Raw genomic sequence first — 72,089 nt, forward strand, 5'->3', positions numbered from 1 at the left:
AATTATTTTTAAAATAATGTTTTTGTATTTCAAGTTTTGCAAGGTCCAAAAGGACGGTCCGTTGACAATCAAGGAGCTTAATGAAGTTCGTGACATGTTGGCGTCTTTCATCACCTTCAACATGTAAATGGCATGCATTGTAATTGTAAATTATTTATGTTAACTTTTGAACTATATATAACTTATTATTCATTATATATGTGTACTTACTATTATTTGTATATATGTAAGCAACTTTTTTTTTTTTGTATTGCGTTTGGGAATATTTATTTCTATATATATATATATAATTGAATTCTTGTATCTAATATTATTTTTGTATATAGTAATTAATAATATTATTATTAGTTATTATAATAATAAAATTATTAATTATTATATTTAATATAATTGCTGGAATTACAGGGTATTATTATTGCAGGTTTTTTGTAAAAAATATTATTGCACGATGGAAAAAAAAAAAAAAGAAAAAAAAAATATATATATAAAAGGCACCGGTTAGGCAGGAACCGGTGCCTAAACTATCCACCACCCAAAAAAAAAATGGCGGGAGAGCAGTATTAGGCACCGGTTAACCGGTGCCTATTCCACCCTATGGCAACGGTTAACCGGTGCCTATTAATCCCTATGGCACCGGTTTTGAACCGGTGCCAAATATGGGGTTTTTGGCACCCCTCAAATAGGCAGCGGTTCAAACCGGTGCCTTAGACCGGGTTTGAACCGCTGCCTAATGCGTTTTTTCTACTAGTGCAAACATGTAAAGATACAAGAGCTCAAACCATCTCACACTAAAACGACTTAATGAGCATAAATATATATGAAGCCTGTCACCACAAAAATATTAAATAAACACAACTAGAGTTACCATAGTGGAAATAATAATTAACACAGACTAATGTACACGGGTCCCACACATACAATGCCAAACTCAGCTAATTTACCAACTGTCATTACAACATTTCGGTCAGAAAAAAGTGTTGTGTCCTTAATAATTTAAGAATATAATGAATCCTATAAAAAAATACATTAAGTGAAAGGATAATTTAAGTAAAATAAACAAACAAGAAAATAAGAGAACTATGAATCTACAGCTCTTGCATATAAACCCACCACAAACAATTGGTAACAAGAGAACAAAACATGTCAACTAACAAACTCTTCAATTACCAAAGGGTCAATAAAATACCAATTGTTATAGAGAAATAACCTATAGCTTAATATTAGAACTCTATAATCTGGATCTATACATTGCTAAAAAAAGGCCAGGAAAAAACTTACATCATGTCATGAATAAAAATACACTCAAATTCTTGATTACAAATAGGCTCTCACCCCAAATAGAATGAAAAGCAAAATGGGGCATGCAATGAATCTACTCCCACCACCACCCGTGACACTCACCTACAACAGTTACCAGAGAAGGCAATAGGAACATACCAACAACAACAACAAACCGTGGCCACAACAAGAAGAAACAGAGGACAGCAAGCAGCAGGGGAGCAGGGCAAACAATCAGCTTTAGGCTATTTGTTTGTAGTGTGCTAAAGTGGAAAGAGGACAAGAGTAGTACTTGTAGTAATTAAGGCCTTATTTCCAACTTATGCATTGTAGTAGTAGTTTAAATGGAAGTAGTCTAGAGTAGAGAACCTTCGGCAGATTATTATTATTGTAGTGAGTATTGGAGAGTGATGGCCTATAGCCATTTACGTTTGTACGCAAGCCTTGAGCTTTTTCTATCCAAAACAACCTTCCGTCCATTTAATTTAATCGCACCGCGCAAGTTTGTTGCAAGGCATTGGCATAAAGTGTTCTACTCAAGAAGCTTTGAATTTCACACACACACACACACACACACACACACACAAGCTCTGAATTTCACACACACACACACAAGCATTTTGAATTTCAACTCTAATTTCAAATCTGATTTTCAGTTCTGAACTTCAGATTTGAATTCAGTTCTGGATTTCAAATCTAGTAAGTATCTATCACAAACAAGGTATCGAAAAGGTCCAAATTAAACAAACATAGCTCTACAAAAGTATAACTTATTTAGAGTCTATTTTCAAGTTTTCCAACTCAAGGTATAAGAAATAGAATAAATCAAGAGAAACATGGACTAAAAAAAATTAAATAAATAAATAAATTCTTAGAGAGAACAATCATTTAAGTGGCTTAGAGCACTCAAAGAAGTCTCCAAGAATTTCTCCAATATTAATATCAAATCAGACTCACAAGACTTGGTCCAAGCTTTAATCAACACAGCAGCATCCAAGGAAAAGCTAAAGAACATTGCTGAAGACATTAAAACAGTAGCAGAAAAAGTAGATCTAGAAATTTGTATTAAAGTAGACATAACCCAAGTTAACAAAGCCCATAGCCTAGCTACGCAATGTAGAAGGCTTGGGTATCTCTCTTCTTAGTTTGAATTATAACAACTACAAAAAAAATGATTTAAAGATATTACAATCACAAGATCCTGAAATCATTCTAGGATTACCAAACCAAGGCCTATCCTTGCACCATATTGGAGGCATAACTATAAATCAAAAGTAAATTAGACATCAAAATACATATTCCCGAAGCAATCTTGCTCAAATTGTGCTTTCCCAAGTCATGTCTTAAAACTAGTATGATTTTCAAATTCTTCATTCTACTTTTTTAGATGCTAAAGATGTAAAAGACTAAAGGAATTACTATAAAAGGAAATAATATGCTGCAAACCTTCATAACTATTAAAGTTTGGACATCTTATGTACTCTAGGAAAGCACAAATATAATTCAATGAAAATATAAGGGAGAGAGAGAAAGATAGAAACATACAACGGGGAAATGAGTACCGAGCTCCTTCCTTATATATGGATTCTTCAGAATTTTCTCGTCAATCTAAAGGCCAAGACCAGCTGCAAAAGTATTAAAGCAACTTATAAAGATATCTAGCAAACACCAATATCAGATCAATGCTGAGAGTGAGGCTATTTTCTCAACCAAGGAACAAACCAAACAATCAAGCACACACCCCTATGCTAAAACTAAAAAGACAAAATAGAAAGAGGGAATGAGAGAGAGAAATGAGGAGAATTTTAAGAACCTGATAAGTTCTAAGAATCACATCAGCAAGATGGCATGATGCAATATTTAGAGAAATTGATAAACAAAAGTGCAGACTCTATCTTGCCTTTATAATTTTAAGAATAAGGAAAGAAGAAAGAAAATCAAACTTAGGTGAAAAATAGTTACATATTAGACAGATATAAAGCGGTTTATGTTCTCCATTCTCTTCCTTTTCTGCTTATGAAAATTTCCATAGAATGAATGAATGTAGTATACGTAGTTGATGCATTTTATAATGGTAAAAACACATTGGGACAAGAAATGCGTTAATAAACTTTCCAATGCAAGGATTAAGAACTTGATAAATTACAAATATTACCAATCAATAGGTACAAAAGTTGACAGCAACATGAAGCAAATACAATACCATCATACAACTCAATAACAAGGATAATTAAGAACTTGATAAAATAAAAATATTTGAAAAACAACAGTAAGCAAAACAAAAGCTCATTACTTTTCTAGCTATAATGGATTAATAATTCCTATGTTGTGAGTAAATTTACCGTAGCTCGTGTCTCTATTTCATACTGATGAACAATATAATCTATTTCATTATTTTGTACTAAGGACCAGTATACTCCGTCAAGATCAGTTGTGCTTAATTAGCATCCAACTGCATTGCCCAGCCAACAACTTCATAACATTATAATCAAAATCATTTAAAACCAGAAAAAACATTAAAGCAATCAGTGTCTCACCATTGAGTTCGATGCAAGCTCTTCTTTCAAGGAGTTTCTTTCAGCACCACGATATATTCTCTACCCCTTTAACCATTCGACTCTGCTCCAGTAAGAGTAATTTGATTTATATTTTTTACTCTAATAAACAAAATTTTCCAATGTTAATTTTTTTATTCCGTAATAAAAAAGATCTTAACTTGTCGAATCCAATAAGAATTTTGATGAAGAAATAGTAATTCAGCAAGATCTACAACCTAGGGTTTTAAAACGGGTAAAATTGGGTAATTGCAACTTGCAAATATCAATTAAACCCACATAAAAATTGAGAGAAGTACTATTAGAAGTTAAAAATCAACAAAGAGTGATGTAAAAATGTAACCTGTGAGGAGAACAAGAACGATAGTTGTTGAAAATCAATTTTCAATGGAAACCATCAGATCTGAGAGAAAGACAAGAGTATTTGGCAAGAAATATAAATTTTTGTGATAGAATGATGAGAATCGCAAGGAGAAAGAATATCTGAATTCAAAATCTTGGCCATGACTCCATGAATCTGTGGAATTCAGATCGAATTAAGGAAAAAAATACGGAATAGTTAGGATTAAGAATTTGACTAGTAGGGTGTTTTGTGATGTTGGGCGGTATAATGATATGTGGGTTCACCTAATTCAGTTCACATGCGGGGCACATGTAAGTGTTCTCGACGCTTTAAAAAGTCTAAAATTACTTTCGACACTAAAAAGCGTCGAGGAAACACGGATATCATAATTTATTGTTGGCGGCCTAGCCCTGGCGTCGAAGCAACAGCGTCGAAAAAGAGCTCTTTTTGTAGTAGTGTGACGTTATTTATTTGACACAAAATGTTCCATTCTAATTGGTTTAACACTTTAAAAAAATAATTAAAAAATCAGAAAATAAAATAATAAAAAAAGGTTATTGTTAACGTCAAAGTTATTGTTAATTAAAATTAGTGAGGTTAAGGGCACAGCTTAAACAATTGAAAAAGCATGGGCACAGCTTAGAAAACGAAGAAGTTTTAGGGCATAACTTAGAAAACCCCCTTTTTTTTTCTTTTTTTTTCTTTACTTTTCTTTGATGCATAGATTAGGATTAGTTTTAGAAGAAGTTGAACGGTTCGAGGATGTATGCTTGTAACCCCTTAGAGTGTTTTGGGTCATTGATGTTGTTGTTGAATGACCACTTGTTTGACAATTGGGAATTACTTGTTATACTTGCATCTTTGTTACTTTCTTTATTTTTCTACTGTTCCTTTATCTTTGTTTCCTCTTTTCTTTATTTTTCTTTTCTTTTCTTCTCTATTCTTTTTATTTTAGTTTGTATAATGATTTTGAGGCTTTATTTTTCTTTTTGTTGTCATTCTTGTGAATTGGACTATAGACCAACAAACTTTTGCTTTTTAAAGAACATCTTCCTAATTGGTAGTGGTATGCACGGTTTGAGAATACGCTTGGTTATAACTAGGATGGCTTATGCTAAGGTAGCTTGTCTAAGAACTAGGGGGATCATGAAACCCGATTCTACTTGTTTATGGCATATTGGTAGTTGCTTCCTATGGTCGATTTGACACCTATAGTGAGTTTGTTCTACATCCCTGTGAGGTTTATAATTTTTCAAGACTTCTACACTTACTTGCATGAGCGGCATGGTTCCTTGACTATTACAGACCTAATCTAGAATCTTGACTCATAATTCTTAAACACGAGACCGAACCATCTAGGGAAGACAAAGGCATCTTTTTGGGGTGGTAATTTTTCTTTTCTAGGATATTCTTCATTATTTTAAGTCCTTGGGTTTACATTTTCCTACTTGCTAACCATTTGAGCCTTATTCCTTATTTCCAAGCCACATCTTTAGAACTTTGAGCCTTTTGTTTCTTTTTTGTTCCATTTTTGGTTTTTATGAAGCAAATGGTCATGGTATTGGAGATTGTGGTTATGAGTTTGATAATTGCTTCTTATTTGTTAGCAAGCTTGTGTTTTGTTTATCTTGTGAATAAGGGCAAGTGAATAAATGAAAAGGCCATCCAAAGTTAAAAAGGGCAAGGACATTCAACTACAAAGTTGAAAAAAGCCATCCATAGTTTAAAGAGGCGAGGACAACTGTTATGAATTTGAAAAATGCAACAAAAGAGAAAAGTTTAAAAAATGGGAAAATGCAAAAATATTTTAATGTGAATCTTTTCTCCCATTTCAAGCATTGAGGACAATGCTTCCTTTAATCTTCGGGGAGAAGCGTTTACGCTTTTTGTATATATGATTGTGAATATAGCTTTTAATAAGCTTGGGAATGTTAGTTTGTATTTATTTGGTTTTTACTTGGTTGTGGGAGAAGGTTTGATCACTCTTTTGCTTTACTAATTAGGAATACCACCAAATTCTAAATTTTAAGGCTACCTTCACCCTTTGGTCCTTTAGGTTACAACCATTGGGAAAGTCCTTTTGACCTAGAGGTTGAGTCACATACCGAGGAAGGGAATTATGAGTTAAAGCCTAAGGAGAGGGGATGAAAATTCAAGACTTAAAGTAGCCTAAAATATGTTTTTTCCGGCTCCTTCGATGAGCTATTGAGATGCTCACAAGAGGGAGATTTGAGACTATACGGAGAACGCGGTAAGGTCGAATAGAATGAAGCTGGATTGTGATTACTAGTTCTCTACGCTTAGCATATTCTATGTTTTAATCAACCTCAGATATCTTGGAACGTGCATACCCCTATTTGTTTAATAAAGAGTTGTTCATTTGAAGTATAGTTATTTTGTAAAGTCCAATTCTTAAAGGTTTTTATTGTACTTTTCTATTCATTTCTTTTACTTTTCTAATTTGCCTCTTGTTCGTTTGTTGCGAATTATGGGTTAATCTCTTAGGAAACCATAACAAGAACATCACTCGTCCCCTAAAGCGATCTAGAGGTTCAAATGGAATATCTTCAGTTGCTAAAATTGACCATGATTCCTACGAAAGCAAGTCTTAGTGTATATTTTCATCTCAAGTCTTTCTTTTTTGTTTTTGAATAAGTCTTTCATTCTTATTCTTGCTTGCATGGTTTTGCTTGAGGATGAGCAAAAGTTAAGCTTGGTGGAATTTGATGAGTGTCATTTATGGCACTCATTTGTTCTCTTTTAGGGTGATTTTAGATTACTTTTATAGCTCTTTCTTTCCTTTTTCCATAGTTTTGCTCTTTTTTTTCTATAGTTTTCAATTTCTTTAGTTGATTTTCACTTTTCATGCATTTCTTGTTTATTTTGTCTTTTTCCATTTTATTTTTTTGTTTTTCTTTTATTTTCAGGATAATATCGTTGTCAATGGATTACCGAGGTTTCTACCAAAGTTTTGCAATTATTAGGATGCCTAGTATCTTCCATTTGAAGCCCAAATATGGAGATGTGCACGTTCTAAGTGACCTTAGGGCGTGCATTTATGCCGTGGGGGCACCAATTCTGGTGTTGAACATACCGTCGAGGTTTTTTAGGTTCTCCCATGCTCCGTGTTCATCAAGCACACCAAGTGGAGCGCACAAGGAGCGTCAAGATGAAGGAGAAGAAGCTACCCTGTTCCCAGGCGCATGCGAGCGCCATGATGGCGTAGCCGTGTGACCTAGAGGCTCGGGTGCGCGTGGCCTTGCCGCGGCCGCGCCTGTTGCTTCCCTTGTTTCGTACCCATTTTTGCGCGGCCACACATCCTCTTGAAGAAGTTCGCGCCTGTACGAGTCTATTTTGGATCATCTAACTAACTTCTCTTTGTTATTTTTACTATACATAGACTTTTCTTTTATTTTTAGAGGGAGGATTCATTTAGAGAAGTAGTTGTAGAAAATAAATTAGTAGAAGTTTAGAGAGAAGTTTTGAGAGAGAAACACTTGTTCTTAGATTTTTAGAGAGAGCAATTCATGGTCAATGGTTACTGATTGATGATTCTAAGCACATTTTCCTTCGATTTCACCAAAGTATGTAAGGATTTCTTTTACTTTAATGGAATTTTTAACTTTTGATTTCAATTGTTTGTTAATTATCCAATTTTGTAGATTAGTTTATTGATTTTGTTTAATTGAAATGATGGTGATGAATTTGTTGATTAGCTTAGTTTTGATTTTGATTTCTTCCATTGATTGTGAGTAGTTTTCTAGCTAGAGATGTGGTGAAGCATGTTTGAGTGATGGATCATAGCTAATTGGGCTTTTTTTTTATTGGTTTAGCATTGTGTTTAAATTAGTTGATTGATTTTGTGCATGTGTGTGATTAGTTAAGAGTAGCTAACTTTAATTGTCATGGTAGATTTCATTACGTGCCTACATTGATACGGAACATTGATTTATGGCTCACATTTATCGATTGAGCTTGGTTTGTGACGTTCCTAGTTACATTCTTTCGTAGTTGACGCTAGTTAGACCTCTAGGCGATAGCTTGTTGAGCTTTTTTGATTGCATTGTTTATCTTCCCTGCCAATACTTGAATTAATCAATCTCTATCCCGATTAGTGTGTGTCCGTTGCAATAAAATGTTGATCCTAAATCCCTAGTGCTTGATATATTGATTACTTTGTGATTTACTTGTTAGTTTAGTTCAACTTAGATAACCTACACTACCATTTACGCTACAAAATAGCTTGATTTTGTCCATAGAAAACTCCCCCCCCCCCCATTCCTAGTGGTTCGACCCGATCTTGCCCTATAACTAGGTGTAGGTTTCATTATAAATTTGTTTGATTGGAGGAATTTTAGTTTCAACGACCTAGAATCTACCTCTCGGTCAGATGCAACAACAATGAAGGGCTATTCTCACTATTAATTTAACCATAGAAAATTAATCACAAGATTTGACAAAACAAAAGGGAGTTGGAATAACGAACGTAAACATTCAAAGAAAAATTCCAACTTTAACTTGTGAATCCTTACAAAATTACATCTTCCAATATGAAGATTAATGAAATTTTTATCAAAAGTTTGAAACTTTATGATTCCAATCAACTTAATAAATGATTAAATTAAGAAATTTCAATAAATATACATGGAGTTTAATAACACAAAGTTCCAATCACTTAAGATAATCAAAGATTGGATCTTTAGTATTTAAAATCCTCAAAATACAAACTTTTCACACTTAAAGTAATTTATTTGCAATTATGTGAAAATTTGAGACAACCATCAAGCACCAATAACTACCAAGTAATCATGCTCAAAAGTGGTTTAAAATTGCATAAACATATAGGAAAGAACCAAAGGCATAATCACAATTAATATGCTATTAAGATTCAAGTTTTAAAAGATTTAAAAATTTTCGTCAAAACAAAAAAATCCCTCAGAATAGGCATTTTTGGGAAGAATATTGATTCCATAAAAAATTCACTAGTCTTGAGCAAAAATCTGGGTTCTGGAGCTAAGCTTCTAAAAAAAAACGAGATTAGAATTAATAAAATCAAGATACTAATATAATTAGCAACAACAACCATAAATTAAATCCATTTTAAACACCTTGAAAATTTTAGTTTCAAAAATAAAGGAGCAAGGCTTCGAAACCGCTGTTGAGTTTTGCAAAGTCTGACTTTACGCGGAACAAAACCCAACTGCAAGACCCGCTTAAAATTAATATAATTAAAAGACATACATAACAAGATAGATTGAAAAGACCATCTTATCCTTGACACGTACTGCGCTTGTTCGATGAGCTCTTACTTCAAAAGTCGAGTCTCGCAAGCACGTAAACCTCCAACGATAGTCCACTCGCAACCACGAACCAAACAGTCTCTAACTCGGGGTTTAGCCAACAACTACTCGAGTTTTATGTTGGCTTAAAGGTTTTCTCACAATAATGGAGATGCCTTTTTGAGTTCTAACGCAAGTAAAGTTCTCCAATTCTCAAGGTGGGTATTTGTAGAGAATTTCATATGTGGATTCCACATTCCCATCAATGTGGGAGAGTTAATAAAAACTAATTTTCCATTTTATTTTTAAATAAAAAACAAAAGAAAATCTCAAAGAAATAATTAATCAACAAGTGTCACAAGCAGAAAGAGGATAAGTGAGGACCACAAAGGGAAGGAGGGACCAAAACGTGATCCCTAAGCATCCCTTAAGCCGCCTCTCACTTCTCTCGGCTCCAATGTGCTGTCGCCATATTGCATTCCTTGCTTTAGGCTCCAAGGCTGCCTTGCTAGCGCTTGTTTCCTTCGCCTGGCCTGCTACTAGGCGCTAGCTCGCGCGCTACTCCTGTTGCCTCGGCCCAGCACGTCGCGCTTGCTTGCGGACTGGTGGCCGAGGCCCATGTGCACCCATTGCTAGCACGCTAGCATGCTGCTATCCTGCTGTTGGCGCGCTGCGTGCATGCTAGCATATCTTGTTGGCCATGTGCTAGCATCGATGATAACATTACTAGCACTAGTGCGCTAGCATGCTGCGTCACGCACCAGCCAGCGCTACTAGTTGCCTAGGCTCGGTGCGGCGCGCATGCTAGCTACCATGCTATCCCAAGTGCCTCTGACACTCATCTTACTCGGGGCATTCCGATGCTAACGATAATTTGATAATTTGTTGATTAATTGATTTATACCGTCTCGTCTATTATTAATTCGACTCGACTTGTGATGCTCGGTCTCGACGCTCCTAGCTCGATTCCCGACGTCTAAGTTCATAATACTCGAGCAATATAATAATTACTTCCGGATTAATTTGTCGTGTTGGATCGTTAGTTGTTTTGGTGTGACCAAAAAGGTTTAGTCAATATTAAGCTGTAATATTAATTATACATTAACATTACTAATCAAAAGCGGCTTCCAACTAGGCATTCCTGTTGCACCTAGTATTTTTGAACAATATTTTATGTGTGTTTCAACCTATTAAACCTAATATCTAATTTAAACCTCAATTTCTAAATCGAAATATTAATTTAATTATTAAAATTGTTATTTAATTTAAGGGTCATCTCAAACTTTTGAAACCCTTACTATAATGTTTTAACAAAACGATTGAAAGTTATTATTTCTAAGGTTTTTGATAGAGGAATAATCGCATCGTTAGACAACTACACCTAAATCAAATACAATTTATAACACTCGACTTATCATAATACAAGTATATGGCAAGAAGAGGGGTCGAACCACAGGGAGAAGCACATAAGCACCACATTCATCACTAGACTTTAAGCTATCTCGGGACAAAGGATAAGAATGATTAAGGGACTAAAATAAAGATAAAACGAGTTAAAATTAATATAACTAAACACCAAGGAAGATGGGTAGATGTATATTCCGCTTGATCATGTAATAACATAAAAGAAAATCAATAGTGAACTAAACATGCATGAATATCGGAATAAGGTTCTATCTAACCGCCTTCCGGGGTTAATCGATTTCTCCTAACATAGCCTCTATGTTTCCACACTAGAACCATGTATTGGGGGGTGCAATCAAAGAACAATTGATAGAAATGGACCTTAACTAAGTCAACTTCCGTTTCTTGTTAGCAAAGATTCATCTTTAATCAACTAACAATGTGCACTTGCAAGAAGATCAAAGAGTATCAAGCATACAAAGATTTTTAATCACAATTAACTTAATCTCAATATTATACGCATGAACAATTAGAAACTACACCATCCCCACATCCTTGGCTAAGATACTACTCACAAATCATGTTGAGAACAATATCAATCATCACATCAATAAGCATCAACATGATCAATAAGCAAAGAAGGAAAATAAAAGTAAATAAACAAAATAAAAAACAAAGGTAAAGAGAAAGAGTAAGAGCTTGCTCATTAATTGAAGATGAAGGTCTACAAAGGATTCAACAAACTCCTTCTTCGAAATCCAAGTTCATCAATGAATAAATCCACACTTTCGCTCTCTACCAAAATAAAGACTAATAGTGTTTCTCTCTCTAGATTAAGATAAAAATGTGCAGAAAATTAAAACTAAGTTAATCTAATTACATCAAAAACATTCTAAAATGGGACTTATATAGTCCGTACAGTGCCAGCTGAAATAGAGGAGTGGTCCGACCGAACACTGGGAAGGTTCGACCGGACTACATGGTAGGTTCGGCCGAACCATGGGTAGGTTCGGTCAAACCTCCCTAATCCTGGTCTGGTCGAACTTCTGAGGTTCTATCACTCCTGCAAAGCTGCCAAATTGCTTCTTGCCTCTACGTTCGGCCGTACCACTGAGCTGGTTTGGCCTCGGCCACACCTTCAGGAGGTTCGGCCGATCCTCTTCTGAATCTTGCTTCCTTCAGCTTTCCTTGAGCTTAGTTTCCTCCTCTTGAAAACCCCAATGGTTCCTACAAAGCATAAGCATGGAAATCAAAGTAAATAGTAGTAAAAAGGATCAAAATCTGGGAAAGAAGACGCATAAAGGGAAAGGGAACTATGTGCAAAGAAAAGGATGCAAACAAGCCACTAATGTTGGAAAATGACCATCAAAATGAACCTTAATTGTGGTATAAATGACACTCATTAAATTCCCCCACACTTGCCTCTTGCTAGTCCTCGAGCAAGGAATGCCAAAACAATGGGAAAGTCATAACAAACATGACATGATAAGGGTTAAGGAAAACCAATTAAACACTTATGTAGAAAATGCTCCATTTGAACTCGAACGAAAAGACATGCACCATAGAATACTCACCTTTCTCAATTCAATGAGGGAAAACACGTTGTAAGATGCTCGGGGTTTAAAGAGACAAACCTAAGCTAAGCACAAAGAACTAATAACTTCACTCTCCGCCCTAGCCCCAACCAAGACGGTCCACGTTCTCTCCACTAGTTTCAAGTCATCCCCTAGCTAGCTCCTCATGATTCCTCGAGGGAGCTGGAAAAATATATTTTATGTGGAATCATAAGGTCATCTCGACATCTCAACTATGAATACTCTCTCCATAGGGTTGAAATCTATCTCCCTCCACCGGTCTTTGACCGCGCTCCTCCAAGTCCAAGGGTCTTAAATAGGGTTGCAATGTCATGGCTAGGGGTTAAGGTTGGGAATCAATTTGAAAATTTTTGTGGAAAATCCTAAGTGAAGCAAAAGAGTGGCCGTCTCTCAAGAACAACCTAAGAATTGAACTTAATCTCAAATTACAACCTTTAATACAAACCTCACAACATTACTTTATCCCTTTTCATTTCTTTCATCTTTTTCTTTTCATCATTTTTTTTCTTTTCATTTTATTTTTTCGTCATATATTTTTTTTTTTCAACTTCACTTGGTTTTCATGTGTTGCAACCTTCTTCACAAACTTTTTGCTTTCATAACCTTACTTGAACCGATTATACAACTTTCTTGCTAAAAATCAACACTCTCAAACTCGAACCTCATAAGCCAATGCTTCACTAACTACAAGGATCGGTAGAACATAGGCCGATAGGTTTTTAATATGACTAAGTCAAGAAAGGGAAATAAGGCTGAAGTTGGTTAGCAAGTAGGTGGATGCAAAAATGAAAACCCAATTTGTAACAAAACATAAAGAAAACAAAGAAAAATGAGAAGAAATGCCCTCTTCCTCCTCTAGAGTTGTTTGGTCACGATCTCGGGAGCTAGATACCAACACAAAGATTAAGAAATGCATAGTTAAGGATCCAAAATGCCGCTCACAAGAATGATGAAGGCTAGAACAAATGACGCTCACATGGGATAAGAAATAAGCAAATACTAACTAGAGGGAATCCTATCCACTATAGAGAGCAACTCCATCATACCACTTTCCCATGAACTAGGGGTTCAAATGTCCTCAAAAGTTCTTAACCGGGCTACCTTAGCTTACAATGTGTCTAACTCAACCTTGAGCATTCTCAAAGCATGCAAACCCTCATCAATTAGGAAGAGAAGCATTCAAAGATGCAACATCATAAAAGGCATACACAACTAAATGAATGAGCACATTCCACATCAAAAATCATTTTAACTTGTCATAGTCATGTTTGTACCCCAAAAAGGGGAAAAACAAAACAAAAGAAAGAGGAAGAAATAAAAAAGGTTCACACACAAGGCATATAATCCAATTAAATCCCAATTGTTATACAAGTGATCGTTCGATAACAACATCAACGATCCCAGGTTCCATAGAACCAAAAGCAAGAATCCTCGAACCATTCAAATTCGTCCTAAGCTAAACCTAGACTAAACACTCAAAGAAAGATAAAATAAAAGAGAGGAAAGGTCTCACCAAATGCCACTTGAAATGGAAGACAAGATAATTCATACAATCTCATCAAGGGAGCTTGTGTTGCTCCTTAACTTCTTTCGTCTCCGCTTTTAAACTTCAAGAAAGGTGAGCCAAAACAAAAGAAACTATGAAAAAACAAGAAAAAAAGTTAGAAACCAAAGAAAAAGACTAAAGTTATAAATAAAAAGAAAAATAATTGAAAAGTTATCTACAAAGTTTGGGTTAAGGCAATTTGGATTGTCGGGAATTTTAGATTTTTTTTTGGGAGCATCTTTGCCTACATAAAGCTCGAGAATCATCAAAAATCAGCAAAAATCATCATAAAAACATCATAAAAACATCACCATCATCACCATCACATCATCATCATCATCACATCACAACATCATCAACTACAACAAGGCCACAATCCTCAATAGTCCTCCTCATGCACAAGCCACTACCCTACCACACTACCCTCCTGTGTACACTTCAACCAACCCAAAAGGAACGTCCTCCCCCACACTAGTCTTTTGCACGTCCCAAGCAAAAGTTAAAAGTTAGAAGTTCTGGGGGGAGAATTGGAACCCTCATCATGGGTTCCTTTCTCCTTTCCCTCTTGAGGTGGGTGGTAGGGGTAGTTAACGTAGGGTACTTGGATGCCCGCTTGTACAAGATTATCGTAATTCATCCTCCCGTAGTACCCCCATTGTTCAATGGAAGCTTGGTTATCCCGGCGGATATCCTCAAGGGTACTACGGAGGGAATTCATATCAAAAGGAGGAAAGGAGGAAGAGGAAGATGCCTCACCTCCCCCGCTAAGGGGGGGAACGGTTTGCTCCTAGCGGTGGACTGGTGGAGGATTAGGAACTGCACCCTAGGCTCGTGTTCTACTCGATTCATCGGGGATGTTCTGCCGGGGGATCTTTCATTTGGGAGGAGAGGAGTGGTCCACCGTAGTGAGAGATGGGTCCGGAAGGACACACCATTCAACATCTTTATCCACTAAGTGGATGTATTTGCGCTTGCTTGTGGAGTAGTTGATGAAGCGGTTATGACGGAGAGCACTAAGGGAGATGGAATAGGGAGGAAACTCGTCGATGACTTACTCTCGGGTTTTGTGCACAAAGTGGAGCATTTCTATTTGTTCCTTGCAAGCTCTATTCTTCAAGGAAATGGAAATGATAGTGATCATGCCCCCCATAAAAATGTCGGCACCAAGACGGTTGTCCCGAGTATGAAAAAGCCTTTGGATGAAGGTGGAAGAGCATTTAAACTTGAGGCGCTAAGGGTTGTCGGCCAAAAATAGACAAGCTACCTCATCCTTAACCATTGATCCGAGGTTTGATTTGAAGAATACGACATATTGGAGAAGCCGAGCAAAGTATCTCATGGCTATGTGGATGATGTTGTTGACCTTAGATGTGTTAGTTCAAAAACTATCCCTGATGGATATGCTCCTCCACCGTTCTTGCTCGTTGTAGGGGATGCGATGAGTGGAAGTCATCTCGCAAGGATGATATAGCCCGGTCGCATGCCAATGGAAGATCTCATTTAGATCACACTCGGTCAGGGAGTGATCCTCATTGAACATGCGAAAATGTATCATAAGTTGAGGTTCCTCATTGTTAGACTCCGGCTCTATGACTTCCTTGCTGAGAGAGGCAAGGAATTCCAAAGTCACTCGCTCATAGGTGTGAGCGTGGAGGTGGATGAAGTCATCCCATCCAAAACTTTGTGCCAACCGGACTACCTCATCCAAGATACTGAGCTTTTGCAATGTTCTAGGATAAAAGAACCATGTTGAACGGATGGGACGATTGATGAGGGCTTTGTAGACGTCCCAAAAGTGCTCATTTGGAGAAATTATGCTATGATCATTTATGCCGGGAGGAGGCGGGAAACTCGTTGATGAAGATTCACCCACTCTCTTCCTCTTTCACTTGCTCTTGCCGAAAACCATGTTTCTACAAAATTACCAAGAGCTATTATTAGGAAAATTTGATAAGAGATGACATAAGAAACTAGCCACGGTAAAAGTGTATGCATGAAAGAAGTTGCATTGATTTGTGAAATAGATGTAGAGGATGACAACAATACAATTCAAGGCATAAATGGACACATTTAAACCAAGGCATGGGCAAGAAACCCTATGACATTCATATATAAGTCCTAACAAAGTTTAGGTGAACTTTGGCATGATGACTCCTAATTATGTGATAATCATTCACCAAACCATCAAAATCAAACAAAAAACAACTAGAATCAATCTCCAACAACATCCAATTCATGAATTTCTCAATCATCAAATAGTAGCATGAACACCCTAGCATGAAATCAACATTTTTGAGCTAAGACATTGAGATAAAATAAAACCAAGGTATACATGTATAATCATGATAACAACATGTTCTACTATCAATTACCAATCAATTGCAACAAGTAAATCCAAAGAACCATAAGAATCAAACAAGTTATTACTAACAATTTCAAGAATACCACAATTCATGTTTAAACATGCAAAACATGGTAAAACTATGATCAATTGAAGAAATGAACTTGCAAAATGTAGGAAAACCATACCACAATTGATTATAAGTAAGTAGAAACCCAAAAAACCAAAGAACTCAAACCTTAGAAATTGGGGAAAAATGAAACGGTGGGATTTTTGTGTAGGATATTTGGTGGAGATTGTAGAAATTGAGTAGAGGATGGAAAATAAGTGAGAAAAAGAGAAAATTGGAGTGATTTTGATGGAGGATTCAGGTTATAGGAGGGGATTGCAATGCAGTTTAGAGTGAGAAGGAGGAGAATAGAGAGAGAGAGGGTCGAATGAAATGAAGGTCGAAAAGAAGAGCAACCCCCTTATTTTTAAAAAAAATTCAACAAACGTTCGGCCAAACCTTGGGTAAGTTCGGTCGAACTCTTGAAAAAGTTTGGCCGAACTTTCTTAATGGTTCGGTCGAACCTGCACTCTAACTCCAAATTTACAAAATGGGCAAAAACTTTCTAGCTTTTGATTGCATAAGAGGTGCGACCGAACTCAGGGTTGTGTGGGAGAATCAAGGTTCGATCGAACCTTACTCTAAATTCTTCTGGCAGAAAATTTACAAATTTATGTTCCAGAGGAGGTGCGACCAAACTCAAGAAGATTCGGACAAACCTTTCAACAGGTTCGACCGAACCTTCAGGGAGTTCGGTCGAACCACTTGGCTTTTTCGAAAAGATGCTCATTTTGCAACATAATGTGAACAAACACCCCTCTTCAAAACACACTAAACACCATACCATCATGCTAAGGAAAAGCATACCAAAAATTTAAACACAATCAAAATTCAAAAATCCAACAATCCAACTTTGTTGATAGGAAAATAACAAAGCATCAAGAAAAGAAGAAAGAGAAAAAGGTTAGAGACTCAGGTTGCCTCCCGGAAGCGCTATTGGTTTATGTCGTTACCTCGACGTTCCTTGAATCGATCAAGGAGGGTCAAACTGATGATGCATATCAAGAAGAGTAACGGAAATAGGTTCATCACTTGGGAATCCTTCGTAGTAGGGCTTGACCCGGTGACCGTTCACTTTGAATGAAGTATGTCCGTCTTGGGAAATCTCATAAGCGCCGTATGGAAACACCTCCGTGATAATGTACGGGCCACTCCACCTTGACCTAAGCTTTCCCGGGAAAAGCTTCAAGCGGAAGTTGAATAGGAGGACTTTTTGGCCTTAGATAAATTACTTCTTGACAATTTGAGAATCGTGCCAAACCTTAGTCCGCGCCTTGTACATGCTTGCGCTATCGTAGGCATTCATCCTCAACTCCTCTTACTCATGTAGCTGTAGAAGCCTTTGCTCACCCGCACTATGGAGATCAGAGTTGATTTGCTTGATTGCCCAATGCGTTCGATGCTCCATCTCTACGAGCAAGTGAAAATTTTTCTCATAGACAAGCTTATAGGGAGTGGTCCTTATTGGAGTCTTGAAGGCGGTCCTATATGCCCATAGAGAGTCGATGAGTTTAGAAGATCAATCCTTTCTTGTTCTAGCAACCGTCTTCTCCAAGATCACCTTGAGCTCCTTATTGGTGATCTCCGCTTGACCACTCGTTTGAGGGTGGTAAGCAAGCTCCCGCTTATGAGACACTCCATATCTATCGAGAAGTCGAATGAAGATGTGGTGCTTGAAATGTGACCCCCCATCACTAATTATGGCTCTTGGAACACCAAATCTTGGGAAAATCACTTTCTTATAGATATTAACCACTACCTTAGATTCATTCGTAGGGGAAGCCACGGCTTCCGCCCACTTTGAGACATAGTCAACGACAACCAAAATATACCTGTTCCCGTGTGAAGAAATAAAAGGGCCCATGAAATCTATAGCCCACACATCAAAAACTTCAAGCTCAAGAATGGGGTTTTGCGGAATTTCATCCCTCCTAGAAATATTGCCCATCCTTTGACATCTATCACAAGTCTTAAAAAAAATCCAAGCTATAGAGAAGGCCAAAAGAGCATAGATTGTAGAACCTTTGAGGCGGTCTTTTGAGCACTCATATGCCCACCAAAAGGAAAAGAGTGGCACATATGGAGAACACTTTGAACCTCATCGTTGGGGATGCATCTCCTCAAAAACCATCGACCCCTCTCTTCAATTAAATGGGGTCATCCCAAATGTATCTCTTGGCCTCATGCTTGAGTATTCGATTTTGTTGTGAAGTGAAATCCGGAGGCACGGCACTACAAGCCAAGTAATTCACAATATCCGCATACCATGGCTCCGACTTCACTTTAAGGACATATAGCACATCATCCCTTAGAGCATCCTCTATTGACAAACAATCATCTTCAAACCTTGCACCGCCCAACCTAGAAAGGTGATCTGCCACCACATTCTCGGCTCCCTTCTTGTCTCTCATCACATAATCAAAGTTATGGAGGACAAAAACCCATCTCAACAACTTCGGTTTAGCTTCCTCCTTTCCTACCAAATATTTAAGAGCCAAGTGGTCTGTATACACAATTGTCCTAGAACCAATAAGGTAGGTTCTAAACTTCTCAAATAAGTGAGTAACCGCTAGGAACTCCTTCTCGGTTGTTGTGTAGTTTCACTTAGCATCATTGAGAGTTTTAGACAAAAAAATGTATGACATGAAGCTTCCCATCCTTTCGTTGCCCAAGAACCGATCCAATGGCCTCATCGCTTATATCGCACATGAGCTATAATGGAAGAGACCAATCTGGACCTTGGACAATAGGAACGGTGCAAAGGGCTTCTTTCAACCTACAAAAAAACTCTCGACAAGCATCATCAAACACAAACTCCTTATCTTGTTGCAATAGGGACGTGAGAGGCTTAGAAATCATTGAAAAATCTTTTATAAAGCGCCGATAGAACCCGGCATGGCCAAGAAAGGATCTCACTTCCCTCATGTCGGTGAGGGGAGGAAGTTTTTCAATGACCTCTACCTTGGCTCTATCTACCTCAATGCCGGCATGGGAAATTTTGTGCCCAAGAACAATCCCACTTTCCACCATAAAGTGGTAGTTTTCCCAATTCAACACGAGGTTAGCCCTCTCACATCTTTCTAAGCAACTAGATAAATTAAATAGACAATCTTCATAGGTGGCTCCTCCAACGGAGAAGTCATCCATGAAGACCTCTATCTCATCCTCAATCATATCACTAAAAATGGACATCATGCAACGTTGGAATGTTGCGGGGGCATTACAAAGCCCGAAAGGCATCCTACGATACGCATAAGTATCGTAGGGGCAAGTTAAAGTCGTCTTCTCTTAATCCTTGGGGTCAATCGGGATTTGGAAAAATCCCGAGTAACCAACGAGGAAACAATCGAAGGAATGCTTTGTAAGCCTTTCCAACATTTGATCAATGAACGGTAGTGGAAAATGATCTTTGCATGTACTAGTGTTAAGTTGGCGATAGTCAATATACATGCGCCAACCGGTAACAAGCCTAGTAGGAACTACTTGATCATGATCATTTTTCACTACTGTCATGCCCCCTTTCTTACGCTTAACTTGCACAGTAGATACCCAATCACTATGAGCAATTGGGTAATTAATTCCCGCATCAAGAAGCTCAGCCACTTTCTTCCGCACAACCTCTTGCATAGAAGGGTTAAGCTTTCTTTGCCTTTATCTAACAGGTTTGGCATCTCCCTCTAGATTAATTTTATGCATGCATAAAGATGGCCTTATACCTTTGATATCATCAATGGTATAACCTAAATATTTCTTGTGTTTTCTCAAAACATTGATAAAGTGGGAGGTTTGCTCCTCCGTTAGGTTAGAATTGACAATCACGGGGAAAGACTCATCGGGACCAAGAAATGCATACCCCAAGCCCAAATGTAGAGGTTTCAAGTCTACCTTTGGTGCTCCATTACCATTTGGGCTCTCTTCTCTTTCTTCAACTTGAAAGAGGTCATGAATGTAAGGAGCCTTTTCTTCCATCCTCGCATCCTTGCACTCCTTCTTGCTTTCCTCAAGCAAATCCTCATAGAATTGTATGTCTTCTTTGTGAGTACCTATCTTTGATTTATTCAACAACACACTTTTGAGAGGATCATTAGTAACATGCAAGTGGGAGCGAGAAAATTCATTAAGCACGGTATCAAGAACATCTACTCTAAACTATTCACCACTTTAGGAGGGTTGTTGCATGACATTATTCAAAAAAACTCAATGGAATCATTGTCAATTTTCAAGGATAACTTACCCTCCTTCACATCGATGATAGCTCTAGAAGTAGCTAGAAATGGTCTACCCACAATTATAGGAATCCTCTCATCCTTATCCATCTCTAGCACATAGAAATCCACGGGGAATGTGAACTTTCCTACTCTAAGGGGAATGTCCTCAACCTAGCCCATGAGGAACTTAATGGAACGGTCCGCTAGTTGGAGAGTAATGTTAGTGGGGGAGAGGGTTCCTACACTAAGCTTTTTGTAGACGAAATAGGGCATGAGACTCACACTTGCTCCTATATCACACAAGGCTTTAACAAACTCAATGCCAAATAGAACAAGGGATGGATAAGTTACCCGGATCATTCAATTTGGTAGGAAGTTTGTTGGAAAGAACTGCACTACAATTGGCGGTCAAACTCACTGTCTCACACTCCCTTCTCCCACTCAAAAGATCTTTCAAGAATTTGGAATAGTGGGGCATTTGCTTCATAGCACCAACAAAAGGGACGGAAATATGCAAATTCTTAATGACTTCCAAAAACTTCCCAATTTGGGCATCAAGTTTAGCTCTCACAAATCGTTGTGGAAAGGGTAGCTTCACCTCTCTAGGTTGGCAATTTAGGGGCAAGGGGGTGACTTCTTTTTCCTTTGGCACCTCAACATCTTTTTCCTTTTCAACACTCAATGGCTCATTAGTTTTTTCACCCTCATTTTCTAACTCCACCTCTTCTTGGGGTTCTTCCTCAACTAAAGGCTCACTCCCTACTACTTTCGCACTCCTAGTTGTCACAGCATACAAAGGTTTTGGGTTGACTCCTTGACTTGGAATGTGAGAAGAAGAAGAAGAAGAAGAATAAGAAGGAGATGAATTAGATGCAAGATGAGCAATTTGGGTCTCAATCATTTTCATATGAGTATTGGTGCGTTTTTTTGCCTCTTCATGTTTCTTTTGATCCTCCTCACGCATTTTCAATAAAGCATTTAATTTAGCCATCACGGGATCATTTGAAAGGGCTTTAAGTTGAAGAGATTGTTGAGGTGGAGGAAGTTGGGGTTGATGAAACCCGGAGGCCTATTATTTTGGACATAGTTAGAAACATATTAACCCCTATTGCCTCCAGTGCCTTGGTTAGGAACATTGCTTTGTTGATTATTTCCCATGTTACCTTGATCACCAAAATTGATAGATGAATAATTGCGTCATTAGACAACTACACCAAAATCAAATACACTTTATAACACTCCACTTATCCTAATATAAGTATATGGAAGGAAAAGGGGTCGAACCACAGGGAGAAGCACATAAGCACCGCATTCATCACTAGACTTTAATCTATCTCGGGACAAAGGATAGGAATGATTAAGAGACTAAACTAAAGATAAAAAGAGTTAAAATCAATATAACTAAACACCAAGGGAGATGGGTAGATGTAGATGCCGTTTGATCATGTAATAACATAAAAGCAAATCAATAGTGAACTAAACATGCATTAATATCAAAATAAGGTTCAATCTAACCGCCTTCCGGAGTTAATCAGTTTCTCCTAACATAGCCTCTATGTTTCCACACTAGAACAATATATTGGGAGGTGCAATAAAAGAACAATCGATAGTAATGAACCTTAACTAAGTTAACTTTCATTCCTTGTTAGCAAAGATTCACCTTTAATCAACTAACAATGTGCACTTGCAAGAAGATAAAAGAGTATCAAGCATACAAAGATTTTTAATCACAATTAACTTTAATCTCAATATTATAAGCATGAACAATTAGAAACTACACCATTCCCACACCCCTTGCTAAGATACTACTCACAAATCATATTGAGAACAATATCAATCATCAAATCAATAAGCATCAACATGATCAATAAGCATAGAAAGAAAATCAAAGTAAATAAACAAAATAGAAAACAAAGGTAAAGAGAAAGAGTAAGAGATTGCTCATTAATTGAAGATGAAGGTCTACAAAGGATTCAACAAACTCGTTCTTCAAAATCCATGTTCATCAATGAAGAAATCCACACTTTCTCTCTCTACCAAAATGAAGACTTATAGTGTTTTTTTTTCTAGATTAAGCTAAAAACGTGCAGAAAATTAAAACTAAGTTAATCTAATTAAATCAAAAACATTATATAGACATCCCCAAAAAGGATGGACGAGTTTGCATGTGTGTAGATTTTAGGGACCATAATAAGGCTAGCCCTAAAGACAATTTTCCACTAACACATATTGACATATTGGTAGATAACATGGCTGAATATGCGATGTTATCCTTTATGGATGGATACGCAGGTTACAACCAAATTTTAATGGCAAAAGTAGACGAAGAAAAGACATGCTTTATTACCCCTTGGGGTACATATTGCTACACATTCATGCCATTTGGTTTAAAAAATGCAGGAGCTACGTACCAAAGAACGGATATGACTCTCTTGCACGATATGATGCACACTGAGATAGAAGTGTATGTGGATGAGATGATAGTAAAGTCAAAAGATAGAATGGGACACATAAAAGCTTTTTGCAAATTTTTTCACTCGCATATAAGAATACAAAATGCGATTGAATCCACAAAAATGCGCCTTCAAAGTAACTTCTGGCAAGTTACTCGGATACGTAGTAAGCACACGCGATATTGAGATCAATCCCTATAAAATAAAGGCAATTGTTGACTATGACTTGCGAGCCAATATTTAAAAAACTAAAAAAAGAGGAAAAACATGAATGGGACTATCAATGCCAAAAGGCCTGTGAGAAAATCAAAGATTATCTTAAAAGTCCACCAATTTTAGCACCACCAGTACCCAAACTACCTCTTAGGCTATACATCACAGTTACATACACGGTCACGGGCGCCATGTTAGCACAAGAGGTAGAAAAAGTTGAGCGTGCAATATATTACATAAGTAAAAAGTTCATTCAATATGAAACAAAATATAGCACCTTGGTAAAACGAGTCTAGCATTAGTGTGGGCGACTAAAAAATTACGACATTATATGCTACCACACACCACTAATGTAATTTCTCAATAAAATTTGATAAAGTATTTGTTTGAACAACCACCTATACAAGGAAGGATATCTAACAGGATGGTGATGTTGGCTGAATTCAAGCTAAAATATATTCCTTAAAATACAATGAAAGGAAAAGTGATTTCCGACTTTCTAGCCCAACATCAAATTCAAACAAGTCATGCAGAAACTACTCATCGTCCGGATGAAGAGATTCTCATGAAACAAGATGACAAATGGGTAATGTACTTCGACGGTGCGTCCAATAAAAAAGGATGTGACTTAGGGGTGTTACTCATAAGTGGGGAGAACATACTCCAATCTCTGTCAAATTAGACTTTGAGGTTACTAATAATGTCGCGGAATATGAAGCGTGCATTATTGGATTAGAAGCAGCCGCTAGCATAAGTGTGCAAATATTAAAGGTATGTGGAGATTCTAGTTTGATTATAAATCATATACTGAAAAAATGGAAAATAAAGAACTCCACAATGAAATTATACCAAGCACACCTAGAGCAACTCATCGAGCATTTTGAGCATATTGATTTTAAATATCTCCCAAGGGATGATAATCAATTTGCCGATGCGCTAGCAAAATTAGCCTCAATGATCAACATTCTAGATCACTTAAATATGATGCCATTATACGTTGATAGAAGAGAAGAACCATCACATTGCAATGCAATAGAGGAAATAAATGACATTGAGGGAGATAATCCTTGGTATGATCATATCCTCCAATATATTACCCATGGCACATACTGAAAATACTTCATCAAAAGACCAAGGAGCCTTAGAACACTTGCGGCACAATACGGTCTAGTAAACGGTCAACTATGCAAAAAAAGACCTAATGGTCAAAGCTTATCATGTATAGACCAACCCAAATCCACACGCCTTATGGAAGATACTCACAAAGGTGTTTGTGGACCTCACATGAATCGTAAAATGCTTGCAAATATAATTTCACGAAACCGGTACTATTGGTCCACTATGGAACATGATTGCATACAATATGTCAAAAAATGTCCAGAATGCCAAATGTTCGCTAATTTACAACACATTCCACCATCTGTACATTACAACCTCACTTCCCCTTTGCCTTTTACAACTTGGGGAATTGATATAATTGGTTAAATTTCTCCAACGCGAGTAGGAGGGCACGAGTACGTATTAGTAGCCATCGATTACATTACCAAGTGCATTGAGGCTGCTTCTTACGTTAATATTAATTCTAAACATGTCGTAATGTTTCTCGAACGAAACATATTTTGTAGATATGGAGTTCTACATGAGCTAATTGTAGGAAATTATAGGTACTACGCAGCGGAATAAACATGAATCATATTCATAAAGCACCAAACCAAGGATCTCATGCATAACACATAAAGAGTAAGAATTATACCTTTGAAGCATGATTCCACTAGTAATCGAGCAAGAATAGAGGAGACAAAGAACCTCAAACGTGATTCCTCTACTTGGTCCACAGGCACGGATTAAGACCTCCACTAATGCTAGTTAGTCACGATCGAACTCTTCCATCGACTTTCTACGGAGAAGTATGAACAACGAACTAGCCACAAACCACCACGAACACCACTAGGGGTGGCCGGCCGCAAGTCCAAGGGGGGGAGAGGGGTTCCGTGAGAGAGAGAGAGGGAGGTTAGGGTTCTTGGGATTTTGTTGCCTTGATTCACAAATAATTGTAAGTTAATTGTGACTTAATTAATCAACCCTAGGCATGGATCTTATTTATAGATCACATCTCTAAATAAGAGTCCTTGACAAATCCCAATTCCTAATCCCAATCAAGCTACACTAGGCCAATCCTATTCATGATTAGTTAAATGCTCATAAGGCGCATTAATGGGCCTCTTACTTGCTTAACCCAATACCTTTGTGTGTAACCTCATAGGATCCATTCTAGCGGGCTTTGGACTATTTTACTTGCCCAAAGATCATCTCTCATAGTCTATCAATAGATGATGATGCCCCAAGAGAATGAACTTATTATCTCCATAATAGTGATCCTTGATACATCTACTTGTTGCACTTATCGAAGACACAACTCCTTTAATCTCCTACTTGTCTGAGACAAGTGCGCAATATTCAAATTCCATAAGTCAATGTGTGTTGATTTGATAATATGATTGCATCTCATGTCGTGATCATATTAGTCGACAAATCTTTTCTTGAAAAACTGAGTGAGATTTACAAAACAAATGATTACTATGTAATACATTTGAGCACGATCATGTATTTTCCTAAATTCTCCCTCTTCAAGGGGCCAAGACACATTCCTATTTATTAGGTAGACTCAATCCAATCTTGTGTCAACCAAAGCTCCCACTCAACTTCTGAAATAACGAGGAAACACCCTTTATAATCTCCAGTTACGGGCAGACGTTTGAGTGTACCACAGCCATAACATTCATTGAATGAAGTCAATGTTCCACTCATGTCAAAGGAATCCACTAATATATATCCAGAAGCTCTATACTTGAACTTCAAAGTAGGTCTATAGTTCGATCATGCGTCATACATGCATATCCATGTGATTGACCGATCATCACTACGCTCCTATAGCATATGAAACTGCGCTATCCAATCAATCTTAACATGCTAGTCTATTATTAGAAACCATATATGTCCAGTTTAATGATTACGAACTAGGAACTGAAATAATATACGAATTTAGTTCACCTATAGGGTTCCATTCACCAGGTCATCAACCTGAGGAGCCCATAAATCCATAATTATATTGGACATTTTATTTAATATTGAAAACACGATTAAATAAGAGAAATAATAAAATTTTTGATTAAACATAATTCTTCAAATGAATATATTACATATGTAACTTATTTTTCTCCAAAAATAAACACAACTTCTAATTACATCATTTGCTTCAATCCAGCTTCACTAGCATGTTTTTCTTGCTTAGGTAGTGGAAGGGGTTTAGTAAGTGGATCAGCGATATTCTCATCCGCATGAACTTTGCACATATTCACATCTCCTCTGTTAACGATATCTCGAATGAGGTGATACTTCCTCTCAACATGTTTGGATTTGAAGTGTGACCTAGGCTCCTTTGATTGAGAAATGGTTCCATTGTTATCTCAATGCAACTCGATTCCCTTTTGAGCACTTGGTACGATATCCAGCTCAGTTAGGAACTTCTTTATCCAAACTGCTTCTTTGGCTGCTTCAACTACAGCCAAATATTCTGATTCTATTGTAGAGTATGCGACAGTGCTCTGCTTCGAACTCTTCTAGCTCACTGCTCCTACATTCAGACAGAAAATGTACCCAGACTGTGATCTAAAGTCATCTCTGTCTGTTTGGAAACTCGCATCCGTATAACCTTTTACAACCAACTTATCTTCGCCACCATATACTAGAAACATTCCTTTCGTTCTTCTCATGTACTTAAGGATGTTCTTGGTAGATGTCTAGTGTGCATCACCTGAATTTGCCTGAAACCTGCTACACATGCTTAGAGCAAATGTAACATCCGGCCTTGCACAAATCATGGCATACATTATCGATCCTATTGCAGAAGCATAAGGACTGATAGTCATACGTCTCATCTCATCTAGCATAATCGGACATTGAGATTTACTAAGCGTAATGCAATAGGACATGGGGAGAAATCCTCTCTTGGAGTTTGTAATCTCGAACCTGTCAAACCTTATCAATATAAGTCTCTTCACTTAATCTAATCATCCTCGAGACCTGTCTCGATGGATCTTTATTCCAAAAATGTACTCGACATTACCCAAGTCCTTCATGGAAAAACAACTTTTCAACAATTCCTTGACTGGTTCAAGCATTGATATGTCATTTCCCATGAGTAGTATGTCATCCACATACAGGACTAGGCAAACTATGCTGCTCCTACTAGACTTCTTGTATACACAAGGTTCCTCTTCACTTTTGAGAAAATCAAACTTTTTGATTGCTTAATCAAAACGAAGATTCCAACTCCATGATGCTTGCTTCAATCCATAAATAGATTTCTGAAGTCTGCATACCTTTCTAGGATTTTTTGGATCTTCAAAACCCTCAGGTTGTGTCATATACACTTCCTCCGTCAAGAACCCATTCAAGAAGGCGGTTTTGACATCCATCTGCCAAATTTCATAATTGAAAAATGCAGCAATCGCTAGAAGAATCTAAATGGACTTAAGCATGGCTACTGGGGAAAAGGTTTCATCATAGTCAATACCATGAATCTATCTGTATCCTTTCGCAACTAGTCTTGCTTTATGGATGTAGGCATTTCCATCCTTGTCTGTTTTAATCTTGTAAACCCATTTGCAACCAATAGGTTTTACCCCATCAAGCAAGCAAACTAGGGTCCACACTTCATTTTCAGACATCGATTCCATTTCGGACTTCATGGCCTCAAGCCATTAATCTGAGTTGGGGCTCGCCAAAGCTTGTTTTTAGGTTGTAGGTTCCTCATTCTCCAATAAGAAGATTTCCGAATCCTCAGTTATCAGAACCTTAACAAACTATTTGTTTGTTATTCTGGCAGACCTACGTGGGGTAAGAGCAACAATAGAAATATTCTCTCCAACTCTTTGAAGATTTTTGCATGAATTGCATTCAGGTGGGACGATAGGAGTCTCACTAGTCAAATTAGCTTGCTCCGACGCATGATTAATCGAATCATGCGTCCTCGCCTCTGATGTGGTGTTATCCACATCCATTTGTTGCTCGTCTGAAATTTCTCCGAGAACCACTTTACTCCCACTTAGATTTCTAGAGAGGAATTCCTTTTCTAGAAAGACACCATCACGAGCAACAAACACTTTGTTATCTTCGCAATTGTAGAAGTAATACTGTAGATACCCATTTGTGTCTTCCCAAAACCAAATCCAGTGATGAGTACCTTTCACGTCGAATCATAATCGAATGAAGTGAAAGAGGGGAACGTCTAGTGTTGCGGATAGTTTTAATTCTTTTTCTTTCTCTCTGTTTTTGAAAACCTATTTTAAGAAAACAATCAATCCAGTTTGGTTTGGTCCATATCAAGGGTCCAATAATGGTATAGTTTGATGGGGTTGAAAAGAGCTTTCCAACAATATATTATAAGCCCAATTTCGATGAATAATAAGGAAGTTAAGGCCAAAATACTAAATTGGGCCTAGTTTGGTCCTTATACGCGGCCAAATGATCTAGAGGAAGGCCTAATATTGATTTATAATTCCTAATACAATTAGAATTGATTTTAGTCTTCTAGATTTTTCTACAAGGGTCTTTTCATTCCTAATTCAATTATATTTGATAAATTGACTTTGTTTGACTTTTTAGAGTTTTAATCAGGAAAAAGTGTTTACGAGGAAAATACGATTTTGCCCTTCTGTACGGCTAAATTCTATCTAAATTAAGAAAATGCATGAAATTAATTGTAAGCGCCTGATAACAGGGATTAGCGCCTGGCGTTAATGCTTGGTGCCTAGCGCTAGCCTTAGCGCCTGGCGCTAATGTTCATCATCTGGCGCTAACCTGTTTTATTCTCGTCGAAATTCTAATTTGATTTTCTATCCGTTTGGCTGATTTTCTCTATAAATAGCCTCCTAAAACATCCGTTTTCAATCATCAATTCTTATCAAATATCATCAACTCTCTTATTCTCCCTAGATTTGAGGAATTCTTCTCTCTCTTTAGCTTTCTCTAAAAAATTCCGCATTCACAAGATCAAGAAACACCTAGCAAAATTCGAAGTTGCCTTCGCCCTAGACGTGAAAGGTTTTAATTTCTGAGGGTTTGGTCCCAAATCTCTATTTCAATTATTTAATTTAATTGTTTGTTTTATTATTTTCCATGAAGTTACTAACGTGTGTATTTTGTTATTAGAAAGAGATACGAGGCATCCAAGTAAGTGCTTTAATTGATTTATTGATATTATGATATAAAAATCATGTCTAGGTTTTTATTATGATTCCTAGTATCATGTTAGGATGTGTGATGTTTTGAATGACAACAATGATTCCTACTATCATGTTTAAGGTAACGACTATAATTTCTAATATCAAATATGACCATTGTGATTTCTATTACGCCTTTTATTTTCTTTCCTAATATTCATGTCAGTATCATGTTAGGGCTAAATATTTGATCTTTATTTGTTTAGCGACATGCTAGGGTTTGTTATTTATCTTGTTAGTATCATGCCTAGGATCTTGCTATAATTATGCATTAATATGATTATGATTTATGATTATAATTTTATTATGATGATAATTATGTTGCTTGATATATATTATATTTATTGTTATTGCTTGATCACACCTTTTATGCATGTTCAAAGGGAATATGTATTTGTAATCACTCTTAATAAGATAATTAATAATCTTGTTTAGGGTTAATTTGATTATAATTCAAGTGATCGCCAATAATAGATTTATTTGTGCATTAATATTCAACCAACATAGATAAACAGGTTTAGGGTTAATTTATTGATTGCATGTTTGTCAGAAAGCGCACATAAATACGATTAGAATAAAGTAGAGGCCTATTATTAGGGCAGGTTCAATCTCTTTTAGGTTGGATTTATACCTTCATCCCCGAACTACCAATCATGGTTCCAGACCTATTGGAGTTGACGATCTCTTGGATTGTTAAGGGGTGTAACCTTCACCTTGTGAATGGTTTACAAGTTCCTAAAACTTGTTAGCGACTCTTTTAATCTAGCTTCCTTCCCTTTGGACGCTACTGTACGTTAGTGTATGATCATACTGGGGTTCAAGTTTGGGGTGATGCTTGAAATATTCCCCACAGTTTTTTGGGGACTCTACTGGGGAAGATTTCTATTTTAATTCCTGAAATTTATTTTGGCAATGATTTAGAATGAGTGGATGAGAGTCGAAAAGTTCTAAGTATTTCATGAGCGTAATTTTGATTAACATTATTGTCATATGCATAAAAAAGATCTCATTCGAAAGACCATCCGCAATGAGTTAAAATATAGGATTTTTACACGTAGGAAATTTGAGGAATATCTTTCACAACTAGGATCGAAATAATGTTGCGCGAAACTGGAAAATTTTATCGAGCACAGAAAGCTGCTGAGGCATGTAGGAATTAGCGTTAGGAAACAAAGTCTAACGCCACTGATTTGACTTTAGCGCCAGGCGACAGCTTCTGTCGCCAGGCACTAAAGCCAAATCGTTGGCGTCAGCCTCTGTTTGCAGGCGCCAAGTTGTTCCAATACCGAGCCAGAAATATGCGTTCTAATTTTGACCAGTTTTTAACACTGTTTGCTCAATCCTATTTCCTGATTGAGTTTTTCTCATTTTCCGGAAACCCATATGTGTTCTACAAATGGACATAACCCTCTGGGAATTCATGCTCCATCTACCTGATTGAACGCTCTGTGTAACAAAGGGTACATCCGAGAATGTCGAATTCACCAAACCATGGAAGCAAGTTTTTCTTAACTCGCGGTGTCCCATCCACTCGCACCAACCCTTCACGGTTAGTCTTCCACGCAGTGCATTCGGACAATTAACCATGGACCCTCTTTTGACTAACCCGTATATCGAACTTTAGAGAACTAGAGCCATGGTTAGGTTGCAAACTCATTGCATCATGTTGTGCCTACTTGACTAATTGTGCATTATTTGTTGTGCATATTCTATGTGTTTTTCCTAACCGTTTGTTTGACTTGTTTTAAGACTAAATAAATTGATTTATGACTAAAAAAACTTTGCTTGATTAATTAATTAATTAATTTGAGTAATTAAAGTCTTATAATGTAATTAGAGTTGACTTAGTACGACTTTAGGCATACCCTATAAAATAATAATACCGAAAGCAGTTCCAGATCGACGTTCCAGCAATGGCGCAAAGATTTAAACTGTAGCGCCACTCTGTAGAGCGTAGCGCCTGACAACAGTCCTGTCGTCTGGCGCTACACTGCAAAGCGAGGCGCTAGTTCTTTTGTTTTGGCGATAGGAAAAAAAAAAAAACCAAAAAAAAACCAAAAAAAAACTAAAAAAAAAAAAAACAAAACAAAAGAAAGAGGAGGAAATAAAAAAAAAGGTTCACAAACGAGGCATATAAACCAAATAAGTCCCAATCTTCAAACAATTTATCAATCGATAACAACATCAACGATCCCAGGTTCCATAGAACTAATGAAAACAACCTTGAACTATTCAACTTCTTCCTAAACTAGTCCTAAACTAAGCACTCAAAGAAAGAGTAAAAGAGTAAAAATATGAAAGGTCTCACCGGGAGGTTTGTTTAAAAGAATTAAGGAGCACAAAATAGAGTTCACCAAATGTCACTCCGCTCCAAACTTCTAAAAAGCAACCTACAAGGCAAGACAAGACACAAAAGAAAACATTAAAAGAGAACAAAGAAATGAAACAAAAAGAAAAAGAAAGGAGGGGGAGAAAAAGGGTTAGAAATCCTCCGGATTGTCTCCCGGGAAGCGATTGTTTATGGTCTCTAGCTTGACCCTTCACCTCATTCAAGGTGGATTAAAGAACATCACCCTCATCAACTTGAGGATTGAATCATAGATGCCCCCAAGCTTGAGAACTAGCACTCTTTGAGGTCTCACATCACCACAAGGAAAATTAAAGGAGGGAATGAATCAAGAGCCAATGGTGGCTCATCTTTTCTCTTTCCCTTCTTCTTGTTGATTCTTCTTCTTTTTACACTCTTCTTTCATTTCCTTCTAAAAGGAGGATCGAGCTTGGAATCCTCAATATTAGGAAGGGAAACCTCACCTTCCTCAAGGGAGCCTTCAAACCAAGGGAATGTCAAGGAAGTCATCATACCTCATTGTCACCTTATCATCACGTGGAGGTAAGCTTGGGTTACCAACTCTTTTTCCCTCAAAGTCAAAACCAACACTTGAGTTCAACTTGGAAAGACCTTCATTAAAGAGCTCCACTATGTGCTTAAGTTGGCCGACTTTCTCCAACTCATAAAGATCCCTTTGCTTCCCTTGGGACCTTCTTTGGCCTCTCCAAGAATAGCTAGTAACCACTTCTTCAATTGTAGCTTCAACTTGGCTTTAAGGGATCTTAATCAATTGGACACTGGTACCCGCATCAAGATTGGTCCTTGACATTGGCTCCAAGCCATCATAGAAGGAGCTCATGAGCAAATTATGGTTGAATTCATGATTGGACATGCTCTAATCAAATCCTTAAACCTTTACCATGCTTCCCCAAGAGTTTCATCCGGTTCTTGCTCAAAGGAAGCTATCTTCCTCCTCATTTTTGCGGTTTGCTCATTGGAAATGAACCTCTTGAGAAAGGCCTTCGCAACTTCCTTCCATGTGGTGAGAGAGTTGGGCTTCAAAATCTTGAGCCATTTCTTTGCTCTTCTGGTAAGAGATTGCCGAAAGAGATGCATACGAATGTAATCTTGGCTCACTTCATTTGTTTGCATCATTGCACACAACTCAAGGAATCGGTCCAAATTATCAATGGGGTCTTTACTTATGCCTCTGGAAAATTGCTTAATATGCACCATCCTAGCATATTATGGATGGAATGTGAAATTAGTCTCAGTAGTCCGGAGAAGTATAACACTCGTGAGCTCATAGATTTTTGGATTTCCAAACTCCCTAAAATGAAGGTCATCCTCTTGTCATGCCATATCTCTCTTTGAATATAACAAAGCTAAGCACACGATTAGAAATGACAAGTAGGATTAAACAAGAAAAATAAAAGAAAGGAAAGGAAATAAAAGACTCTAACAATAGCAAAAATAAATGTTAAACAAGTCGCCTCCCCGGCAACGGCACCAAAATTTGATCACGGGGGTTGGATAGGTCGTTAAGCTACTACCCTAATCAAATTAATCATTTATAATACCTAAACCTACACTAAACTAGTTAGTGGCAAGTAAAGGGTCGAACCACTAGGGAAGCACACTAATTCAACATCAATACTCACTAATGCAAGAGTGAAAAGGGGATTGTTTTTGTTGGTTTTGTGGAGTAAAAAAACTAACACTACAAATAAGAAAGAAAATGATGATTAAAATCAAGGGAAAATGATGCTAGGGATACGAGGGTGTCCAATATGATTAGAAAGAGGGGAATAATGGTGATTATCATGAAACACATGCCAAAGAACACAAGATTTTACCTAAACAGTTCATTCTCATGCAATAGTCTAGGCAAATAAATGAAATAGGTATACACTAATAAGTATCATTCTAATGCATCCTATTAATTGCAATCAAATCAAGAGAATAAAGAAGCACATTCCATAAAAACTTCACTTTAATAACTCATTCTCATGCAATCATTGGAATAGAGATGATCTTAATCTAGTTCAAATCACTTTCATGCATATAAACTAGAAAACATCAAATAGAGTGCAACAATAATCTCAAGCTATTAAAAATCATGTCTTTCATCAATTTATGGCATAAGTTCAATCCAACCATCATCATTCATCAAATATCAACTCATATCTTCCACCCCCTTCCCCTAGCTAAAAGTTTAGCCTAGATAAGGGAGATTAAACATAATATCAAAACTTGATATAAACTCAAAATACTCAAAACAAAACATGATTAAAATCAATGAAATCAATAACAACTAGATAAACTAATGAGATTAACAAGAATAAGTAACAATAAAACAAATAAATAATACTAAAAGAAAGGAGAAGAGATTACTAAAGAAAGGATTAATGAAAGATGAAAACTTGAAGTCTTGCTTAATTGAAAATTAAACTTGAACAAAGTTGAATACTTGGAAGAAAATTGAGCAATAGTCTACTTTCTTTCTCTAAAAATTATCCAATCTAACCCTAAGAGAGAGAAGCTCTCCTAAACTAATTAAGAAAGAATAAAAGAGCCTCCTTTTAATTACCCCAAAAATGGGTATTTTTACTAAGCTAAGTAAAAGAAAAAGATAAGAGAGCCAAAAGAAAAGAAAATAAAATAAAGAAAAGAAAAGGAAATAGAAATAGAGAAAGAAATAAAAATAAAAAGGGAAATAAATCCAAGAACACCCTTAAAAACAATCAAACCTCCACTAATCATCATTTCGTGGCTGCTCTGATTTCCATTGAAGTGCATCTCCATCACCACCGTTCATCAACCATCAACGGTTCAAAGCTCACTGACAAAGGAATAGTCGCGTCGTCTAACGACTATACCTAGATCAAATACAATTTATATAACCTAAGAAAACCTAATACGAGTATAAGGCAAGAAAAGGGGTCGAACCACAAGGAGCCATGCATAAAAACCGCATTCACTACTTAAGACTTAAGCTATCTCGGGGTAATAAGTTAATAACTAAGAGATTAAACTAAGGATTAAGAATGATTAAAGATCAAATTAACTAAACACCAAGGGAAGTGGGTAGATGTAGATATCACTTGATCATGCAATAACACGGAAGCAAAGCAATGGCAAACTAAGCATGCAAGAATATCAAAATAAAGCTCGATCTAACCGCCTTCCGGGGTTAATCGATTTCTCCTAACATAGCCTCTATGTTTCCACACTAGAACCATATAATAGAAGGTGCAATCAATGAACTATCGATAGCAATGAACCTTAACTAAGTCAACTTCCGTTTCTTGTTAGCAAAGATTCACCTTTAATCAACCAACAATGTGCACTTGCAAGAAGATTAAAGAATATCAAACATACAAAGACTTTAATCACCATTAACATAAACCCAACATCATAAGCATGAATCAATTAACAACTACACCATCCCCCCACCCTTGGCTAGGTGACTACTCACAAATCATATTGAAGACAATATCAATCATAAAATCAATAAGCATTAACATGATCAATAAGCAAAGAAGGAAAATCAAAATAAGCAAACAAAACTAAATATAAAAGTAAAGAAAGAGAGTAAGAGATTGCTCATTAATTGAAGATGAAGATTTACAATGATTCAATCAAGCTCATTCTTCAATATCCAAGTTCATCAATGAAAATCCACACTTTCTTTCTCTACTAATAAAGTTTCTCTCTCTAGATTAAGCTAAAAAAATGTAGCAAATTAAAACTAAGTTAATCTCCTCATCAAAACGTTCTAAAATGGGAATTATATAATCCGTACATAGCCAGCTGATAAAAGGAGAGGTCCGACCGAACAAAAGGAAGGTTCGCCCGGACTATAGGGTAGGTTCGGCCGAACCATGGGTAGGTTCGGTCGAACCTCTCTGATCCTGGTCTGATCGAACTCCTGTGGTTCGGCCACTCCTGCAAAATTGCCAATTTTCATCTTGCCCCTGCCTCAACATTCGGCCGAACCACTGAGCAGGTTCGGCCACACCTTGGTTCGGCCACACCATCAGGAGGTTCGGCCGAACCTCTTCTGAATCATGCTTCCTCTAGATTCCTTTGAGCTTAGCTTCCTCCTCTTTAAAATCACGATGGTTCCTACAAAGCATAAGCGTGAAAAGCACAATAAGAACAAAGCGGGAAGACTAAGAAAAGGGAGGATAAAGGAGAAAGAAGAGAGAAAGGTCTCACCGAATGCCGCTTAAAATATAAGACTAGGTAATATATCCAATCTCACCAAGGGAGCTAGTGTTGCTCCTTGACGTCCTACATCTCCGCTTCAAGCTTCAATAAAGATTAGCCAAACAAAAGAAACTACAACAAAACAAGAAAAGGTTAGAAAACAAAGAAAAAGACTAAAGAAATAAACAAAAAGAAGAAAAAAATAAATAAAAAGCTATCAACAAAGTTTGGATTAAGGGGATTTGGAGTTTCGGGAAATTTGGATTTTTTTTTTTCGGGAGCATTTCCACCTACAAAGACTCAGGGATCATCAAAGAAAATCATCAGAAATCAGCAAAAATAATCATAAAACATCATCATCATCATCACATCAATAATCATAAAACATCACCATCTCATCACATCACCATCACAACATCACCATCACCAACATCATTACCATCGCCACAACGCCACATCAATACCACAAAGCCATTATCCTCACTATCCTCCTTATGTGCAAGCAACTACCCTACCACTCTACCTTCCTATGTACACTTCAACCAACCAAAAGGACATCCTCCCCCACACTATTCTTTTGCTCGTCTCGAGCAAAAGTGACAAGTAAGAAGATCGGGGGGAGGGAAAAGTTCCCACATCATCACTGGATATCATCTCCTCGCCCCCTAGGTTGAGGGGGGTTGTTAGGATCAAACCCGGGAGTGTCTATGAAAGGGTGGAAGGGTTGGTAAAATTGCTCATAGAGCCACCCTTGGGCACCCCAACCACCATCAAAAGGAGCAGGGGTGGATGTGGATACCAGGTCATAAGCCGAATCACACCCACCCGGACGATAGGGGTCGTATGGGGGGGTGCCAACGCATTGGGTAGGGTCGATGGGACCTTCCCAATAGGTGTAGCAAGGGGGGGTGGGGTGTTGAGGGTCATAGGGTCCCCAATGATTGACCGGACCCTCTTGAGAAGGGTGGTAAGGGTAGTTCACATAGGGCGCTTGAATGCCCGCTTGCACAAGATTGTCATAATTTGCCCTCGCGTAGTACCCCCATTGCTCAATGGAAGCTTGATTGTCTCGACGGATATCATCGAGGGTACTACGAAGGGCATTGAAATCAAAAGGAGGAGTGGAAGAAGAAGAAGATGCCTCACCTCCCCCGCTAAGGGGGGAATTGATTTGCTCTTGATGGAGGACCGGTGGAGGTTGAGGAGCTCCCCCCCGGGCCCTAGTTCGCCTTAGCTTATTGGGGATGATTTGCTAAGGGATCTTCCATTTGAGAAGAGCGGAGTGGTCCAGTGTAGTGAGGTCGGGGTCCGGGAGGACACACCATTCGATCTCCCTATCGACTAGGAGGATAAAACGGCGCTTGCTAGTAGTGTAATTGAGGAAGCGGCTGTGACGGAGGGTGCTTATGGATAGAGCATAGGGAGGGAACTCGTCGGTGAGCTCTTCTCGGGTTTGGTGCACGGGTGGGAGCAATTCAATTTGGTCTTTGTATGCTCCACCCTTCAAAGAGAGAGCAATGATAGTAATCATGCCACCCATAAATATCTCATCACCTAGACGGTTGTCCCTAGTATCCAAGAGTCGTTGGATAAAGGTACAGGAGCATTGAAATTTTAGCCGTTGAGGATTGTCGGCCAAGAATAGGCAAGCAACCTCGTCTTTTACCATGGAGCCGAGGTTTGTTTTGAAGAACACGGCGTACTGGAGAAGCCGTAAAAAATACCTCAAGGCTAAATAAATGATGTTGTTGACCTTTGAGGTATTAGTTTGGAACCTATCCTTGTTTGTGATGCTCCTCCACCACTCTTGCTCGTTGTAAGGAATGCGATGGGAGGAGGTCATTTCAGACGGGTGATCAAGGCCAGTGGCGTGCCAAAAGAAGATCTCATTTAGATCACTCTCCGTTAGAGAGTGATCCTCGTTGAACATCCTGAAGTGTATCATGAGTTGAGGATCCTCATCGACATCTTCCGGCTCAAAAACTTCCTTGCGGAGGGAGGCAAGGAATTCCAAAGTCACACGCTCGTAAGTGTGAGCGTGAAGGTGGATGAAGTCGCCCCAACCAAAGTTTTGAGCCAACCTAGTCACCTCATCCAATATTCCCAGCTTCCTCAAAGTTTGAGGGCAAAAGAACCTTGTAGACCTAATCGGACGCTTGATGAGTGATGCATATATAGGCCGAAATTGCTCGTCTGGAGCAATAATGCCATGATCGTTAATGCCGGGAGGAGGTGGGAATTGCGTTGCTGAGGATTCTCCCACCCTCTTCCTCTTTGACTTTCCTTTTCCTTTGCCGAACATCTTGATTCTACAAATTCACCAAGAGCATATCATTAGAACAAATTGATAGGAAATGACATAAGAAGCCAAGTACTTAACCAAGGTAAAAGTGTATGCTTGAGAGTATATAATTCAAGGCATGCATGAATACATTTGGACCAAGGTTTGAATAAGGATTCCTATGTCATTCCTAAATTAGTCCTAACAAGGCCTAGGTGAAATTTGGCATGATGTCCCCTAATTTTCATGATATCCATTCATCAAACCATCAAAATCAAGCCAAAACCATGAATAACAATCTCCAATAACATCCAACTCATGCATTTCTCAATCATAAAATGGTAACATGAATACCCTAGTACGAAATCAACACTCAAATACATTGAGATAAAAATAAAACCAAGGTAAACATGCATAATCATCATAACAACATGTTCTACTATCAACAACCAATCAATTGCAACAAGTCAATCCAATGAACCACATGAAATAAGCAAGTCATTACTAATAATTTCAAGAATACCATAATTCACACTTAAATATGTAAAACATGGTAAAACTATAAGAAATTAAAGAAATAAACTTGCAAAAGCTAGAACAAACATACCAAAATTGATTGGAAGGAAGTAAAAACACAAAAACACCATCGCACTTAAACCCTTGAAATTGGGGAAAATGGAAAGATGGGTTTGTTTAGTGAGGAATTTTTGGTAGAGATTGTAGAAATTGAGTAAAGGATGGAAATTAAGTGAGAAAGGGTGAAGATTGGAGTGATTTTGATGGAGATTTGAGGTTGTAAGGGGAGGTGCAATGGAGGTTTAGAGTGAGAAGGAGAAGAGTGAGGTAGGTGAAGAATATGGGAGTTGTGTTCACGAAAATGCAGCAAAATAGAAAATATGGCAGCATTTTTTTTCGAATCTGAAGATAGGTTCGGCCGAACCGAGGGTATGTTCCGTCGAACCACAGTAGAAGTTCGGCCGAACTCCCCTTTGGTTCGGTCGAACCATTGCCAAAACTCTACATTATGAAATCCGGGCAGAAAGTTCCAGCAAAATCGCAAAAAGAGAGGAGTGACCGAACCCAGGTAAGTTCGGCCGCACTACAGGTTAAGTTCGGTCGAACCATCCTGGGGTTCGGTCGAACCTGTGCTGGAAACGCAAATTTGCAAATTCTGGCAGAAAGTTGCTGGAAATGTCTAAAAAATAAGGAGTGATCGAACCCAGGAAGGTTCGGCCGCAATACTGTGTAAGTTCGGTCGAACCTCCTGGGGTTCGGTCGAACCTTCTGCCAGAATGCAATATTTTTGTTTTTGGCAGAATGTTGCCATAAATCCTTGAAATTTTTGCAGTGGCCGAACATGAAGTGGTTCGGCCAAACTCCCATAAAGAATCACGTAAGTAAAATTAGTCCTTAACACACATCTAAATACATTACAATCATGCTAGATTTAAAGCATATCTAAAACCCACTCAGAACTCAAAAATCCCAACAATCCAAAGTCGTAGATGGAAAAATAGAAGCAACATGAAAGAAAAAGTATAAAAGGGTTAGAAACTCGGGTTGCCTCCCGGAAGCGCTTTTGGTTAACGTCGTTAGCTCGACGTTCCTTGAGTTGATCAAGGAGGGTCGAATTGACGGTGCACATCAAGAAGTGTCACAGATACCGGTTCATCACTTGGGAATCCTTCATAATAGGGCTTGAGACGGTGACCGTTGACTTTGAAAGGAGAGTGGCCGTCTTGGGAAATTTTGTAGGCTCCATATGGAAACACTTCCGTGACAATGTACGGCCCAATCCATCTTGACCTAAGTTTGCCCGGGAAAAGCTTCAAGCGGGAGTTGAATAGGAGGACTTTTTGGCCTTTGACGAATTCCTTCTTGACAATTTGAGTATCATGCCAAGCCTTAGTCCGCGCCTTATACATGCTTGCGCTATCGTAGGCATTCATCCTCAACTCCTCTAACTCATGTAGCTAGAAGCCTTTGCTCAGCCGCACTATGGAGATCAAAGTTGGTTTGCTTGATTTCCTAATGCGTTCGATGCTCCATCTCCAAGGGCAAATGAAAATTTTTCCCATAGACAAGCTTGTAGGGAGTGGTCCGTATTGGAGTTTTGAAGGCGGTCCTATAAGCCCATAGTAAATCAATAAGTTTGGAGGACCAATCCTTCCTTGTCCTAGCAACCGTCTTCTCCAAAATCACCTTGAGCTCTCTATTGGTGACCTCCGCTTGACCACTCGTTTGAGGGTGGTACGCAAGCCCTCGCTTGTGAGAAACCCCATATTTATCAAGTAGTCGAACGAAGGTGTGGTGCTTGAAATGCGATCCCCCATCACTAATTATTGCTCTTGGAACACCAAATCTCGGGAAGATCACCTTTTTGAAAAGGTTGGCCACCACCTTAGAGTCATTCGTTGGAGAAGCCACGGCCTCCGCCCACTTAGACACATAGCCAACAGCGACCAAAATATACTTGTTCCCATGTGAAGAAATGAAAGGGCCCATGAAGTCTATAGCCCAGACATCAAAAACTTCAAGCTCAAGGATGGGATTTTGCGGCATTTCATCCCTTCTAGAAATATTCCCCATCCGTTGACATCTATCACAAGTTTTGACAAATATCCACGCATCCTTGAATAGAGAAGGCCAAAAGAGCATAGATTGAAGGACCTTTGAGGCGGTCTTTTGAGCACTCATATGCCCACCACAAGGATAAGAGTGGCACATATGGAGAACACTTTGAACCTCGTCGTTGGGGACGCATCTCCTCAACAAACCATCGACCCCTCTTTTCAATAAAATGGGATCATCCCAAATGTATCTCTTGGCCTCGTGCTTGAGTTTTCGACGTTGTTGTGAAGTGAAATCCGGTGGTATGGCACTACAAGCTAAGTAATTCACAATATCCGCATACCAAGGCTGCGATTTCACTTCAAGGACATAAAGCACATCATCTCTTAGAGCGTCCTCTATTGGCAAGCCATCATCTTCAAACCTTGCACCGCCCAACCTTGAGAAGTGATCCGCCACCACATTCTCGGCTCCCTTCTTGTCTCTCATCTCATAATCGAAGTCTTGGAGGACTAAAACCCATCTCAACAACCTTGGTTTAGCTTCCTTCTTCCCTATCAAATATTTGAGAGCCGAGTGGTCGGTATACACAATTGTCTTAGAGCCAATGAGGTAGGTTCTAAACTTCTCAAATGAATGGATAACCGCTAGGAACTCCTTCTTGGTAGTTGTGTAGTTCCGTTGGGCATCATTCAGAGTTTTGGACAAATAATGTATGACATGAAGTTTCCCATTCTTTTGTTGTCCAAGATTTGATCCAATGGCCTCGTCGCTTGCATCGCACATGAGCTCAAATGAAAGAGACCAATCCGGACCTTGGACAATAGGAGCGGTGCAAAGGGCTTCTTTCAACCTACAAAAGGACATATGACAAGCATCATCTAACACAAACTCCTTATCTTGTTGCAATAGGGATGTGAAAGGCTTGGCAATCATTGAAAAATCTTTAATAAAGCGCCGATAGAACCTGGCATGGCCAAGAAAAGACCTCACTTCCTTCACGTTGGTGGGGGGAGGAAGTTTTTCGATGACCTCAACCTTGGCCTTATCAACCTCAATGCCGGCATGGGAAATTTTGTGCCCAAGAACAATCCCACTTTCAACCATAAAGTGGCACTTTTCCCAATTCAACACGAGGTTAGCCCTCTCACACATTTCTAAGCAACGAGATAAATTAGATAGACAATATTCATAGGTGGCTCCTCCAACGGAGAAGTCATCAATGAAGACTTCTATCTCATCCTTAATCATATCACTAAAAATGGACATCATGCAACATTGGAATGTTGCGGGGGCATTACAAAGCTCGAAAGGCATCCTACGTTACGCATAAGTACCGTAGGGGCATGTGAAAGTCGTCTTCTCTTGATCCTTAGGGTCAATTGGGATATGGAAAAATCTCGTGTAACCATCAAGGAAACAATAGAAGGAATGCTTTGTAAGCCTTTCCAACATTTGATCAATGAACGGTGATGGAAAATGATCTTTGCATGTACTTGTGTTAAGTTGGCGATAGTCAATACACATGTGCCAACCGGTAACAAGTCTAGTGGGTACTAGTTGATCATGATCATTTTTCACTACCGTCATGCCCCCTTTCTTAGGCACAACTTGCACGGGAGATACCCAATCACTATGAGCAATTGGGTAAATAATTCCCGCATCAAGAAGCTTAGCCACTTCCTTCCGCACAACCTCTTGCATGGAAGGGTTAAGCTTTCTTTGCCTTTGCCTGACGGGTTTGGCATCTCCCTCTAGATCAATTTTGTGCATACATAAAGGTGGACTAATACCCTTGATATCATCAATGGTATAACCCAAAGCTTTTTTGTGTTTCCTCAAAACATTGATCAAGAGGGAGGTTTACTCCTCCGTTAGGTTAGAATTTACAATCACGGGGAAAGACTCATCGTGACCAAGAATTGCATACCTCAAGCCCAAAGGTAGAGGTTTCAACTCTACCTTTGGTGCTCCCTTACCATTGGGGCTCTGTTCTCTTTCTTCAACTTGAAAGAGGTCATGAATGTAAGGAGCCTCTTCTTCCATGCTCACGCCCTGGCACTCCTTCTTGCTTTCCTCAAGCAAATCCTCATAGAATTGTATGTCTTCTTTGTGAGTACCTATCTTTGATTCATTCAACAACACACTTTCAAGAGGATCATTAGTAGCATGCAAGTGGGAGCGAGAAAATTCATCAAGAACCATATCAAGAATATCTACCCTAAAGCATTCACCACTTGAGGAGGGTTGTTGCATGACATTGTTCAAATAAAACTCAATAGAATCATTGTCAATTTTCAAGGATATCTTCCCCTCCTTCACATCGATGATAGCTCTCGAAGTGGCTAGAAATGGCCTACCCAAAATTATAGGAATCTTCTCATCCTCATCAATCTCTAGCACATAGAAATCCATGGGGAATGTGAACTTTCCTACCTTAAGGGGAATATCCTCAACTTTTCCCATGGGGAACTTAACGGAACGGTCTGCTAGTTGGAGAGTAATGTTAGTGGGAGAGAGGGTTCCTACACTAAGCTTTTGGTAGACGGGATTGGGCGTGAGACTCACACTTGCTCCTAAGTCACACAAGGCTTTATCAAATTCAATGCCATTGATAGAACAAGGGATGGAAAAGTTATTCGGGTCTTTCAATTTGGTTGGTAGTTTGTTAGAAAGAATTGCACTACAATTGGCGGTTAAACTCACCGTCTCACACTCCCTTCTCCCACTCAAAAGATCTTTCAAAAATTTGGAATAGTGGGGCATTTGCTTCATAGCATCAACAAAAGGGACGGAGATATGCAAATTCTTAATGACTTCCAAAAACTTCCCAAATTGGGCATCAAGTTTAGCTCTCACAAATCGTTGTGGAAAGGGTAGCTTCTCCTCTCTAGGTTAGCGATTTAGGGGCAAGGGGGTGGCTTCTTTTTCCTTTGGCACCTCAACATGTTTTTCCTTTTCAACACTCAATGGCTCATTGGGTTTTTCACCCTCATTCTCTAACTCCACCTCTTCTTGGGGTTCTTCCTCAATTAAAGGGTCACTTCCTACTACCTTTCCACTCCTTGTTGTCACGGCATACAAAGGTTTTGGGTTAACTCCTTGACTTGGGATGTGAGAAGAAGAAGGAGAAGAAGAAGAAGGGGATGAATTAGATGCAAGTTGAGCAATTTGAGTCTCAAGCATTTTCATATGAGCATTGGTTCGTTATTGGGCCTCTTCATGTTTCTTTTGATCCACCTCACGCATTTTTAAAAGAGCATCAAATTTAGCCATCACGAAATCTATTGGAGGGGCTTCAAGTTGAAGAGGTTGTTGAGGTGGAGGAAGTTGGGGTTGTTGGAAACCCGGAGGCCTATTAGTTTGGGCATAGTTAGAAACAAATTGGCCCCTATTGCCTCCGGTGCCTTGGTTAGGAACATTTCTTTGTTGATTATTTCCCCTGTTACCTTGGTCACCAAAATTTTGATTTTGATGGTCTTGGTATCGGGAATTAGGTTGTTGGTTTTGATTACCATACCCTCTTTAGTTAGAGTAGCCTCTGCCATTGAAATTGGAAGGGCCTCCCCACCATGGTATTGGTTATCATAACCACCACCACTTTGGTTCCAACCACAGTTTCCACCTTGATTCTAATTCCCCATTTGGTTGGAGTTTGGCCTCAAGTTTCCTACATTTCCCATTCTAGGAGCAAAATTTATAGCATTGACATTTTCCATATTACTATCATGTTCATGGGAAGGGGGTTGAACTTCACAAGCATAGACACAATGAGAGGTATCATGATCATAGGTTTCACAATTAGAACAAAACATGCATCCTTGGGGCATTATATTGTAAGAAGAGGGGGAGGAAGTATCCATACCATTGCCTCCCTTGGTTGAAGGGGAGGTATTACCATGAGGGTTGGACCTTTCTTTCATCAATTCATCCATTTGCTTGGTCATTTTGGAGATTTGGGTAGAAAGGTTATTGATTGCGTTGGCTTGCTCCAATGCATAAACGCCCTTGTTAGAAGTAGCATCTTTTTCTCCTTCGTACCAATCATCATAATGCTTTGAGGCTTCCTCTATAATACACTCCACTTCATGCTCTCCTTTGTTCATGATTGGACCACCGGCCGCGGCGTCTAGGCTTGTTCTTCCTTGAGGTGTGAGACCTCCATAGAAAGTGTGAATGAGTTGATACTTGGGTATCCCATGGTGTGGGCATTGACGTTGAAGCTCTTTGTATCGTTCCCATGCCGCACTTAGAGACTCACCACTCTTTTGGCGAAAACCTTGAATCAAAGACCGAGCCTCGGCGGTCTTCCTATGGTTATAAAACCTCCTCAAGAAAGCCGTAGTCACTTGGTCCCATGTCGTGAGAGAATTAGGGGGCACCTCCTTCTCTAGCCATTCTAGACCTCTCCCAATTAGCAAAAATGGAAACATTTTGAAGCGAATATATTTTTGAGTCACTCTATTGGCCTTTATTGTGTCACAATATTTCTCAAACTCTTTTAGGTGCTCATGAGGACTCTCAAACTTTCCACCCGAGAATTGTTTCCTCTCAATCAAGGTAATTAAATTAGGCTTGATCTCGAAATTGTTGGCTTGAGTAGTAGGAGTTAGGATCCTACTTTGCGCTCTAAAAGCTTCGGGGGCCCCAAGATGACTCAAAGGCGTATTCTCTCCCATTTTAGAACCTTCTTTACTCTCAAACTTATAGGTTGAGAAAGGGTTAATTTCTGAACTCGAAGATGATTTAGGGCTATCTAATTCTTCACTTGAGGGTGAAGAGGGTGGAGTATCTTCTAATTCTCTTACTCCTCTCGTTGGAGTGCGGTAATTTCTACTCCTTGCTCTTGCTTCTCTTCAAAGTAGGGACAAAGACCTCTCTAGCTCTGGATCGATGGGAATTAAAGATCTTGAGCGGGTTCGTCCTTTGTTCATACAACAAAGCTAAGAAGAACATAAGCACTGACAAGTAACAAAAGTAGCAAACACTAACAAATAAAGGTGAGATAGTCTTAAACAAGCAATGAAATAGCAATGCAAGCCGTCTCCCCGGCAACGGCGCCAATTTGACAAAGGAATAGTCGCGTTGTCTAACGACTATACCTAGATCAAATACAATTTATATAACCTAAGAAAACCTAATACGAGTATAAGGCAAGCAAAGGGGTCGAACCACAAGGAGCCATGCATAAACACCGCATTCACTACTTAAGACTTAAGCTATCTCGGGGTAATAAGTGAATAACTAAGAGATTAAACTAAGGATTAAGAATGATTATAGATCAAATTAACTAAACACCAAGGGAAGTGGGTAGATGTAGATGTCACTTGATCATGCAATAACACGGAAGCAAAGCAATGGCAAACTAAGCATGCAAGAATATTGAAATAAAGCTCGATCTAACCGCCTTCCGGGGTTAATCGATTTCTCCTGACATAGCCTCTATGTTTCCACACTAAAACCATATATTAGAAGGTTCAATCAATCAACTATCGATAGCAATGAACCTTAACTAGGTCATCTTCCGTTTCTTGTTAGCAAAGATTCACCTTTAATCAACCAACAATGTGCACTTGCAAGAAGATTAAAGAATATCAAACATACAAAGACTTTAATCACCATTAACATAACCCCAACATCATAAGCATGAATCAATTAACAACTACACCATCCCAACACCCTTGGCTAGGTGACTACTCACAAATCATATTGAAGACAATATCAATCATAAAATCAATAAGCATCAACATGATCAATAAGCAAAGAAGGAAAATCAAAATAAGCAAACAAAACTAAATACAAAAGTAAAGAAAGAGAGTAAGAGATTGCTCATTAATTGAAGATGAAGATTTACAAATATTCAATCAAGCTCCTTCATCAATATCCAAGTTCATCAATGAAAATCTACACTTTCTCTCTCTACTAATGAAGTTTCTCTCTCTAGATTAAGCTAAAAAAATGTAGCAAATTAAAACTAAGTTAATCTCCTCATCAAAACATTCTAAAATGGGACTTATATAGTACGTACAGAGCCAGCTGATAAAAGGAGAGGTCCGACCGAACAAAAGGAAATGTTTGGTCGAACTATAGGGTAGGTTCGGCCGAACCATGGGTAGGTTCGGTCGAACCTCTCTGATCCTGGTCTGGTCGAACTCTTGTGGTTCGACCACTCCTGCAAAACTGCCAATTTTCATCTTGCCCCTGCCTCAACGTTTGGCCGAACCACTGAGCAGGTTCGGCCACACCTTGGTTCGGCCACACCATCAGGAGGTTCGGCCGAACCTCTTCTGAATCATGCTTCCTCTAGCTTCCTTTGAGCTTAGCTTTCTCCTCTTGAAAATCCCGATGGTTTCTACAAAGCATAAGCATGAAAAGCATAATAAGAACAAAGCGGGAAGACTAAGAAAAGGGAGGATAAAGGAGAAAGAAGAGAGGAAGCAAAACTAAGTAAAAATGCTTAGAAAAAGGGCCAAACAAGTGCAAATGAGGGGAGAATCCTTAGAGAAAAAGGATAAAAGAGTGGCATAAATGCCACTCATCACTCACCTCTAGCCGACCTCAAATCACAACCATTGATTGAATATTTCCTAATCATTCACGAGTAACTCACGTTATTTTTAATGGAGATGAGGAGTGGTCGCGCAACCCAAATTGGAGCGTCCGCTCCAAGCTTCTACTTTGAATTAGGGAAAATAGAATGAAAATGGTGCGACCGCTTCAGTGGAGTGAATGCCCGCTCTGAAGGGTATTGTGAATTGAGCTGAAATTGAGGGTAATTGGCGGGTTGCTCTGCTATGGAGGTCGTAGGCTTAGTTTGTAACGCTGTTGTTTGCTGCGGCTAGTGGTGGTTGCGTGGAGGTGGTGTTTCATTAAGGGAGGTGCGAATTTAAGATTGTGAGTGCTGGTGATGTTGGGTGGTTTAATTGGTGAGGTTGTGATTGATGGTGGTTTGGGTGGTTGTTGTTGTTGCGTGGGTTTTGGCTTTAGTGATTGTTGTGGGGTGGTTTGGTGGCTGCTACTTGCGGTTTGGAGTTGCTTTGCGTGGAGGAGATGGTGGAAGAGGTGGTGTGTTGTGAGGATGCGGAGGAGATTGTTGCAGTCGTGGGTCGAATTGATGGGGGTGCGTTATTGAATGTGGTATGCGTGAGGTTGGAGTGCAGGGACAGCGTTGCTGCTGTAATTAGGATTTTTTCTGGATGTTTTGGCGGCTGTGGAGGCTGAGATTGGTGGTGGTTGTGGGGTTGCGTGAGGTTGATGAAATGGGTGAGCTGATGGTGTGTGTTTGTTGCTATTTTTGTTGGTGTTGGTGTTGTGGAAAGCAGGGGAGCAGGGGAGTGTGAGGTGGTTTGCGTGAGCAGGGGAAGTGATGTGAAGGTTTAGGTAATTGTGGAGTGGATAAGGTCGGGGCAGTAATAGGTTGTTCACTTGCTTGTTGAATCGACCCTTGAAGCTCCAAAAATGGCTTTTATTTATAACCCATGCCTCGACTCGAACACGTACCTACATATCAACCAAACCCAGGATGAAACCAAGACAAATAAAAGAAAATAAATAATAAAAAGAAACTAAATAAACTAAAATAAAATTACGACAAATTAATAAAACTAAAGACTAAAAAAAAAAGATAAACAATAAAATCAAATAAAATACAAATAAGAAAATAAACTAAAACTAATCAAATAAAGATATTGAACACAAAAATACTAAAAATTACCAAAACACTCAAATAAAAGACAAAAGACAAGAATAAAAAAATAATAGAATAAAGGATAAAAACAGTTAAATTATTGGAAAATAAGCTGGAAAACTATTCAATAGACACCCCCAAAAGAGACATTAAAGTCACTTATCATCTGTCGCTACACTACAAAGAGAGGCGCTAGTTCTTTCGTTTTGGCGATTGTTCGGTTTATTGCTCGAGTCATCACTTTATGTCTAATTGAACAGTTTGCTAATCAATTCGGTTAATTTTTTACTGGTTATAATACCGTGTCAAGTAATCGAGTCTAGACACTAAGTCCCATGTTCTTACACAAAAGTCAAAGCATGTCACTTACACTAACCATATAAAGCACACAATAATGCGTTTTCCGTCATTTTTTTTTTGGGGGTAAGTTGGATATTAATCCTCCAATTTAAACCACTTGTTTCAACCCTATACTTAACTCCCAAAATATACACCTTATTTTTGGCAAAAATATGCACCCTATTTTCGTTTTTTTCTTATTTAAAACCTGTAAAGTCAAAGTCAATTTGAGTCAAGTCATTAAAACAAAAATGGTTTAATTTACAGCGCGTGTTCAAGAAAGGAAGGGTGTTTGATCAAAGACAACATTTATATTCAAGTTTAACTTTTCGACAAACCAATCTCTCATAAAAGGAAAGCTAAGACAATAATAACAACTCAAGAGGAAGTTAATGAGCTCAGGAACCAATTGGTTATAGTGACTGAGGCGTTAAAGGTTTTAACCCTCAAAATCGATGATCCTTTGAAGCAACAACAGATGGACCTCATGCAAGAAAGCTTGAGCAAATTGTCTAGTGACTATAAGTTTCAAGGTATTAGCTCACAAGGGGTCTTGGTGGACAAGGATCTTCTTCCGCAGAAGTTCAATGCCAACGACATCCCGAAATTCAAAGCGACTGACAACCCTTACTTTCACCTAAGAGCTTTCGAAACAATAATGAGCATTAAGGGTATTGACAAGAAGGTGTTTACCTATCTCTTGAAACCGTTTGCCAACAATGGTTCTTCTCTCTTGAGAAAGAAAGAACCTCTACTTGGGAGTCAATAGTAAACGCTTTTATTGATAGGTACAAGTGCAACATTCAAGTTGAAACTAACTATAGGGAATTTTAAATTCTCGCTTCCAAAACAACCCACTCAAAGAACAAAAGAAATCATTTAGGAGGAAGTTTACTTCTATAGGTATGAGTTATGACACCGCATTTGACCGACTAAATGCAAAAGGTCTTATAACTCCTATTGGACCATTTGGGGACCCATCGGTCAAGATGAGCATAGCTAATTGGAACCCCAAAGCACATTTCAAATATCACCAAGGTAGGGTCCATCTTACTGAAAATTGTTGGAAGCTTAAGGAAGCTATCAAAGATTTAATTGATAACAACAAACTGCCATTGCCTCCTACAAGTAAGAAGCCGAGCATTGACAATGCACCTCTTGCTCATTCCTTGTCCATATCTGATGAAGAAAACGAGGTTGATCCATCATCTCTCATCAAGCCTATTGAAGAAATCCATGCTATCGAAGAGGAGGATGAGATCTTTTCGATGACATGGATGACTTTCCTGAACTAGCAAGTTAAGCGGATGTATGGTTGCTTACATTGTCCATGTGAGAGGGATCAAACTTGCTACGTGAAGCTCTCAAAGTCGTGAAGAAACAATTAGAGGAGCTTTAGAAAAAGTGTGACAAGGTTCCACCTACGAAGAAGAAACCCTTCTCTCTACAAGTAATTGACAGACCCAAGAAGAGTAATAAACTCTATACTCCATTTGGGATTTAATACGCAAAAATGTTCAACATGCTCTCCGAGAGTGGCAAGGTCAAACCTCTCGAACCGAGACCATTTGAAACGCTAAAAAGGACAGATAGGTTCTACTGTCAATACCATCAATCCGGGGGTCACACTATTGAAAACTGTTTTAGATTTAAAGATTTAATTCTGAAAATGATTGATGATAAAAAGCTGGTCGAAATTCCACAAGAAGAAGATATCAGTATCAATGGGGTTTGGGACAGCGACGATGAAGACGACTATCTTAAGGATATGGAAGATTCTCCACTTTCAATCATATATCCAATAAGCGATTTTCGGGATGAAGAAGTTTCATCTATAGACGTCCTCACAAGATCTAGGAGAATGCTACCTCCCATTCCAACACAACCTATGCCGACTACGCAGCAAGTTCCCATACCTATCATAGAAGATAACGATATTGTCAAACAGTTTAACAAAACCAAGGTTGAAATGAATGTATGGAAGCTTCTAGAAACATCTCAAGAGCATAGGTTGGCAGTGATGAATGCCTTGGATAAGATAGGGATAGATTCTGACATCACTCCTGAGGGGTTGGCTAACGTCCTTACGAGTGATCTCCCTTGTCCTATCAACTTGATTACCTTTTCTGACAAGGATTTGCCTCCAGAAAGTGACAAGAATTACAATGCACTAAACCTCACAGTAGTTTGCAAGAGAATGAACGTCCCTATGACTCTTGAAGACAATGGATCGGCAATTAATGTTTGTCCACTCATAATTACGAGGATGCTAGGCATAAGGGATGAAGACTTAACCCCGTCAACACAAGGAATAAGAGCTTATGATAACACTCGTCATCAAGTTCTTGGTAAAATTACCTTGAATATAACGGCGGGAGCGATAGAACACGCTCCTACATTTCAAGTTGTGGATCGATATCAAAGCTTCATTCAACGTACTATTGGGACGCCCTTGGCTTCATGACCTAAAGGTCGTCCCTTCATTGCTCCACCAACAGGTAAAAGCCATAGTTGGAGGAATTCCTATTACGATCGATGCTTCACCCATGAGGATTAAAGCTATAGAAAATCCAATCATTAATGTGGATCACGATGAAGACGATGAACATTTGTGGGGATTTAATGAAGAGGTCTCCTTAATCAAAGAGGATGAAAGGACCCCTCTCTGCCACGACCCCCACTCCAATATGATAGTGAACATCATTCTGAAGAAACAGGACATTTTTCTGGAATGACTCTAGGAAAGAAGAAAGGGATAGCAAAGTCACTGGAATTACCTAGCCTCCCTAAGTTACACACTTTCGGACTTGGTTTCGAATCGACTCGGGAAGATATCAAGCGAGCCCAGGAAAAGTCTAAGGCACGTAGGAACGATCGCATGCAAAAGAAAGCAATCCCAATGGATCAATATCCTCTTACTCTGAATGGACACTTCATAAAAGATGGAGAGGATTATCCATGCTATGAATTTCCCGAACCTTTTATCATAAATGGAATAAGGCAACCGGGGTTCGAAATTTTCCTAGATTGCTATTTTCTAGTTGAAATCCCAACACCTATCCTCCAGGAGAAAGCACCCCCGTGTTTAAACTTTAATGTCACGGGATTACTATTTGGGCAAGAAAAAGTTGAGCCAAAATACATAGAGGATAACTCTTCGCTCATTAAAACGGTCCTATAAAGCGAAAGCTTTGACCTCCCGAAGCTCATCACTCCAGCGGAAGGATCACTACAAGGGTAGCGCAAGACAATCAAGGTGAGTACTCCAAGTGGAAGGAGAATTTCCATAACGACAGGGAAAGGACCGATGTTCGAAGAGTCGTCTGAGTTAGAGTCAGAGTCAGAGTCCTCTCCTGTAGAGTCATATAAATCCTTAGTTGTAGAACCCCCTTCTTCTATCTCTTCCCCAAGGATAGTTAGCAATCAAGTCCATGAGGACATATCTCTTTTCGATGTAATGATTTCTGAGTTTAATAATATGTCTTCTTCCTCTTACTCCTCGTGCTTTTCTTTAACCCAAGATGACGAGAATTGCTTAACTAACAATGAAAATGATAAAGAACTTATTAAAGCAATGGAAACACTTGAAAAGAAAACACCGATAATCGAGGAAACTGAGATGGTTGATATCTTAAATGATTCAACCACTAAAAGAGAAGTTAAAATCAAATTAACACTTAATGGACAAGAAATAACCGATTTAATCAATCTACTTATAGAATTTATCGATGTATTTTCTTGGTCATATGAAGATATGCCAGGCATTAATAGAGAAATAGCTCAACACACCATACTGCTAATTCCAGGAATGAAACCTGTAAAATAAAAGTTGCGTCGAATGAAACCCGACGTAGCTCTTAAAATAAAAGAAGAAGTTCAAAAACAAATAATTGCAGGTTTTATCAGGGTATCCAAATACCCTGAATGGGTGGCCAACGTTGTCCCAGTTCCGAAAAAGGATGGAAGGGTAAGAATGTGTGTCAACTATCGATATCTAAATATGGCAAGTCCAAAGGACGACTTCCTTTTACCACACACCGATATTCTGGTAGATAATATAGCAAATCACGCACTTCTCTCATTCTTGGATGGATACGCGAGGTACAATCAAATTCTCATGGCAGAAGAAGACATGGAGGAAACAACCTTCATAACACCATGGGGTACTTACTGCTACACGATAATGCCATTCGGGTTGAAAAACGCGGGTGCTACTTACCAACGAGTAGTGATTGCCTTTCTCTATGACATGATGCACAAAGAAGTTGAAGTATATGTGGACGATATGATTGTGAAATCAAAAGATCGCCCAGGCTATCAAGTACCCTTGAGAAAATTCTTCGAAAGGCTAAGAAAATACAACATGAGGTTGAACCCATCAAAGTGTGCTTTTGGAGTCAGGCAAGCTTTTGGGTTATGTCATAAGCTCTAGAGGAACAGAGATAGACCCAACAATGATCAAAGCAATCATGTCAATGCCACCGCCCAAAACCGAGAAGCAAATTCGAGGATTTATTGGCCGGTTGCAATACATAAGTAGGTTCATATCAAAATTGACAACAATATGTGAACAAATATTCAAAAAGCTTGAAAAGAATGTACCAGTAATATGGGATGATGAGTGTCAAAAATCCTTTGAAAAGATCAAAGCCTATCTCGCAAATCCTCCCGTATTAGCACCAGCACTTCTAGGAATACCTCTTAGGTTGTACTTAACATTCACCAAAGAAACAATAGGAGTCATGCTTGCACAAGAAGTAGGAGGTAAAGAAAATTCAATCTACTATCTAAGTAAAAAGAGGCTCGAGTATGAAATACACTATACACTACTTGAGAAATTGTGTCTCGCTTTGGTGTGGGCCAGAACCAAGTTAAGACATTACATGCTCGTGCATACAGTCATTGTAATTTCCCGAATGGATCCACTCAAGTATTTTTTCGAGAAGTCTACACTCAATGGGTGCATATCAAGATGGATAGTCAACATAGCCTAGTTCGATGTAAGATTCATGCCTCAAAAAGCTATCAAAGGATCTATGGTTTCAGATTTTCTAGCGAACTTTCCAATAGAAGATTCAACGCCAATACACGACAATGAATTTCCAGACAAAGACTTGATGGTCACAAAAGATGATACTTGGACCTTATACTTCGATAAAGCCTCAAACAAAAAACCGATGTGGCGTTGGAGTATTATTAGTATCACCTAAAGAAGAGCATGTTCCAATCTCCATAAAGCTAGATTTCGACGTTACCAACAACGTTGCTAAATACGAAGCATGCGTGGTAGGCCTTGAAACAGATTTGGCATTGGGAGTGAAGAAATTACGAATGTTCGGGGACTTTTCATTGATCCTCAACCAGATCTCTAAGAGATGGAAAGTAAGGAGCGAAAGTCTAGCCCCTTACCAAACATATCTGGAAACTCTCACTAATTAGTTGGAGAAGGTAAAATACACTTATCTACCTAGAGAGGAAAATCAATTTGCTGATGCCTTGGCAAGACTAGCCTCAATGGTTATGATTCCCACGGAAATGGAGCAAATGCCTCTAACTATAGAAAAAAGGCATAAATCGGCTTATATTCAAGCTATAGAAGATGATGAAGTGATCCAAGATGAAGAAGAAGAAGAAGAAGAAGAACTGTGGTATACGGATATACATAATTATGTCACCAAAGGAGAATACCCTCCTCATGCTGACAAAAGAGCAAAATGAGCATTAAGACTTTTGGCTTCCCAATACGTACTCATAGACAACAAGTTACATAAAAGGGTACCTAAGGGTCGAGCTCTCTTATGTGTAGGAAAAAATGATGCTCAAAAAGCAATGAGGATAGTCCAGGAAGGCATTTGTGGAACTCATGTAAATGGCAAAATGCTAGTCCAAAAGATAGAGAAGCATACTATTGGACTACCATGAATAGGGATTGTCATCAATACATAAAAAGATGCCCTAAATGCCAAATTTATGCCAATTTACAACAAGTTCCTCCATCTCTACTCTTCACCTACACTTCACCATGGCCATTCTCTACATGGGGAATTCACATTATTGGTAAAATTACTCCCCCAGGAACAGGAGGTCATGAATTCATCCTAGTATCAATTGATTACTTCACAAAGTGGGTCGAAGCACAATCATATGCTAAACTCACAGCAAAACATGTAGCACTCTTTATCGAAAGAAATATTATTTGTCGATATGGAGTCCCACATGAAATGATAAGTGACAATGGAACTCACTTTCAAGCTGAGTGTGAAGAATTGTTACAAAAATATGGCATTCAACGCCATCATTCTTCTCCTTATAGCCCTCAGGCAAACGGAGCGGTTGAAGCGGCTAATAAAAATCTAAAGACTATCATCGAGAAAATGACGCAAAATTACAAGGATTGGCCTGACAAACTCCACTTCGCATTGTAGGGTTATCACACGTCAATTCGCACATCAATAGGAAATACACCATTTTCCTTGGTTTATGGAATGGATGACGTACAACCTGTAGAGCTAGAGATACCATCTCTACTCATTGCATTAGAAAGCAAACTCGATAAAGTTGAATGGACTAGGGCGAGATATGAGGAGCGAATTCTACTTGATGAAAAACGACTAGAAGCTCTACATCATACTCAATGCTATCAAACTCGTATAGCTAGGCATTTTAATAAGAAGGTTAAGACAAGAAACATCAAAGTAGGAGGGGTAAATTTAAGCCTAATTGGTCTGGACCCTATATTATCAAAACAATCCTATCAGGAGGTGCAGCAAAATTAGCTGATATAGATGGCAATGAGCTCTCGAGTATGACAAATCTTGACCAACTTAAAAAATACTACCCATAATTACTTGAGTAGGATACTCAAGAGGGCTACGTATGGCCTAATTCCTTAAGAAAGGTTACATAGGCAACCCTTTATGGGTGCTGCCACTTTACTTTTTGCAAACTTCGCATCCCAGACTTAAAAATAAATTCGACAGAAATTCGTGGAAGCACCGGCGTCAAAGAAAAAGTTCTGTCGCCAGCCGATTAACTCTAGCGCCAGACGATAGTGTCTGTCGTCTGATGCCAGACTGTCGCAGTCGGCGCCAGTCGTGAAGAAGCGACGCCATTTTTCTAGGAGCACCTGAGAATATTTCGGTGATTTTTGGAAAATTTTCGACTTCCCTACTCGAAAAAATTTCTGGAAAATTAAATTTTCATTTTTCATTGCTTTAATAAATTAATTTTAAAGGAGATTATCTATAGTAATATATAAAGAGAAAGGGCTTTATGGGTGATAAATTTTACTATCCCCAAATTGCACTCTTTAATTTTTAATATTACCTCTTTTATTCACAATTAAAATAAAAATTAAAAATTAAAATTATTTTTTATTGAATAACTAAAAATAACTACCTTATCATAACTTCTCTCAATCATCCTTTTTTTTTTTTTTTAAAAAAAAAAAAAAAAAAAAAAAAAAAAAAAAAAAAACCTGCTCCCACTCCATATAATTATTGAAATTGCTCTTAATTTTTTTTTTTGTTGAGAACTACTCTTGATTAGATTAATTTTTGTACTTTTACATAGGAATTGGTTATGTATATATATATATATATATATATATATATATATATATATATATATATATATATATATTTTTTTGCTTAATTAATTTTCTATATTTCACACACACGCATTGCGTGTGTTTCTTACCTTGTTTAAATAAAAAGATAAAATTTCATTAATAAAATAAACTAACAATTACATTTGTGATGGAATTTAAATGAAGGTTAAACAAAACAAATTAACTTTAAATTTAAAACTAAGTCTAATAATTGAAAGTTAAGCAATGCTTTAATCTTTTTTCTCTTTCTTTGCTCTCTTCCAATTTTTGTCTGTATCCTCTTCATCATCCATGACTTTAGCTAGTAGGCATCCGTTAGAGGACCTACATTAAATTTTGGAGTAAATAGTTTCTCCCTTACCTAGGACTCCATGTTTCTTCTCTACTCAAGCCTTCTTCTATGAAGCGTCAGCTTTTCTCTTCCCTTTATCCTTCATAGAGCTCTTCTTCCTAGGCGTTGTAGGTATTTTGAATTCAACCTTTTCACTCAAGCGTTCCTTAACGGGAATCACTTTGTCACCTAGACGACTCTTCACATAAGTTTTACTCTGATTTTTCTTCATGTCCTTTGATGGTTTCTTGAGAAGCCACTTCTTCACATCATTGGGCAAGGAAGGAGGCACATTTTGGGTAATCACTTCCCATAAAGGTCTAGCGCTCCAATAAGCATAAATTTTTCTACTTCTTGAGAAACAGGGAATTCATATGGACGACGAAGATCCCTAGAAGGAATTGTTTGAAGTAGGTCGTACTGTCTTTTTACCCTGCAGGGATAATAAAAAGTCATCCTGGATAAGCTTGGAAGACGGCAGAAGGGTTGCTTGTTGACACTGACCATCTTCTCTATTTTCCACCAAGGGATGACCCACTTGATGGCAAAGTTGCAAGAGGCAAAGACCTTCTTCCATTCATGGCGCCCCATCTTAGAGAAGCGTTTATTCCTTCTTATAAAGTAATTTGGAGTGTATTTTTCAATGTTGTCGGGAGGACTAATTAATTCTAGTCCCTCCATTAGCAACATCTGTAAAGAAATTCAATAATATTACTATACAAAAATATGTTTTTGATTTCTGTAATTAAAAATATTATTTTTCTACCTGTAATAAAATTGGGGAGCCCTGAAAAGGTGCTTTTGGATTTCTTTTTAATCCATCAAGACTAAGCATAGTCTCTCCAACGATTAGTGGCATTGGGTTTCTCCCAGATTCAATCTGCTCAAAAACAATTAATATAATTGCTTGACCCTCATTAGTTCTACCACTAGTGAGAAGATATTGGTTAAGCATGCATAAGAGAAAAGCCCTTCTTCTATAAACATGAAAAGACACAGAATAAGGTCTATCAAAATAATGGCGTGCAAATTTTTTCAAATTAACTATGCCACCTTCTACTATATTTGTTAGATCTTTGTCTTTTAAATTGAAGAAGCGCTCAAAATCCTTATAATAATATTCATTTATTCTAGGGATTACTTCAAGATCTAATAAAGGGAAGCCTAAGATAGCACCGAATTCTTCCGGCAAAGGGCTAATTTCATCACACCCTAGTCTAAAACAATGAGTATCCACATCCCATTATTCTAAGGCGGTATGAATGAAGTTTATATCAAGATCTACCCCCTTGACACCATAAATAACCCCCATATGAAAAAATTCTAATTCTTTTCTCTCCTTAGAAGTTAGAGACTGACACCATTCAAGAGTGAAGTTGGTTAAACTCTTAGTGATTAAAGACAAGATTTTTTTTTCAAAAGCTAAGACTATATTTAATCTGCTGAAATTATGAAGAAAATCGGTTGATCAGGGGGCTATTTATACACAATATCGGCACAGTTTCAATCCGGAAAGGATTCGGAGTCAGCGCTCATCAGTGCCTAACGCCAAAGCCTGACGCCTGACGACAGAGCCTAGCGCCAAGCGCTAAGAATTAGCGTCTGGCACTAACGCAAAACGCGTGGCGCCAGATGGCGCTGACATGTCTTATTATAAGAGCTTTTCAAAAATCGCGTTTTTTTTTTGCTGATTCGAGTCTAAACAATTACTTTACGATTTTTCATCCTTTTTATACCCCTTTTTCTTAATTAAGTATATTAATTATATTTATTATATTTTTTAGATTTTATTTAGACTTAATTTTTAAGTTTTTTGTAAATCCAATATTTTTATTTTTCATTTTCTTTTTTGGAGGAAGAAAGTCGGATACCTTCCATCAATAATAAAAATGACGGATTTTTTGCGCAAAAATTATTAATAGTCACAGTTCTTTACACACACAAACATGCACATAAAAAATAATAAATGTTAAATAAATAAACTTATAGTGGTATGTATATATATATGTCTAATAAACGAGTCTAATAAAGGCAAAGTTCTATACAAAGTCAAAATAATAAAGCACATGTATAAACTACGGCGCCGGAGGACGTAGATGATTAGAGACGCCCATCATATCATAAAAATGCGCAGTACAAGGAGTAACCTCTCCACCAGCTCCAGCTCAAGTCTCCTCGGGAGGTGGAAAACTCAGCTCAGGACCCGTCCACCCAAGATCACCCTTAGGCTGAGGCTGTAGAGGCTGCTACGATGATGAATCGACCTCGTACATCCCACCACCTGCAAGAGCCGAGGTAGCCTCTCCCTGGCCTACCAGCTCAGCACGTGAACCCTCAAATGAAGAGCCCAAGCCCTCCACCGCCTCAGTCCGAGCAGCCTCAGAACGACAACCCTAACTACCAGAGCCAGTACGGCGACGTCTCAAGCTAGACCTCGCCGGGTCTCTCTGCACCTCAGGTCTCATCCGGGTACGAGAAGGAATGGGCTGACCCTGTAAGAAGAAACAAAGTCAGAAACAATCAAAATAGAAGCAATAATGCAAGAAGGAAAACTACCTCCTGAACGGCGTCATCACGACGACACGTAGCCACATTCCTCATCCGAACGAGCTGGCTCCGGAAGGCATCTATACATTGTGCCATCGCCGGAACCACCTCCCGCAAGAACTTTCAAAGAAAGAAAGTTAGTAATAATGCATACCATACATGAGCTAAATTACAAATAAATAAAGCTTACCCGAGTCTAGTGGCGTGGAATCGACCGCTCCACGAAGCGCTCATCCTTAGGAGCCGGAGGGATCATCTCCTCGATCGGCCCGTATGTCCCCTTATAATGGATGGACATACGAGGTGGCAAGAACTCAGTAGGTCAAGCCTGACGAAAGTAAATTAAAGTCAGTAAAATATTACTTGGGGGCTACTTAACAAAAGGTAAAAGATAAAACTCATACCGCCACCTCCTCAGCCAGAACAGGGGCTGGAGCTAACAACGGCAGCAGCTCCTTCCCATAGCACCGCCCAAGGATCATATAAGATCGCTAAGGGGTACCAGCTCTCTCTGACATGCTCAACAACCTCGCGCCATTGAACATATGACATGGCGGAGGAGTAGGAACGACGAAAGTGTCTGAGGAATGCTGAATAGCAACCCTCTCTCCAAGATATGCAACTGCTCCATATGTCCCTAAGAAGTAGCGACTCTCAGCGGTGTACTGCGCAGCTGACCAGGGACAACCAAGCCGATCAACGGCCAGTACTGCACGTTAGGTTCCTCCGAAGAATGCTTATAAGATAAGAATCTACCAAAGGTAATACAAAAGTGTTTAACTACACAAAGGACCATACCGAGATGATCTTATCTCGGACATAAGTAGTAGACATAGCAGCGTGCGCGGCCTCCCCTACAGGCGCTCACTGGAAACCTCCGCAGCGACGATCTCGCTTGCGCAACTGAAGAAAATTACTCGTAGAACCAGATCTACAAAAGGCAAAAAGCATCAGAAAGTGATAACCAAAGCTTAGAGCTAAACTTTATGGGAGATAAAGTATACCTCTACTACTCTCAAGAAGCTAGACATAGCGACATTTCCGTGAAGGACCGGTGTCGACATGAGTCTCGTAACGCTCGAACAAAAACAGCATAGGCCAAGCTGGCCCAGCCGTAAGTCCCGATCAAGTAAAGATCACGGACCGCAGGTTGGTAGTAAAGCAGCACTCTACTACCCTTGTTAGAGGAAAACGTCCCTGACAGCAAGATAAGCACAAAGATGCGCACCCGCTGCTCTCGGGTGGTCGCATCATCCTCGAAAGCTGTCGCTAAAGTCGATCGGCGAATGCCTTTGGCGCTAAACTGGGTCGACTCTACCTCAGTATGAGCCCGAACAACAATCGGACCTAATAGCTCCTCAACCTAAGGAGAGAAGACACTAATCTCGTTGTCGAATGGCAGCATAGTAGAACTAAACTCCAGTCCCGTAATGAGACTGAAGTCAGTCGGGGTGAACATCATCTCACCCCAAGGGAAGTGGAAAGTGTTGGCGGTGTCCCAAAAGAAATCCACTCGGGCACGAGCCACGTGGTGACCCCCGCTAGAGGCAATCATGGCCTCCGAGGTCTTAAATAGTGCAGTCAACCCGCAAGACTCCCAAAGAAGTCTCACCTCTCCATCGACACTTATATGCAACTTGTACAGGTGACCTAGGGTATCGCAACCTGAGCAGTGGTAGTGTGTCCTACCAACCGTGATCCCATGTCGCACCCTCTCAGAAATATGGTGGACGGGGGAGAAGTACAGAGTCCGCTCATCCCACTCAGGGAGGGGACCAAGAGAAGTAGATGGGTCGGCATCCTCCTCTACGGGCTCATGCTCCCGTCGTGTGTCATGGGACCGTGAACCCGAACCTCACTGTCTAGCCATGCTACATTGTGAAAAATCAACGTAAATTAAGGTTCTATAGTATCTAAGGTTCGCCTAGCTGCATGATAATATGTTCGCAAAAAATAGAGTACGTAGTACTAAAATAGAGCACAATTTCAAATTGAGCATATACGGCATTTTTCAAGCATCCAAACAATTTCTTGCAATACTATAGTAATTATTGTAACAAATTGGACAATAATTGCTAGCAAGAACATCAAGAACAAGTCACATTGTGTTCCCGACCTCAAGAGGTCCGACAATGGTGATTTGTTCGTTTCTTTATCAAATTGAGTCAAACAAGTTTGAAATTACTCCCAAGGCAATATATCAACATAATAAAGAAATTTTATGGCATAAAATTTGACAAACAAAGTGAATTAAGCATTATAAATTTCGAATTTAAGAAATTCGTGAACAAACACGTGCAAAATTCATCAAAACCGGAGTAAGTTTGGAGAAAACTTACATAGATCGGGAATGTAGATGAAAGAAACTTTGATTTGCAACAAATATGAGCGAATTCGGTTGAGAAACGAGCAAGAACGAGTGAATTGAACTTCAACGGCAATTTCTTGAGCAAAAGCAAGCAGAAGCAGCGGAAATGACGAAGAAAGGGATTTATACAGAAATCCCAACTCTAGCGCCAAGTGACAGGCTATGGCGCCAGACGATAAGGTTTAGCGCTTGGCGTTAGTTCCAATGCCTGGCGCTAGAGCCAAATATGTGGCGCCAGTAGAATCTCAGTGACGACAGAATGTTCAGCCACTCAATGCGGTTACTCCGACCACTTACAGCAATTTTGGGTCCCTTGGTACGCCAGTTAGCCCCTCTAAGCAATTTGACATGATTTAGTAATCGGCTTGATTACAATTGCATAAAGTGATCGTCCTGATGAATGATCGTCTCACTTAGCTTAAAGCGCCTAAGCTTTGGCTCATCGCAAAGCACCGACATAATGGTTCATATAGAAAAGCACCGACATAATGATTCATACAACAGAGGCACATACATAATGGTTCACAATTCAGAAGGCACCAACGTACAGGTTCAAAAGCAATAAAAGATCCGACGTACTGGCATAGCAGAAGCAATGTTCAAGAGAGCTTTAAAGATCGACGAGCGTGGGTCTTCGGAAATTTTCCTCGGAATATTATCGCAACGAATAAGGATAGCTTCAGGCGAGGATATCTTTGACAGCATTCCCTAGCTTGCGAAGAGTTGTCACAAAACAACTGGAGGTGATTTCAAGCGAAGTTATCTTCGATCGTGTTCCCTGGCTTGCGGAAGATGGTCACAAAGCGCTAGAAGGTGGTTTCAAGCGAAGCAATCTTCGATGGGGTTCTCTAGCTTGCAGAAGTCTATCACGGCGGAATTGGAGGCAGTTACAGGCGTAGCAGTCTTCGGGCGGTACTCTCTAGCTTGCAGAAGATCGTCAAAACAAACAGAGGGATGGCGTTCCCTAGCTTGCGGAAGGTTATCACAAAAAAAAAGCAAATACAGCAACAAATCGGTTACCCTCATAGACGTGTGCTCTATGGTGCAAGATACGCGTTTCTTAACTCTTTTATATGTTTAACTAACGCTAGTTTGAAGGTATCGGCGTTATAAGAGTGATTTAAGATCGCATAACGTTCTGAATCATTCTGCGTCCCTATCGATACTTTGATTTTTTTTTTCGAAACTTACGTTTCTCCAAACTCAGTCAAAGTGGGGGATTCTGTAGACACCCATTTGTGTCTCCCCAAAACCAAATCCAGTTATGAGTACCTTTCACGTCGAATCATAATCGAATGAAGTGAAAGTGTGGAAAGTCTAGTGTTGCAGATAGTTTTAATTCTTTTTCTTTCTCTCTGTTTTTGAAAACCTATTTTAAGAAAACAACCAATCAAGTTTGTTTTGGTCCATAGCAAGGGTCCAATAATGGTGTAGTTGGATGGGGCTTGAAAAGAGCTTTCCAACGATATATTATAAGCCCAATTCCGATGAATAATGAGGAAGTTATGGCCAAAATACTAAACTAGGCCTGGTTTGGTCCTTATATGCGGCCCAATGATCTAGAGGAGGGCCTAATATTTATTTATCATTCCTAATGCAGTTAGAAATTATTTTAGTCTTCTAGATTCTTCTAGAAGGTTCTTTTCATTCCTAATTCAATTAGCATTGATAAATTGACTTTGGTTGACTTTTTAGAGTATTAATCAAAATAAAAAAGTGTTTTTGAAGAAAATACGTTTTTGCCCTTCTGTACGGCTAAATTTTATCGAAATTAAGAAAGCATGTGAAATTAATTGTTAGCGCCGGACGACATGCTTGGCGCCTGGCGCTAATGTTTTATTCTCGTCGAAACCTCAGATTTCAATCATCAATTCTCATAAAATATCATCAACTCTCTTATTCTCTCTAGCTTTCAAGAATTCTTCTCTCTCTAGAGCTTTCTCTACAAAATTCCGCATTCACAAGACCAAGAAACACCTAGCCAAATTAGAAGTTGCATTCGCCCTAGACGTGAAAGGTTTTAATTTATGAGGGTTTGGTCCCAAATCTATATTTCAATTATTTAATTTAATTGTTTGTTTTATTATTTTCCTTGAAGTTACTAATGTGTGTATTTTGTTATTAGAAAGAGATACGAGGCATCCAAGTAAGTGCTTTAATTGATTTATTGATATTATGATATAGAAATCATGTCTAGGTTGTTATTTTGATTCCTAGTATCATGTTAGGATGCTTGATGTTTTGAATGACAACAATGATTCCTAGTATCATGTTTTGGGTAACGACTAAAATTTCTAATATCAAATATGACCATTGTGATTTCTATGATGCCTCTTATTTTCTTTCCTAATATTCATGTTAGTATCATGTTAGGGCTAAATATTTTATCTTTAGTTGTTTAGTGACATGCTAGGGGTTGTTATTAATCTTGTTAGTATCATGCCTAGGATCTTGCTATTATTATGCTTTAACATGATTATGATTTATGATTATAATTTTATTATGATGATAATTATGTTGCTTGATATATATTATATTTATTGTTATTGCTTGATCACACCTTTTATGCATGTTTAAAGGGAATTTGTATTTGTAATCACGCTTAATAAGATAATTAATAATCTTGTTTAGGGTTAATTTGATTATAATTCAAGTGATCGCCAATAATAGATTTATTTGTGCATTAATATTCAACCAACATAGATAAACAGGTTTAGGGTTTATTTATTGATTGTATGTTAGTTAGATTGCCCACATGAATACGATCAGAATAAAGTAGAGGCCTATTATTATGGCAGGTTCAATCTCTTTTAGATTAGATTTGTACCTTCATCCCCGAACTACCAGTCATGGTTCCAGACCTATTGGAGTTGACGATCTCTTGGATCGTTAAGGGGTGTAACCTTTACCTCGTGAACGGTTTACAAGTTCCTAAAAATTGTTGGCGACTCTTTTACTCTAGCTTCCTTCCCTTAGGACGCCACCGTACTTTAGTGTATGATCACACTTAGGGGTGTTCAAAAATACCCGACCCGCTTGACCCGACCCAAAAACCCGATTCCCCGCAAATTACCCGACGAGTAATTTTTAAATTTTTCATCTTTTTGCGGGTCAGGTACCTAACCTGTTAAAAAGTTTGCGTTTCGGGTCGGGTAATGGGTCGCACTTTGACTTCCACGGGTACCCGATAAATACCCGTTTGTTTTTTTTCGTGATTTTTCACTTTTGCTGGGAATAGTTTAGAATTTAGGAGTTTAGGGTTACTCATTCACTTTACTAAGTTCTATCTAGCCGTGTACACACTAATTTCCCCTCTCTCTCTCTCTCTCCTATCCACTCCTCTAGATCTAAGGATCTTCACTCCACCGCAAAGGCGCAAACCACTACTCGATCTCAGACCACACCACAGCCTACCCATGTGCTGCTGCTCTGTGCGACCATACCGGAGCCTACCTTTGTCGATGCTGCTCTGCGTGACCATATATCGTACCCATCAATTTTTTCATAACAAGTTGCAAATTCAATTCGTATGTTATTTTAGCTGTCTGCATTTTGCATTTGTAACTAAATGTGATAATATAAATCCTAAAAGTTTGCTCAATAGATGTGGGGCTTCACTAAATTGCTAAATTGAATTTCTTTGGTGTTAGTGTCGACGAATTTGACAGATTTGTTTTTGGAAATTTGTTGATATATGAGCATGTTCTAACTTCTAAGCTTATTAGTATTATGGCATATTTATATTAATTATAGATTAAATTTGAGTTGGTATTAGTTAGATTATTTTTTAAAAAAAAACTAAAACCAACATAATTACCGGGTACCCTGTGACCCGACCCGTTAAAATCGGGTACCCGCTAACTGGGCACCCGGTCTTACCGGGTCGGGTAATGGGCCGAGTGATTCACTACCCGGAATCCCGGGTACCTGCTCTTTTGGGTACCCGGTTATGAGCACCTCTAATCACAGTGGGGTTCAAGTTTGGAGTAATGCTTGAAATATTCCTTACAAATACCCTCTTGTTTCTTTTGGACAGCCCACAAAGAAACACTTGTCTGATTTATGGTGTAGTTTATCACCTTGTAAATGTTTTACATAGGCTTCACATCCCCAAATCTTGAGAAAAGACAACCTTGGAGCTCTTTCATTCCACATCTCATATGGAGTCTTTTCTACTGCTTTGGACGGGCTTCTATTTAGTATTCTCGCATCTGCTTCTAATGCATATCCTCATAACAATATGTGAAGATCAGTAAAGCTCATCATGGACCGAACCATATCTAGTAAGGTCTTATTCCTCCTTTCTGACACGCCATTCTACTGTGGCATTCTTGGAGGAGTTAACTGTGAAATTATTTCACAATTAATCAGAAGTTCATCAAATTCTTGGGTCAAATATTCACCACCACGATCAGTTCATAATGCCTTAATTGTTTTCCCAATTTTGTTTTGTACTTCATTCTGGAATTCTTTGAACTTTTAAAAGGATTCAGACTTGTTCTTCATAAAGTAAATATAATCATATCTACTTAAATCATCAGTAAAAGTAATGAAGTAATTAAATCCACACCTTGCTTTTAAACTCATTTGTCCACACACATCTGTATGTATGAGTCCCAAAAGGTTACTAGCTCTTTCACCTATACCAGTGAAGAGTGACTTAGTTATTTTCCCAAGCAAGCATGACTCACAATTTTTAAATGATTCATAATCAAAAGAAGAAAGAAGTCCATCCTTATGTAATTTCTGGATGCGCATTTGGTTGATGTGACCAAACCTACAATGCCATAGGTAAGTTGGGTTCGAACCATCCGTTCTTTGCTTTTTATGATCAATGTTGTAGACATGAGTTGTATATTCTAAGACATACAAACCATTAATTAACTTTGCGTTAGCATATAGCATATTTTCTTTACAAATAAAACAACATTTGTCTCTTATTTCAAATGAAAATCCTTTAGAATCTAAAACAGGAACTTAAATAATGTTTTTAGTTATTGTTGGTACATAATAACAATTACTCAGCACCAAAATAAGTCCAGAGGGAAGTCTCAAGTGATAACTTCCAATAGCAAGTGCAACAACTTTTGCTCCATTTCCTACTCGAAGCGTTCCTTCCCCTTTTGCTAACTTCTTACTTTCTCTCAAGCTTTGCACGTTATTAACGATGTGAGCACCACAACCGGTATCAAATACCCAAGTTGAAGATGAAGTAAGATTAATTTCTACAACAAAACATCAAGTAACTCTTTACCTTCTGTTTTCACTGGTGTGTAATGGGGACACCCTGGTGTATGGCATGGCTAACTACCGTAAAAGAAGCATTCGCTTCCTCTCCTTTTAAGGAACTCCTCAGCATGGTTAAGTAAAAGGTTAATCAATGTCACCGACGATCCCTCATCATTATGAGTGAGCTTGACAATGTCAAAACCATCGTAAAGTGAGGAACAAGATAATATCATGTGCAGAGTCATCATCAATCGGTTTCCCAAGGACATCCATCTGATTGAACATTTCAATCAGTTCACTAACATGGGCCCTTACTAACTTACCAGGCATGAGTTTATTTGCCATTATCTTACAATGAACATTCTAAGCCTCATACCTAACGCTGTCAGTCCAGGAGTTGTAAATTTGAGGGATTGAGTTAACGACCTCTCTTACATTATGATCTTTGAAGCCTCCACTTCCTAATGCCCCAATGCCACCTTGACAGATAACACGAATATGCAAGTTGGTTAGCTTATAGTGCCTGAATATTCTTTTCCAACAGATTAGAATAGATTCTAAAATGAGTCTTCTGATTTTCTCTGCATCTAAAACAATTTTAGAATGCCTTTCAGCTTTATAAGCTTTTGTATACTTGCTCTCAATAGGAATATATAAACGAGATTCAAGCCCATGGCTTGTGAGAACTTTTCTCAACTTATTTTCCCATTCCCTGTAGTTTATGAGATTCAGCCTTAAGTTAAGTTTCATTAGTAAAATAGTGTTTTCGTATAAGATATTCATCTACAAACAAAAAACAAACGAGGAAAAATTGAATAATTATGTTAAATAAATTTCAAGTACCATAAGCAATTTTGAAACTGGTAACTTTAAAGCATTCATTCAATTTAATTGATCTTTATTGAATAAAATGATTTCAAGATCCTTTATTTGTGCAATAATTGACCGGACTGAGGCCCTACCATCAAGTATTGCATTTTCAAGGTGAGTAAACTCTTTACTGATTACAACTCTTTGTAATCAAACAACATAAAAATTTAAAACAACATAAAAATTTTGACCCTTTTGACTGATTTTTTCCCCCGATTTTTCTCTTTAAAAACGTACTCCTAACTTCAATTCACATTTTCTCTCTTTGAAATTTTTTTGAATTTGGTGATGAAAATGTAAATTAAAGTATAGAGAGCGTTTTTAAAGAGAAAAATCGGGGAAAAAATAAGTCAAAAGGGTTTAAAAAAGTGTTAGGTGGGGCCTAGAGACGGAAAATCTACCGGATTTTTTAAATGGGTGGTAATATGAGCATTTATTTAATTTAAGGGGTGGTAATTTAAAATAAAAAATTAAACGGATGGTTAGTTCGAAAATGGTTACATTTTTTGGTGGTAATTTAAAAATTAACCATTATAAAATGCCATATAATAAATCACTCAGCAAGCTTTCCTAAACTACAACATTGAATGTTCACAATTAAGGAAACATGGCTCCTAAATATCTCATATTTTAATTAATTACTGTAATTAGATAATATCATATATTATTCATAACCAATTACAAAATATCATATATTTTAATTTAGGTATTAGATAGAATCAAATCTTATTTTAATTATAGAAGATAAGTCATATTTATTTTCCATGTTTATCCTAACTAATTTAGAAGATTCTACCCTAATTACTTGCCAATCACATATTTTAAATCAATTAATATCCTAAAATAATTATGGGATAATCACATTATTTAATCAATTATTATCCATATAGAATCTTTTGCTCCATAATTATCCTATCTTAACAAAATTAACAACTTTAACTTTGTTAATAAGTTTTTCAAAATCAAAACTTATCTTTTAATATTGTTTTAAATTTTGAAAACTGATTTTTAACCAAAATAAAATAATAAAAAAAAAATTTTGAAAACCGCGCCAGCCACAATGGTGTGGCTAGCCGAAGCCGGCCACAGTGTACGCTGCACTGCAGCGACGCACGAACAGCAGCAGCAGCACACGCAACAAGGTGGTGCACTGCTTGCGCTGCCCCTGTTCGTCCCTTGCCCAGCCCGCCTACCCGCCTGGACCACCGCCGGTGCGGTAGTTGCCGTGGCTGCGCCACCCAGCCGCGGCTGCCGCACCTAAAATTCTTTTATTTTTATTTTTAATTTAAAACAAAACAATTTTATTAAAATTAAATTAGTGTGGTCCTTCTAATTTTAACATTAAATCATATTCAATTTCAAAATTAGGGTTCTTCATTAATTTAATCTCAATTCAATTTAAATTTTTAAATTAAAAAATTTCATCATGAAAAATTCATAATTTAGCGTGAAATCAAATAGATTAAATTCTCAAAACATAAAACTTTCGAATTAAATCAAAACCAATAACACAAATTTCACAAATTAGGGTTTATGATTTCGAAATTTTCAAAATAATAGGGTGGGGGGTTCGAATTTTTCGAATAATATAGGGCAATTTTTAGATCAATATTGGAGCAAATTAAACAACTTTTAATGATTCTATATTGTTAAATCACATTTAATATAATAATTGACCCATAATTAAATTATTCTCCCTCCTAATTGAATTAAAATTGTGGATTATCAAAGAATTAATACTCAATATATGTAATTGCAAGAAGCTAACTGATACCACTATAGGGAATTATAGGTACTACGCAGCAGAATAATCATGAATCATATTCATAAAGCACCAAACCAAGGATCTCATGCATAACACATAAAGAGTAAGAATTATACCTTTGTAGCGTGATTCCACTAGTAATCGAGCAAGAACAAGGGATACAAAGAACCTTAAACGTGATTCCTCTACTTGGTCCACAAGCACGGATTAAGACCTCCACTAATGCTAGTTAGTCGCGATCGAACTCTTCAATCGACTTTCTACGGAGAAGTATGAACAACGAACTAGCCACGAACCACCACGAACAACACTAGGGGAAGCCGACCGCAAGTCTAAGGGAGGGGGAGAGGGGTGCCGTTAGAGAGAGAGGGAGGGAGGTTAGGGTTCTTGGGATTTGGTTGCCTTGATTCACAATTCACTGTAAGTTAATTGTGACTTTATTAATCAACCCTAGGCATTGATCTTATTTATAGATCACATCTCTAAATAAGAGTCCATGACAAATCCCAATTCCTAATCCTAATCAAACTACACTATCCCAATCCTATTCATGATTAGTTAAATGCTCATAAGGCTCATTAATGGGCCTCTTACTTGCTTAACCCAATACCTTTGTGTGTGACCTCATAGAATCCATTCTGGCGGGCTTTGGACTATTTTACTAGCCCAAAGATCATCTCTCATAGTCTAGCAACAGATGATGACGCCTCAAGAGAATGAACTTATTATCTCCATAATAGTGATCCTTGATATATCTAGTAATTGCACTTATCAAAGACACAACTCCTTCACTAATTAGTGATTAGGGATCTCAATTCAAAGCTAAAGTTCAGACCCTCTTAACTCGTTATAAAGTAAAAAATCATCACTCATCTCCATAAAGACCTCAAATGAATGGAGTAGTAGAATCAGCAAACAAAAATATAACATTCATCATTAAGAAAATGGAAGAAAATTTTAAAGACTGGCCGAATAAATACACTTTGCATTGTGGAGTTATAGAACATCCATACGAAGATCAATAGGGGTAACTCCATACTCCTTAGTTTTCGGAATGGACGTAGTTCAACCAATAGAACTTGAAATACCATCCCTACGCATCGTACTCGAAAGTAAGCTACCGGAAGCTGAATGGATAAGAGCAAGGTATGAAGAGCTTTTATTCCTCGATGAACGACGGTTAAGAGCTTTGCATCATGTACAAGTTTACCAACGGCGCATTACGCGTCATTTTAATAAAAGGGTAAAACCTAGAAATATCAAAGAAGGTGACTTTGTACTAAAGGAGGTTAGGGGTCCACCAACCGATCAAAGACGGAAATTCAAGCCTAAATGGATAGGTTCCTACCGCGTAATTGAAATCATATCAGGAGGAGCTGTCAGATTAATGTATATTGGAGGAGTTGAAATTTGCCAATTAATAAAAATTGATCGACTTATAAATTATTACATATGAAACTCGGATAAACTCGTTCATTCTTTAAATAAATTATTTTTAGCATTCAATCGAAAGATTCTAAGTTTTATGCACTTTACCGAATAACACGGCAAAGAACAAAACACTTGGGGGGTAATGTAATTAAAAAGATAGATCTAAGTGTTCATATTTTTTTGAACATCACAAAAAAATCTTCACACTTGAGGGTAATAATGCAAAAAATAATTTTTTTTTAAAAACGCTTGTAGCACAGGTGTCGCGCGCAACAAATTTTGTTGCTCGCGCAACATCGCATGTTGCGAGCGCCACCTGACGATGAACTACGAACCCGGATTTTTATGCTTGAAAAAAGTTTCAAATTTTACTTGCGACAAAAAAGAGGGGGTTTCTTAAAAATGACATATACTCGAAAATTAAAAATTAAACTTTGATTTGAATGTTAAATAAAGTTTGATTAATTTTTTCATTCAATTTTTGTTCAAGAGATTATTGTATATATATATATATATATATATATATATATATATATATATATATATATACAATAAATAAAAAAAGAACTACGCAAAGACCTGATTTCGTATTACGAATACGTAGGCAATCTCTATGATTCGGTCATATCAAAATTAAAAAATATATATATATAATAAAGCTCATTTTTATTTTATTCAAAATCCAAAAGAGATAGAGACATTATTGAATTAGATAGTATAAAAAAAAAAAAAAAAAAAAAGAAAACATAGTGGTGATTACACTTTATTCAAATTAAATTAATGATAAAATTGTGTAACACTCTAAGGTTTTACTATGTCCTTGATTGTCACAGATAATGAAGGAGTAGTTTCCATCGCAATATTTTAAGAAGCCATAGAGTTCTCCCTTACATTCTTCTTTTTCACCCAAAC

The 72,089-nt window shown here is 38.2% G+C and overlaps 2 non-coding genes across 2 annotated transcripts; both read left to right on the forward strand.

The window, feature by feature from the left end:
* The first annotated feature begins 32,812 nt into the window (after positions 1–32,812).
* LOC145641286 (small nucleolar RNA R71) lies at positions 32,813–32,918 on the forward strand. Its single transcript, XR_014115335.1, has one exon. It is a non-coding gene; the product is annotated as a small nucleolar RNA R71 (small nucleolar RNA).
* Positions 32,919–45,195: 12,277 nt separating this feature from the next.
* LOC145641262 (small nucleolar RNA R71) lies at positions 45,196–45,301 on the forward strand. The gene has a single exon (XR_014115317.1). It is a non-coding gene; the product is annotated as a small nucleolar RNA R71 (small nucleolar RNA).
* Positions 45,302–72,089: the final 26,788 nt, after the last annotated feature.

The sequence above is a fragment of the Chenopodium album genome, chromosome 7, assembly GCF_948465745.1.
Source record: "Chenopodium album chromosome 7, dcCheAlbu1.1, whole genome shotgun sequence".
Lineage (NCBI taxonomy): Eukaryota > Viridiplantae > Streptophyta > Magnoliopsida > Caryophyllales > Amaranthaceae > Chenopodium > Chenopodium album.